Below are 71,296 nucleotides of genomic sequence, written 5' to 3' on the forward strand. Positions count from 1 at the left end.
GATTTTTTAATATCATTAACCAAAACAAAGAAAATGCATTTCGTAGATGTGAATATCAGACCATTCATATTCATATCAGACCTAAAACTCAACAAGAGTCTGAAATTCTTTATTGATTTACTCAAAATTGGCATCACGTGGAAAATATTCATTATTATATGTTTAAACTATTACAGAACAAATCCACGTCCCATGTTCGGTTGCATAAAATTGTGAAATTAATTTAAATGAAGCTAAGCAAACGAATTCTTGCGGATTATTCTATGATGAGCTTATTGAAGAAGATGTCAGTAACCTCTTGAGAGTGGCTTATGATTGTGTTCATCCCTGAATGTCCAGCAAATGGCTTACTCGCCACTCCCTAACCTCAACAAATTCATTGTGGCAAGGTGTCTTGTGGCATTGTGTCTAGAAGGTCCTGAATGCAACCTTGAACATAGTGTGATATATCAAACAATCGATATATGACCATTCCCACAATGCGACGAAAGCCATTCGGAAACCATTATCTGTTGGGTTTTGTGGTAGCGATGCATCTTTGAATTACCACACAAAGACATATTTTAATTTTCTTGCCACAAGAAGCCTCCACGGTCCAGACGATTTATTAGGGAGTTGTAGTTGTACAGATTCTAGCAAATCGGCAATCAAACGCCAGAGGATTTGATGAGGATTATTGAGTACCCGTGCAGGCGGAATTCAGAACATTGTGGACAGAATGTTTCATCTGCAAGAACGATGGTAAACGGCATCCAATGCAAAATGTGGGAAGATAATTCACAAGGGAAAATTGGTGGTCTAAGGGTGGGTTGAGATATTAATGAGCATCTAATGATTTGTCGAGGTAGATAATTGATTTACTTGGATTTTCGGATTTAGCTTGCCATCGCTTAATATCCTTTTTCTTGATCATCTTTCAGGCTTTTATTTATTATATTTCTTTCTTAGTAGAATGCAAAAATAACCTGCAAATAAACAGAAAAACAAATGAATGCTGTTCTGCTATTTGCAAACTCACAATGTACGTTGGATTGCACTATTAATTTAAATCATCGAAAATAAATTGAACATCACTGTCAGCATTAACCTCAGTTGTCTCATGAATTACAAATTACAGTGTCACCTTTCATACGCTCCACATCACCTGCTGTTCCAATTTAACAATTTGCTTGATTGTTGCTTCACTGGATATCGAAAATCAACATAACCGTGGTGTTGATGGCTAGGTTTGCATATTACCTTAGTGTAAGCTCCTTCTTCCGGTACCGTTGGATATCAATCCTTTGCGATGCTTTTTGAACGATTGAAATGCAAAGGACGCAACTGTCAGCATTCGGTGTCTCTTTCCCGCTTATGATTGTAATTTGTATTCGCTTCGTTAGTAGGTAAACTGATACTTTCCACCAACCCAGTATGATTACCTTGGTCACACTCATCACCAGTTCCTTTCCATCATCGGCAATGACTCCATCATTCATCAACCCATCAAGGTCTCCCCAACAACATCATCATGGTAGTAACGTAGTGCAGCAAGTGATCGGTTTTCCAAGCATTCCCTGACGTTCCTGGAGATATGTTGGGAAAAGTTTACCTCCTAGTCGAGACTCTCGGATAATCAACCAAATGGAATGGAACCGAACCGGTATGATGGATAGGTGCAAAATGTTATTATTTTAATGGATTCTGTAATGATTGAATTTTATTAAATTTGTTTAAAGTTAATTGATTCTGCTGTGGGTGGGAAGAATATTTGATTGATTGGATGTCATCGAGTGAAGCTTAATTGGGGGAAAGAGAAAGTGCGTAATGTGACACTGATTCGCCCCTCATTGATTGATTTAAATTAATCATTCGTTAAGTAAATTTATTGGAGTTACATGAAATATTGTTAATAGTTCAGAATGATTATAATCGAGAAATTGTTCAAAAAATACTACTAAGGGTACGCATAGTATATGTTCTCCTTATTACTTCACGATATTTTGAGGAATGTATCCTCCATTTTGTTTTGTTGTCTTTGTAACAAACTCCATTGATTTATTTCTAAGTAAACTGTTGAGATATTTAGTAAATGAGAAAATTTGCATAATAAAAATGACACCCAGCTTTAAGCTACCAGTTTGTGTGCAAGATATGTTACGTTAAGCATGGAATGTTCTTCCTGTCTGTCAACTAGCGAGTATTTTTCCGCACGAAAGTATTTAGTAATAATGCCCGCTAGTAATTAATTCACTCGATCCAGCAAGAATGTGTTGGAAGAAACAATGCTGTAATTGAAGAGCAGGATGAAGATCAAGACTAAAACTGTGCGGTGTGTCGCTACAAAAAGTGTATAAATAATAAGGGTTATAATTTATTCTTGATGGAAAAAAGCAAAACATGAAACAAACGTACAACAGGCCTGAAAGACGATACATTACGTCCAAGTATTAAGTCATTCTCAACTACAGAGATAATTAGAACTAATTCATAAAAACTACTGCAAACATAGTTGAACAACGAGAGGGTTTTTGCATAAACTCAAATAAATACCATCAACACCGCCTTGTCTTCCTTTCCCAGTGGATGTTACCTCCCAGTGTTGATACTCTGTTCCCAATGGTGGGGCATTTTCATTTCATACTGCAGATATTTCTTCACATACTTTCCAAACACCCCCATCCGAAGCTCAGGTGGATACATACACCATGTACGGATCTCCTTGCCAACAGGCCCATTAGGCCGGTGTAATAAATTATCATTTGAATCATTTTGAAATTTATCCAACACCGCTTAACGCTTAACATCCACTTCCAAGAAATTCATCGCCAACCTAAAAACTAAATCCTCAATGTCGGAAAACAATGTCGGCAGCCACTACCGGAAAGCGGGGTAGGATTGGTTTAAAAAAGGCGATGGAATGCTGTGTTCATCTGCCGGCTATCGTTCTGGTTGGAAAATGTGCTAATATTCCAAAGCATGGACGTCCTTTCTCAAGCACACCTCTTCAGCTGCACGAAACAGGACGAAGGTTTTGATACGGTATTAGTACGATAGGCAACGTACTTCCCTCCAAGTTCGTCCGGTTGTAAAACTGGCACAAGGCAAATCATTGTACCGAAAATGATGGTGAAAAAGCTACACCTGCCAACACAAACCAAAACCCCCCGCTGGTTAGCCGTGTTGATACCGTACAACTTTTCGTAACCGAAACCGAGAGAATCCATTTTTATGCAAATAATAAATTATATCCTGGTACAATTAATTTAATATTTAACGTGAAAGCAAAGTATCTTTCCGCTTTTTTGGGTTGAGACAAGTCGAATGGACGCATCCGATCTTCCGGTTTCGATCCTTGCGAGTTAAGCACCGTAACGAATGGAACCGGAATTCAAGTTGTTGTAACTGGGATATCATTCGACGATAGCAAAACGAAAGGTTTACGGCATGGTGTTGGTGGACATCATCACAGGAGTATGGTTGGGCAGCTTTGAGCTGCCCAGTGTAGCTTAGAGTAGAGAAGATTAATTTGAAAATTTGTGCCAAACACTTCTTCGTCGAAATGATTCGAGTTTTTCAAGAATTTGATTGTTTTTTTTCAAGTTTACTGTAAACTATCTGGATCACCTGAGCTCTAATCTTTTTGTTCATGTAAAAGAGTTTTAAATTCAAAAGCTGATTGATGAACTGACTTCTTCATAAGTTCAACTATTTCCCTTAATTTTTCTGAAATATTATTTGATAAAGATAATTGTTTGAAATAACACTTTGATTCCACAAAATAAAACGATATAAAGGTTGGATATCTGGCTTGCTTGTATCCTAATCTTCCATTTTGTTTTCTTATTTAATGTATTGAAATTATTTGTTGTCCATTTTGTTGCATTAACAGACTCCGACAATACGATATCTCTGAGCAGTTTATTTCCCATCTAAATATCATTCTCTAACAGTACTGTGCGTGAATGAGAGATCTGCTTTTTCACTACCGGAACTTACCCATATCCGAGGTTCTTTGTTGTGAGCCAATTACCATCTGGTAGAAAGTTTTAATTCACAGCACAAAGTTCTCGCGGTTCGCTCGATCTTCCTTCAATTATACCCCTTTTCTTAACCACCCACTACCTCAAGCAGTGGGGTTCCTGCGTACACCAAACCAGGATACTTTTCTGCAGGTAATAATAATGTAAATTTGTAGAAAATGAAGACGTCTTCAGCACAATAATAAACTTAAACCGTGTTGGCACGGCACTACGATTGGCCCCCAGTGTGGCAATACTTTTCCCATTTTCTTTCCACCATTCACCCTGCGTGTATTGGGCCGCACTGTGCCAAAGTTTTGAACTTTGGCCCTAAGCAGTGTTGGTTTTAAGCAGCCAGCGAAACGTTTGCGAGTAATCACATCTTAAGCAGCATTTCGTTCAGCAAAACATCTTGCCACGGGGTAGAATGTGTTCTTAGCAGTGAAGTAAAAGTTTCATCCCATAAAAAGCCACAAGCGCATCGAGGTTTTGCTGGCACAAATGGTATTCTAGAAGCGCGCAGAAAAAAAAAACAACTGTGCAACAACCAGGCCTGTTCTGTCAAGAAAATGCAGAAGTAGATAAGAAAGGCAAATTGCTTACAAGGGAGCGACAAACCAATGCCAAAGAGATCAACAAGAACACCAGTAATTATGTAGTAAATGGGGGCTTTTGAATGTAAAGTTACTGTTACAAATGCAACACGCTATTATGCTGCTGTAGGACACGACAATCTTGTAATGAGGTTTGTGATCTGAGCTGTTTCCGTTGCGTTAAGCTGTTGAGCGCTGCGTGTTTTGTTCATAAAAAAAAATCATTCACCCTAAATTTTGTACATCGAACAGCAATTGCATTAAAAATAGGAAAATATTGACCAAAACGGTCATGCGGACAACATATTTCTTTCTAAGAAAAGGGTTGTAGTGTATTATAATTAGGTTAATCGGGAAAAACATAATGCCGAGAAGACAGAGACAATAAATATCTTGCTGTAATAGTCCATTTTTATCAGTTATAGGAGTCCTAAAAAGCTGGTTCAGGAAGAGCATCTTGCTATTAGTGGAATTAGTAGAAATTTTTAGTAATTAAAATTTCAAATAATCCTCCATACTTCTTTTCTACGATTGGAGAAAAGCCGATACTTCATAAAGGAGGCATATTTAGTACTCAATACCGTGATCATACTATAGTTGCCATCGTGTCCTTAGAGGTTGTTAAGCCAAGAGGATAGATCAACATTAATTAGAGAAATTACTACCTGTTAGTATAATTGTTCGTATTTTAATTCAATGAATTACTGAGATCCTCGTGAGAGATTAATCCAACTGGTAGACTATTGACCTAAATTCATATTCTTATTTACATTTTAAATCAGCTTAGGTTCAAAAGTGTTTCGTTTACCGTTATCTCCTGACAAAGCGAATTTCTTGTGCTACATAGTGCTTTGGTTTTTAATTGGCGAATTGCTTCTTCTTTATCTTCTTAATGGCCTGGTCAGAGTTAAGCAGCTCGTGATGACAAGGCCAGGACGCCAATCCGTTTCCAGGAAACTCGGTCTAGAATTGCAGTTTTCCACTCAAGGTTGTATCCGATCTCCGACAAGTTCGACTCCACCTCATCCATCCAATCCACCAATCCATCCAAAGAACTAGCTGTGCTCCTCTATGTCACCTGCCGAAAAAGGCGCCAGGTATTGTGTCCTTATAAATCTGGACGTCTGATTAAAAAAGTATTCGATCCACGATTTACAAGTGTATTGCCTGACCGGAGACAAATTATTTTGACAAAGAGTATTGCATAGGCCACTACACAACTTTACTTTTAGTACTTTTACTCGGATCCCTCTACACGCATGCTATGCCCACACCAGAATAAATCCATCATCCTTCGTCCATTATCCCGATCGCTCGTTCACCTATCAGCCGCCTTCCGTCGTCCCGATCGCTCGTTCGTGTATTGTGCATTATAGCAAATTATGTCGCGTCTACACGTAGCGACAACAAGTCGTTGCGGCCACGGTCGCTACAGTATCATTTAATACTTAAAAACATCAAATTACAACTTAAATGATGTACTTAGTCTTCTTCTTGGCTTAAACGACCTTACAGGTCACGCCGGCCATTTCTGGCTTACTAGACTTATTTTTACCAAGTAGCCGGATAGTCAGTCCTTGCTGCGGGGGAACGGTCCGGATGGGATTTGAACCCGGTCCGGCCGTGTGGACTGACGCCGTTTATCACATGCACCACCTGATGTAGTTAGTAGCATTTGGCAATTAAGCATGAGGACTTCACAAGTAAAGGCAACTTGCTATCAAAACGTTGTATTTTGTAAGATACTTATTATTCAATTCATACTTCAGAATGCCTTTTGGCTGTATGTTTTTATTTGTTTAAATTACAGATTATTTACATTGTGTTTGATATCAAATTCTTAAAACCGGTTCTCCTCATTTATAAATCTAAAATATGCTACAAACATCGGCACCGCAAATGAATAAAATCTCCTGAGAAACATCCTTGTCTTCTTTAAATATGTAAACACATATAAACTCAAACGCACGTCACACGCGACCCGTTTAGGGATCGTAATATGTCTCCCTTTGATGGACGGTTAGCATTTCACCCTGCAAGACGTTTTGCCCAACCTATGTATGATTTTATATGCATATTCTTATAAACGAAAAACCCAATGCCATTATGACAAATATCTGCAAAAGGTGCCCATGACAAAATGGTGGATGACTCCTTCCGCTCGATCATAAAAATGCGAATATCAATCTCCTGAACGTGTGTTCAATCAAGCATATCCAAAACCAATCAAATTTAACTTTATCCCTCTGGTTCGGTCGCAATAACATTTGATATAGCGCTTTTCCAATTCTCGTATGTTTAGCGTTGCTCGATTTAGATTCGTCGGTATGATCGGCAGCAACGTTCACGGATCTGTTTCGTCATCTAACGTTTGACACGATTTCAATTTATATCGCAAATGGGCCCACCTTGCCGCAAAAGGAAAGGGTGAACCTAGATGGATTCATAATTCATCGTACTCCGGTATGTGGCTAGGCAGGTTCTATACGTCTTATTCACTTCGATTAACTTGATTCCGGCACAAAGACGATCAACCATCCCGTCCGTCCAGTTTTACGATTCCATCGCTTTACCGGTCTCTCGGGACACCGTGCTCATCGTGCTAAGTTGCCAACAAAGATACGAACATATCGAACCCACACAGTTATCACGCCGCGTTAAAGAAAACTGTCCCCTGCCAATCATTGGAGTGTATTCCCTGCAGTGCGGCCAACTGCTACTATGGCAGGTTGGGAACCCTTTTTTCTCTTGCTGATGCGGAGGAGAACGAAAAGCACCGACTGTCTTTTAGATATCATAATATTTTTTTTTTGTTTGAAGCGAAACAGTTTTCTTATCGTTTCCAAGTAAGATGTTTCCTTGTTGATTTTTTTTTTTTGAAAGCTTGCAGCCTTTCTGTAGATACGGTTCAGATGTGGATCCATATTGGAAGTCACATTTATGCTTATGCTCTCCCCGCCCCCTGGGGGGTGAACGTTTTGCGGGGTTGCAGATCGGTCAATCGCTTTCGTTTGTACCTGCTTTGCGGTTAACCCCGTGGAATTGTGAATATTAAATGAAGAAAAACTATCTCCAATGTGCAGCATATTTACTGTTGCTGTAGGATTTTTCACATTTAACTGTTTGACACGAACGAAGCAAATGGCAGCTGACAAAGAAAAACAGACAAATTTGCTTAGCATTTTCCCTTTTAATAAATAAGGTGTATGATATGGTTTCCGTGGTCAATTCACATGTTTTCTTATCCGCTTTTATTTTTTTAAATACCTCTTGTTTTTATGTTTCTTTTATTCGTGTTAAGTTTTACTATAAAATAAAAAGTTTTTTTTGAAATTTATTTCCTACTTCTTACCAATTTCTTTCAGAGATGAATTTATATTAATTTTTCCAATTTCTTGTAGGAACGTATGTCTTTTTTTATTTGCGGCTCCTGAGACATTATAAGTGGACCTAACATATCATTGCTCAAAGGAAACAACGATTCAATTGACATAAAAAATAGGTTGTCTGAAGAAAAACAATTTACATGAGAAAATAAAAAAAATTAAACTTCTTTTAGCATCATTTCGTTTTGAGTTCAAAATTTCGTTAATGTTTACGAATTAGGAAAGAAGTTTGAAAATGAAGAAATAAAAACAGGCAACACATCAAAAACATCTTCTAGAAAAGAGCAAAATTAATATGAAACCAAGTAGAGACACTAGTTAAAGTACGATCAAAACATTTTGGTTTTTTTTATCATCAGTTATATTCCGCAGTTACGGAAGTAATTGACGAAGTTCGAAGTTCTAATAAAAAAACACAAATAAGCGGAGGACGATTCACGAAATCATGTATTTCACCAAACTCAAGGAGGAATATCCGTATTTTGATTCTCCGCTTAAATTTGCGTGTGTGGAAATTTCCAAAGATATTGCACAAATTGAACTAAAATAAAAAAAAATAGAAAGACAATCGAAAATTGGAGACTGTGCCCTGGGAAAACCGATCCACCAACATTCAATATGTGACCCCATACATCCATCTTTGATCCGCCCAATCGTACTGCTTCCGGAAAATACCGAAAATTGAAACGAGTTTTTGAACCGCTGCGACCAGACGGTGGAAAATTGTTCTCATATCGATACTCACAAACATGTGGGTAGAAAAGAAATGAATAACAAAAACATTTACACCTGATGCGATTGGGTTTTTCTGGGCGTAATGGCTCACTGGGAAAAATGGAAATGTTAAGCAAAAAACTCCGATTCCGATTACTAGCGTGTGCGTGGTCCACAAAAAACACTCCCGATTGGTCTTGTCCACTCCTGCGCTGCTTCTGCCATTCAGTATGGCAGTGATCGAGAGCCGTGAAGAGACAAACGGAATGTGGCAACGACGAAAAACAATCGCCATACGTATCGGAATAAATTGCTTTATAGATATTGGCAATGGCCGTCGTTTCTTTTCCAACGGCATAACGGTATCCAAAAGGGACCAATTTACACCCAGCACGATCAGGACAATTTTGTGTCGCACCGAGGAATAGCAGGAACTGTGTTTTCAGCGCAGTAAAATAAAAAGAAAACCTAAAACACGTTCGAAATCGTTTAGAAAATTGAATGCTTGGGAACAATTTGGCACGGTTTCGATTGCATATCAAAGCCGTACCACCTGCACCTCGTGTGCGATTCGTATATATTGGGTCGTTGTTGTGGTTTAGATAATCACTACAGGTTTGCCTTAAAAAATAAATGGCACAGAATTGTTTGGCGGTTGTCGTTTCACATTTAAAAATAATAGAATGTGCAATTTTCCTTCATGACTGGCGGGCAGAGGAGATCGAAAAGCTAATCGACTGAAGCAACAGCACGTTGTTGACTTTCATTCGGTTTGAATAAAATGATTGAATATATGTTTGATTGAAAATTTGCTACGATTGTGGAGTAAGTAAACTTTCCCGAAAGACAATAAAACTGCAAAGGGAATTAATTTTTGAATTATATTATTTTATATTACTTTGTATTTAATAGTTTTGAAAAAGAATATTATTTAACATGCAAGATAAAAGTTATTTAATGCATAGATTTTTATAAAATCTTAAAATTTTAAACAAAATATAATTTTTCAAGGATCATCTTTGTTGGCTGATCATATCGCTAGTGTCTTGAAATACACCGTAACAATCAAGAAAAATATCAAATCCTATTCTTTCTATATGCATGAGTAAATATAGTCAAAGAAAGATAGACATGACACAGACCAATAGATTATAGTACCACAAAACAAGAATAAATTTTAAATCCTTTTTGAGACCTGACGAATGTATCAATAATTTTCACAATTAAATTGAATTCATCTGAAAAGCAACAATATAAACTAAACGTTTTCAGCTTGGAGCAATTCTTTAGTTTATTTATATTTTGTTACATTACATTTAACTTCTTCTGTCGCATGAGCACGGTAGTAAAATAACGGTAAATTTAAATGTTATAGCACAGCTATAATTTGTGTTTTCACTAGCACTCGCTAGAGGACGCTCTTCAGTACAGCTCCTTGAGCTCTTTGGGAGACAAGGATTTTATAATTCGATAGCTAGTGTATTGCAATTCGTTTTGGTAATGGTTTTAACGAAATTAAATTCAAAAGAAAATAATAATAGAAGCACATCGTTTTTTCCTCCTACAAACGATAAATTCATTATCTCTTTGATCGTTTTCTTGTGATCAAAACACTTAAGATAAGGCACAATTCTTATTTTAGTGACAGTATATCATTGCTCTTTTGCGTCAACAAAATGGCACGGAATGCGTTACACAAAAAAAACGTGATTAAGAGTAGAACATATCTGTTATGTGCCTGTACGCCATTACAACAGAATGCAAACAGAAAAATGGCAAAGACCCGCCCAGACGTATTTCTGTGAATATGATACCGTATACCAATATGTACTTACGAAGACGACTGAGGTTTAACGTTAAGGGAAAATCATTCTGTATTTTAATTCAAACGAGCGCTTTGTGAAATATAAATTGTCTTAAACCGACTGATAGGATCGTAAATAGTATGTAAAGATGTGATCAAAATCACAACCACGGTCAAAAAGTTGTTTTACACGTGCTGTAACAATACACTACTGTATCACTTTTGCGTCAAGATATGAAGCACATTTTGTGAAGTTAATAGTTAAAAAAAAAGAAATAAAGAATGTTCATCGTCTGTCTTAATTTCCGCGTTGTTGTAAATTGAATGCGCGACCTCGTGCACCGCGTCCACCTCGCGATAAATTACCACCGCGACGTTGTGAATGTCCGCGTCCCATGGACTGGAGCAATGAGGGAAATGCATCGTCCTGGCTTTGGTCTGGTTCGGGGAATTGGTAAGTATTTAGGTTGATGTCGACATAAGGAATATGCGGCGTGGATGTCGGTTTATCCAAAGATCCCGATAACGTTCCCTTGCTGTTGGACGAATTTGCAATCGGTTTCTGGATTGCTGATCTGGCACCGGCATGAGAGTCATCTAATCTCTTTAGCTTCGAAAGCATATAAGAACCACTTGTAGCTGGCTTTACACCGTCATCGTCAGCAGAACGATCACAAGGGATATGCTTACCCTGGACACATTCGATACCCATATGTAGGCAGCAGTGTTTAGAAATTGTGTACGCCCAACGTGTAGCTTGGGACAGGGCACAGTTAATTGGATTGCGCTCCGTGTCATGATAGTCGCAGCTGATACCTACTGTGAAACCGTAACAATCCATCATCAGTATATGCTGCGCCATTCGGGCAGACGGAAAGGTCGGCGTTTCCATAACGTGCCGTTCCGTCGCTTGTTTTAAGTAGAAGAACAGCTCCGACAGGGGGCAAACGTACAGCGTCTTTCCCTCAATCCGACCGCTCAGCAACTCCTGGAGCATACTTTCCGTTATTGGTAAAGTTGTCTCATCCGTGAACAGCGGCGGAATTTCATCATCGGCCGCCAGAAAGCTGATCAATTTCACTGCGACTTCATTCATGTCCGTTGATCCCCATGCGTTTGGTGGTAACGGCAGTTTGTGTGTTTCTGCCGTGTGCTGTTGCGTTGATAGTGCAGCTCCGAGTGGAATTTCTCCGGGATTGATGTACAGGTGCATCCGGTCCATTACACCACACCTTAGACTATATTTAACTACGCCTAGCTCGGCCGGAATGTACGTACCTTTAATAGTCCGCCCAAAGTACGCCATTGAAATGATGTACATCACTTCCGTATCAAGTTCTGCAAATAGATTGGCTGGGTTAAGTTAGCCAGGGATCATTTGATATCCATCGCATCGATGGTAATTTTCCTACCCTTTCTGGAGTCGGCATTCGCCACCCGTTCGGCGACGAGCCTTTTTATCATTTGCGTATGATCCTCTTTAGAACGCAACTTTTTATCAACCTCGGAAATTGCCATTCCTAAAGAGTTTAATTTGTCTAAACCTCCCTCATTTTGCGCAGACTTTGCCTTTTGAATGTATGGTTCACGTTGTTTAGCGTCCATTTTCTACAATGAGAAGGTGCGTCATTCATGAGCATCTTTCGCAACAACTGGAATTGTGTTTTGTTTTGTTTCTTACCTCCCAGATTTTACCCGCCAGCGGTGTTATTTGGTCCAGCTTACTAACTGCATACCCTGCCGCCTCGTGTCGATTTTTGTACTCAAGCATAAAGTAAAAGAATCCGTTCTTTTTTGGCATTTTGTTCGGCTGCTGTTCTAGTTTATCAACGCCCGCAACACGTCGCAATTCACAACACAGTGGCAACCGGCATAGAGGCTGACATTTTAGTTTCACAAAGGTAAAGCCACCCAGCTAGCAAATTGTAATGTACCTATAATCCGTGTTTCTCGCTTATTCGTTCCGCGAGTAAAAACTCTCGATAGATTTTATACATAGATATTTATCAACAAAAGCAAATTGTTATTCGAAAAAGGAATATTATTCACTTATTGTATACCAAAGAGCACGAATAACCAGCTTTGCAGTAGATTTTAAGTCCCTAGGTTGCACAGTGTGCTATCCGTCAAACGACGGCAATTGTAAATGTATCACCCTGTTCTACTTTTGTTACTTGGGATACTTGTATACTGGGTGTTTCGAAAAATGTCAAAACACAAATGACAACAAATAACACGTGTGTTGATGTACCGCATGTTGCACTGACCGGTTAGGTGCCGTGTTTCAAATATTAGAAGAAATAATAGTGTTGTTACAGTAAAATTTGGAACTGGTGATAACTGCCAAAATGGCCACTAGCTTAGCAGCACAGCTGAAGCGTTTGGAAGCACCCCAAACGTCTGCGAAGCTCGATTTTCGCAAGAGTGCATCGATTCTGTTCGACACGAAAGAGGCGGCGTCAAAGGATCGGGAAGTAATATTCGACATCGGCGTAAGTGGGCTGGTAGAGTTAATCCAGATGCATGGCGCATTTGCCCAGTTTGAGGATACGCTGTTCGACAGGAAATCGATCGATCTCCAACGAGCGGTCGAGAATAAAGAGCTGAACAAACAGCTCAACAGCAACATCGAGAAGTTTTTCTACCATCTTTCACCCTACTTTATGCTGCAACCGGCACACAAATGTCTGGAGTGGTTAATACGTCGCTTCGAGATACACAAGTACAACCGGGTGCAATTTGTTCATCTCATACTGCCGTACCATGAGACGCGCATTTTCGTGCGCTGCGTGCAAACAATGAACGTCGAGGAGTTCAACGATACGCTAGCCTTCCTGGCAGCGGTCGGCAAATCGGGCGTACCACCTTCGAAGCGTACCATCATCGATCATTGCACTCGGCATCCGGGATTTTTGGAGAAGTACGGTCGGTTTGTTAGCAGCGCAGTAATCGAACTGGGAAACAAAGCGAATGCGCTACAGGCCCCGTTTGCTTTCTACAGTACCACGACATTGGGTATGTTTGGCAACGTCGAAACTGTGACGGAAAACCACGTCGTAGCCGTGTTGAAAACTGTCGGTAAAGGGCTCGCATCTAGAGCGATCGATTTTGCCGCTGGTTCGCTTATGATCGTTGGACAAATGGTAGTCAAAACGAACCTTGGAGAGACTGCACTCGATTACTTGATTCGGCGTGTCTGTGGTGTCAAGCATCCAGCACTAACTACCGAAGCTACCCTGCTACTGGTGCTGATCTTCCAAACGCAGCACGAGCAAATCGTTACCCTACCGAAGGAACTGATGAGTGTAATAATTCGCTGCAATTGGCTTACGCCGACCTTGTGCGTCGTGAAATCGGATGGTATCGATGTGATGATGCTCTACCGGAAGCTGCTGGAAAAGTGTCTGAACGAAATATGTTGCTCCAATGAATCGTTAATGGTGTACAGCAGCTTCTGCGAACAGTTGGTACAGGAGATTCAACTGACCGACGAAGAAGCGGAAGATGTAATACAGTAAGTAGAACGAATGTTTAGGTTTTTTTTTCATACAGCACAAGTGAATTTAAACCTTTATGTATCTTTTCCTGGAGGTGTGTGTTAGATTCGTATTTCCTGAAGGATGATCGGCAGAATGGCAAAACCCAATCAGCTCCAATCGCAGACTCAAACGATACCATCGATTTGGACAGCGACGAGGAGGATTTTGTGCACAAGGACCAAAATGTGACCAATTGGTATTCGGAATTTTTGAAAAGCTTTGAACGACAGTACCCATCTGCTTTCGATAAGATCGTGAAGCGCGTAATGAAGGGTCAATATTCAAACAAACAGCGTAATGCATTACGCAACGTGCTGGGTGAGTGATGATAATTGAACGGTTCGGTTTTGTACATTGGCTAATTAGTAATTTGCCTTGTTTCTTTTTCGTAATTAACAATTTAGGATTTCTCCTGCAAGCATCGTACAATGAGAACGAAACGAGCGTGTTCGAAAATCTCTTCCATTACGACGCCAATCGACGTGTGCACGCGGTACAGTATCTTGTCACAAATATACGTTCGTTGAAGGTGAAAAGCCGTGGCAAGATGGATCTGTTACGGGACAGTGTTCGGGAGCGGCTAGACGACGACAGCTGTGAGGTGATTGCCAATCTGCTCGAGCTCTCAACTACCGAGCTGGTGGATGTCGTTGGTGTTGACGAGTTGATCAACAGACTGAGCAATCTTGTGCTGAAGTGTGTCGCTAATCAATCCCGCTGGAAGTCAGTAACACCTCGCCTCATTGAACTGTTAACCGACGAGCGTATTTACAACGGTGCGGACGTAAATCGGCTGATCATTACGCTTTATCCGCTACTTTCTCCGATCGGAGATTTTCCCGCAGGCGAGGAAAACGCTGCGACATTGCAATCGTCCTCGTTTGGAAAACAATACTTGAACTCGCAGTTTTACAGCAATGAGGAGAACTGTAACGCAATGTTGCAAATTATGGAGAACGCTGGCCAAAGCACGAACCCCATACAGGTGTGCTTTAATGTGATGCTCTTATCGAACGCACTGCCCGCACCGTGTAGCGTCGAGCAGGCCGATCGCGTCCTGGATTATGCGGTAAAACAGCTTGCAAATCATCGTTTCCAGTACGCACACACATCATCCATTCAGTGTTTGCGAGAAAAAAAATTACCGCAGCATCTGGTTACGATTCCGATTCAACACATCATCGAACGCGTAACGTTCGAACCGATCGTTGAGATGAACTTCGAACGGCAAAGTGTGTCGCTAAAGCTTCGACTGCGCATATTCAACGAGCTGCTGGAAAAGTATTGTACGATCGATGCGAAACACAACGAAATAAGAGCCATATTTGGTGATCTGCTGAAAAGTTTTCTAACCCGCCTGTATCCACAACCGGAAGATAGGGTGGAATTTCTATCCCATTTTTACACAATTCATTTGATCGAACCAGCTTCCAAAGACGAAACGAACAACTTTCTGATCAGCGCCAAGTTGCAGATTCGCTGCCAGCGGCTGCTGATCTCCATTCTGCAACAGTTGCAACAGGAAAATGGCTGCAAGATCACGAACAACGCCTTCATAAACATTCTGCTTGCGTTTACCTCCGAATCGATGGTTGTGCGTGAGTGTGTCGTGCAGACGATCGAGCATATCGCGATGTTGAGGAAAGCAAACGGTCTGTCGAAAGCATCGAATAGTTTTCTGCAGAAATTGCTCAAACGCCGCGAAGAACTTACGATGGATGGGGAGCAACTTTCGTTGCTGGTGTTTACATTGTTTGCAATGGAAGATGGAAAATCGCTGAAGGAAACGTTGGAATGCTTCATCGCACGTGCAGCGGATACTGGCACACCCACCTACATCGTCTGCGGTATAATGGATTTCTTGAAGTTGCTCGACGATCCGCTAGTGTTGCTTAATTCCGCCTCCAAGGGTGTTAGTATTGTGGAGCGCGTAATCAAAGACAGCGATCGCGTAGTGTTCGATGCGTACGAATCGAAGCTGTTGCAACTGTTGATCGGACGCTTCAATTTGGACATTATCGAGCATCTGTCGACGAGCGAACTATGTCAGCGGCTCGTAGCGCTTACGTTGCAATGCGACAAACCGTTGATTTTAGCAAAGGAACGAAAGCTTTACACACCGGCCAGTATGATGATCGAAGTGCTTGGTGGGGAAATGTTTGAATCGCTTCCTAAACGGTACGCTAAAGAGCTGCTTCCGGCCATTGTTGAAGCTGCAACACTATCGCAACATCCGGAAACAAACTCAGTCACGGGAAAATTGTTTAAAAATAACATTATCGATGCGGAATTAGTCGTCGATATGCTGAGCGCCATGTACGAAGGCAGGTCGATGGATTCGCAAAACAAAACGAAAGAGAACATTAAACTGGGTCGTAAAGCCATCATTTCCGTCGCACCATCGGAACGTGTGCTTTCTTCGACGGTGTGGAAATGTGGCGTAACATTGCTGGAGCATTTACAGAACAAGAAGAAGCTGGAAAATGCACACCTGCTGGTACCGAAGCTGTTCGAGTGTCTTAAGTATTGTCTCGATTTTGAGGAACAATCGGCCGTTGAGTATGTGAAGCAAATCGTGCTATCGTTATTGCTGTACTGCATTCAGAAGGTAGAACAGTTGGCTAATGATAAGCAGGGAGACGCATCACCATTTGCAAATGCTACCAGCGTCTTTAAGGTGGAACAGATTGTCCAGTGCATTCGGGGTACGCAGAACCCACAAACGCATCACCATGCGCTGCTACTGTTGGCACACGTTGCACGTTACGTACCGGACCAGGTGCTGCACAATATGATGGAAATTTTCACCTTCGTTGGATCATCGATCGTACGGCAGGACGATGCGTACAGCTTCCAGATCATATCGAAGATCATCGAAACGATCATACCGACGATCGCGCTAGCCGGAACGGCGGGCACGATTACCAGCAAGATGGAGCAGATTATTCCTATAATGAAAATATTTACCGACATCATACTGGACGTGCCGGAACATCGCCGCATCCTGCTGTACGTGAAGCTGTTGCAAACGCTCGGTGCGAACGAATATTTGTGGGTATTTCTGGGCGTGTTGATTGAATCGGACGTCATGAAAGGTGGCCACAAGGCGGAAAAGCGAAAAGCAACGAAATCGCGCGCCGAAGCCGAGCTGGCACTGAGCGAGCTGTCGAAGCGAATTGAAGTAGCGCTGCAGATAGCGAGCGAGTTCGAACCGGCCGTTATCATACAGACGTGCACGAATCTGATCGACTATTTACGCGAACTGCCGATGGAGATCGAAAAGCGGAAGAGTGACACGGACGTCATGGAGGTGGATATTGTCGATTCCACCATTTTCAACGTGAAAACACACACCGGCCGTCAGTTGAAGCATTTCAAATATTCGCTCGTCCAGTTCGTCGGTGGACTGCTGTCGTCGGTGTGTGTAATCAATAAGATCGCACAGCTAAACGAAACGGAAACGCTGGACATGAAGAAGTACTATCAAAATCTGATCGTCGGTATACTAACGTACGTGAATGCGGTTTCGAAAATGCTCGACAAGCTAAAGGAGGAAAGCTCCGACGAAAAGATACCGCTTTACTGGAGGGCCATGCTGAACAATTGTTACGACATTCTCGAAAGCACCATCTCGTTGCTTTCGGCCGATACGTTGATTATTGTCGTGCATGGATTGCTGAAGCATCGATTCTTGATGGTACGCCGGAAGGTGATTGAGCTGTTAAACAATAAGCTACAGTACAAGCAGGATTATTTCAACAGCAATCATTATCCGGGATTGTTGAAGCTGTACGATCCACTGATGACGCTGGTGCAGCACATGTACGAGGAGGAAAATGTTGTCGGAACTTCGTTCGAGCGCATGGTGATCGTACAGCTGAGCTACATTGCTGTACGGCACCTGTCGAAGATATTGACGCAGCACGACACCAGCAAGGTGCAGTCCGTGCTGGAAATGCTGATGGTGGAGCTGCACGGTTACAAGAAAAATCCCAACACGCAGATACTGTCCTCGCTGATACTTTGCATTGGCGAGCTGTGTAGCAACCTGGGACCGTATTCCATCAACTATCTTCCGCAGTTTATGCCGATGGTGAACAAGTTTCTCGTCGCCCAGCTACAGTCGGATGATCCGTTCGATATTCTCACCTCCAGCATTGTGCTGCTAACGGTGAAGATTGTCGATACGCTGGCACGGTTCATTTCGCCGTATCTAAAATCGATGCTCGTCGGTTTGACAAAGTTACACGCTATGATCGAGGAAAAGAATGACCCTCGGTTGGGAAATATGCAGTCGCGCTTGGTGATGATTTGGGATAATGTTTCGAGCACGATCGCACCACGCGTACTGCTGCCAGCGATTGAACAATGCTACCACAAGCTAGTGGAAACCGGTGAGCTGAACGCAATCGGTCCACTGATGGCACTTCTCTCGACCATGTTCACAAACATGAAGTCGAGCAACTTCACCGCTATACGCAGCGAAGTGACGGAACTGTTCCTGACCGCACTTCAGTTCCGGTGTTACAATTCGTCCAAGGATACCTTTACACTAGCGGCAATCGATGCAGCAGAAGCGCACGTTATAAAGGCGTTTGTGGTGCTAATTTTAAAGCTCTCGGAAAGCACCTTCCGGCCACTGTTTTATCAAGTGTTCGAATGGTCCATCCGCGAAACGTCCAGCAATGACCGTGCAATCACATTCTTCAATTTGTGCTGCCACGTGGCGGAAGCGCTTAAGTCACTGTTCGTGCTGTTTGCCAGCGATCTGATAGCGATTGCGGTGAAGCTGCTGAACGCTACCAACAAGGCCAAGGTCGATGGGACGGAGCTAAAGGAGTTACATTTCGATGTGGAATCGAAAAACGTGACATTGGTCCGTTACGTTCTGAAGACGCTGTACAGCATTGTGCTGTACGACAATCAGAACTTTATCAATGCGGTACGCTTCGATATGCTGCTCGGGCCGGTAACAGACCATCTGGAGAACGAGCTTATTATCGACGAGACGGAGATTCGCACCCTGGTGATCGACTGTCTCGCTCAGATGGCCGTGGCGGTGATGGATGATTCGCTCTGGCGTCAGTTAAATTATCAGGTGCTGATGAAAACACGTAACAACGATGCACAAGTCAGGTAAGGTGTCGTTGGCAAAAAAAAATGCTCTCGTCCGCGTGACGACGACAGTGGCACAAGTGCTGCAATAATCATTATCGTCTTTATCCTATTCTTTTGGCGTTTTTTTTTTGTTTCATGCAGATTATTTGCACTGGAGGCATGTACAGAAATAGCGCGTAAGCTGGGCGAAAGCTATGCGCCGCTGCTACCGGAAACGATACCCTTCCTGGCGGAACTGATGGAAGACGATAATGAGGACGTTGAAAAAGCGGTGCACCATTCATGCCGTGAAATTGGCCGTGCGACAGGTGAAGATTTGCAGAAATACTTCTGAAGGTAGAGGACGATGGTTTGGCTTCGCACACGAAGGTAAAGCGTTTAACTTCCCCTTTGCAATGCAGTGTCGGAAACAATAAAGAAACAGTTAAAACTCTTAAAGGATAAAGTTGATCTAGTCCGTGGATAAGGATGACGAATTAAAGTTCTTACAGTGGATCATGGTGAGTAGAAATTAAATAGTAAGCTTTAGATAATAGGTAAATTAAACTGTAGTATTGCGGCAAATGTACAAGAACGTAGAACATTTCCGCACTTGAAATAAGGCATTTTATGTCAACTAATGATTTACTGATAAGAATTTTAATGTAGCTGTATAGCTGGCAGCTGTTAAATAATGTTGAAAAGATCTCGCAATGTGTTGCCTATGAAAATAGAATTATTAGTATATTAAAAATTGTTTAAATATCGCTCATGTCAGAAAGATAATAATTTTATTTGTAAATGTAAATTTTTTAAAGCTTTATTGTGAGCCTTTTATTTATTTATCGATATTTAATTATAACGACATTTAGCCGTATTGTTTATTGGGAACTTATGTTTTACCAGTCAGAGGGAGCCTAGGAAAAATGGCGCTTGTTGAGTTATTTTGAAGTTCCACTCATTTATGTGGTCATCTCATCGAGAAGACTAAAATAAGTTTCTCGAGGGTGCATCACTTAGCGTGAACAATTTCCAATTGTACACCACCAAAAGGACCGCGTGTAAATTCACTCGGTACCAATGTTGTTCGAATAATTATTGTTGCTGCCTGCTCCGAAGGGTTGGTGTGCATTTTTTTTCTGCGGGTTGTACAATGATGAGCTACGATCGTACAAAACCGGAATGCACTGTAAATGATTCTAGATAACAGCTATCGTGTACGTGTGTACGCTGTTGCTTCGAATAATAAAACTAGTCCACTCATCTGCAGCCTCCACAACCTTCAGAGACCTTGCACACAGCGCTTAATATTTGCTCTCTCGCGCGTTTCTAGAGCACTCTACTATCTCCCGAAGGAAGAAACGTGTCCGGCAGGTGGACGTGTGTAAAAGTGCGTGTTGTTAAATCGTTTTCAGTTTGAGTGACGATGGTTGTGTATGCCTTGTGGGTGTACACATGTTCATCTACACTAGACGTATCCGTAAAGCTTGATGGAAGGTTTGATAGAGTGTGAAGGTTGTAGGATAGGAAGTATGGCATACCGGTAAAACGTTACTGGTACCCGAGAGCTCTTGCTGTTTATTTGCCGTACGATAACGTTGTTACAAAATTGTTTAACACTAAGAAACGATCACTAACCATGGTTGGGATCGTTTGCGTGAGGAAGTGTGTAGGCAGGTTTATCACGGGCTAATGTAAGACGGTGGCGATACACAATGGCACGGTGTGTGATGCATGTAAATATTGACAGGGTTTAGAAATTTGACTACTAATCTCTTAGCGTACGCTGGTGGTAGTTAGAACGGCTGGTTGGCCATCATCGTCTTCGTTGTCTCGGTGTACAGGATTGAGCGATATCATTTAAGCGGCTTAGTCACGGTTTTGTGTTCGTACGTATTGTTGCATCTGATGAAGCGGAATGTTGCCAGATTCTTGTGTGCATGTGATTTTGATAAGAGCCTGTTTGTTTGTGTAAACTCGCTAAGTATAACATTAATAAAAAAAAAGGTGCAACATCATCCGTTAAGCTGTTACTAGCGAGTGTGCGAGTTCAATATATCCACTATTCGGTTTAGATTCGCTCAGTATGGTGTTAGTAACAATCGCTGAGTGGACAAGCTGAGACTCGTTCCATTTAAGGGGCAAGCTTTTCTTTTAGCTTTTTCTTAATTTTGCATTCAGTTTAGGGTTTTGTGGGTTTACCAACTGTGATACAGTGAATTGGATAGATGTTTTGCTCAGCAAATCGTAAAACTGTTTTGTGATTTTTCCCGAAAAAGGATGCTAAAGTTTGCTCCACCAGGCTATGTGTCCGTGTCTATAGATTTGTTCCTGCCTCCAGATCGAGTAGAGCGAAGAGCAGTGCGACCGAAATATCGTTGGGCCATTAAAAATAGATTAATATTTCCCAAAGTCCAAGTAACACAATAAAACACACTATCAACGTTGGTTCAGTGTTTTGTGCACAGAAGGGACAAACTAATATATTTCCGCCAGCAATGTCGTCTGACCTCCCTCTCCTCCCCCCCCCCTTTCGCGATCTATCTTTCTCACCTGCTCCAACAGTTGAAACAGGTCCTAAATTTGAGTGGACGAGAGTTACCATTCGTCCTGACCTGGTGGTCCCTTGTGTTCTTTTTTCTTTTCTTTGCTGCTCTTCTTCTTAGGAGTGTGTAAATTGTGTGTTTTTTGTTGCCTTTCTGGTGCTTTTTTTTTGTTTTGCGTGCCAAAAGTGTAGTGCAGAAGATGGTGAAATTGCGTAGCGGATGGGTCACTTGCAGTCGTTACTTATGCGGTTCTGATATTTAAATATTTATTACTGTTTAGCAATTTATGGGCCGTAAATAAACCCTTGAAATCTAGGTGTGTAATAGAGGAACCAACCGTTTACGGGTGAACTTATTGTGTTGTAATGATTTTTTTTTTATAAAAAGGAGAACTTAAATCATAGTGTTGTTTTAAACGGATTTGAAAGAAGTTTTTCTAGTGAAATAAATATTTCTATAAAATGTGTATAGAACATCACAAGGAAATTTGAATTGCTGAATTGAATAATTGAGGCTTACAACAGATAGTCTCAGCCCTTCTGGAGCATTTATGGTTAAACAGGGACATGTGTTGATGTCTGTATCATTTTTATTGCTCTGTGTTGGACGTTTCTCAAATATATGTAGTGTTGTGTGATCGTGCATGCCAGTGCCATATTACAGGGAAGACAAGTGTAACATTTTCCGACACCCGACGTAAATCTTTGGGTGGGAAATTTGGTGGAAAGTGTCAGCAAATCATCTAGCGTGCCCAAGCTAAGACAGGACAAACCATGGACAAGGACCAGCAGAAACAACCGTTGGTTATGTAAGTTTCCTTCATCTTTGCCAATCCTTCGCACATTCAACCATTTGCCCGCGTGGAGTAAGCGGGTATTTGAATAGTTGTAAATAAATAAATTTTAATTAACGGTCCACTTCTAGCGTCGCGGAGGGACGCACATATAAAGAGTTAAAAGCGTCCAGCAACACTCTACCTGTGCTGCCGCTTTCTGGCAGCGGAAATTTGGCTCTAGACCAGATCGACCCCGCCAAAAAGGGGTATAGGTCAGCAGACGAAAGTTGCGGGTGGCCTACGGGCGGCTTTCAATCGATTTGCTCCGCGTGGTTTCGCGAAAGTTGGCAGGTAGAATTTCCCCGATTTGATGGTCGGTAAAGTTTTCGGTAAACCGACGCCGAAGGCTTTCGCCGAATGGATGAAGTTGGGAAAATTGTTTCCGTTTTCCCGCGCGTTGCGTTGCGATGGTATTGGTGATTGATTTTCATTAAAGTGAAGCTCACGGACTGCCCGAGTGCCTGGCCGAGTGAAATCATGTAGCTATAATGTGGACCGAAGGAAGGGCTTGCGGAATTTGCGCCTGCTGTGTGGGGCTTAGCGTTTATGATTTGATTTTACCATTCGAGCACCAAAATGGTTTCACTAATGGTTTGTTGATCATTGTGAATCGAGTGTATCTGGTCCATGTCTGGGGTTTTGCACTAGAACTAGTGTTGTAGCTTTAGGGATTGTGATTTATAAATAGAAATTCTTTGAAATTTGAATTCTCATTCACGACTGATGATACACTAATGCAGTCGCTAACGATGTGGTTGAAGCGGAAAATTTTGCTGCATCTATAGAAAGAAGTAAACGAAAATCCAACAATTACAATTTCGGTATTTTTGCCGAAATTGGGATAACATTTCTAAGAAGTTTCAACTACAGTGACATGGCAGCTGAGAACTATTTCGAGGAATTTTCCAACATTCTTTACGTCCATTTGAAAATCAATTCTCAAGAATGGTACTGCGTGATGAGATAAATAAAATATTGGTAACAGAATTTTCATTTTATTTCTAAGAATGATGAAACAACTTTTATCATCTCAAATCTACCTTAAATTTTCTAGTACACTCTTACAATTGTATAAAAGCAGAAAATGTTTAAGAAACTTTGTCTTTAAAGCTATCGTAGTCAAAGTGCAAAAAAGAACCTCAAAAGTCGATTCAAAAGAGTTGATAATGTCTTAACATCTCATTAAATGTCATTAATAAGACAGGGAAGTGATTAATATTCTTTAATATATTTGGAGCATCGCGATAAGACTTTTTTTGAGAATTCGTCGAGTGTAGAGACGGATTAATCCACATCGAGACCCTAAGCAGTGAACAAAATGGGGCTTTGATCCTTCCCCTTCAAATGTGTGTTATTTAACTCTAGTTTGTTTTTAATATAATTAAAATTATAAAAAAGGAATATAATTTCTTCAATAATTGTATAGTTAATTATTATTAAAACTTGCTATAAATAATTATAATTTATAATAATATAATAATTGTTAAAAATTTGCTCTTCAAGCCTTCTACAGCAAATAATCATTCATTTATTCATTTTTGTTCAATATCTGCAAAAGTAAAATCACCCACACTGACTACCCTTAATGAGGAGCCTCCCCTTAAGACCGGGATCGCCAAAGTCCGGCCCACGGGCCAAATCCGGCCCGTTTGACGATTTGATTCGGCTCGCGAAAAAAAAATTGTAGGGCTCACTAAGAACACAAAATCAAATTATCACGATATCAGATTATTTTTAGTCTTGCGCATCCAAATCAACATCAGCCATGTTGTATCTATCTACATTTTTTCGAAAAAAAAAATCATCTAACCTCTTTACAAATAACGCGTCTTAACAGATAGGTTACAAAGAAATAGAACGTTGCAAGAATCAAATCAAAGTCAGGCTTGGGTTTGAGACAAAGTTTGAGAGTCTGTCTAAAAAAATCTTAACCTAAATTACATTGTCGGGGACGAATAGGAAAGCTGTAAAGCCATGGAACTCAACGTGTTGAAATATGTTCAAACGACTTTAAGCAAGATGGTGTTAGTGCGAGAAGCAGAAGAATTTCTAAAAAATACTACCGAGAAGATTCAGTGGATAGAGCGAGACGAGGCATAACGATCGAAAGTGGTGATCGGTTAAAACTGATAGGCAGATGCTAGACTTCTACCATGTTTCTGCACAAAACCGATCAAGCCTACGCTCGATGCAATTGACTTCTCACGGGGTTTTCTCGAAATTGTGCCGGTACGGGCAACAGTCCGAATTACGGTGCCATTGTCCGTGAGTAGAACGTGCCGAGTTCAAAATCCAAACCCACAGAAACCAAACTTTCAAGAATGTCAAAATGGTACTAGGAAGCAAAAAAAAAATACATCTCATAATAGGCAGTAAACATGTTTCAAGGTTTGTCTGAAGTATTTGCGCCACAGTTTGAGGTTAATTTTTAATTGTCTGGCCCTTTTGATGAAAACTTTGCAGACGTTGAACTGCCTTAAGACGTTGGAGGCAACCGCAATATCTTTAAAATTTTGATCGATTTTATGTCAATCCATTAACTGCTCTTCAACATGGCGAGAAATAGCCTGCAATTTATGTAATTCGATACATTTAAAAAATTCATCTAATCTGTCAAACAATAGGACAATTTGGTTTGGGGATTATCCCGGGAGTTTACCACTTGGTCGATGTTGCTGTCGGCCAACCGAATGCTTCGAAAAAAGAACAATAGAACATATTTTTCTTACCAAAGTTATTTGCATGCTATCCTGTTGGAATGTAAAAGTATGATATCAATTTCAAAACATCACATAATATGATCAGATCTTTGTTTTATTTAAAAAAAACAGTCAAAGTTCTTCCGTCCTCCTCGCGGGCCGCAGGTCACAGGGCGTTTTAAACGCTAAAGCCCGAAATGAAGTAAATCTTTAAAGTCGTTCAAAATCAATGAAGACATCTACAAGGATTTGCGAAAAACCGGGAGAAGGAAAATCCAACTAAAAACCCACACCTGGCTGTGCCAGCGCTTCGCTCCAAATGGACCCTTATCAACGATAATTGATTAATCAAACATTCTTGACGAAGATGCCGATAGAGGCAAAAGGCAATCACTTTAAAAGTCAGCCATCAGCTCTACGTGTGCGAAGACCGTTTGTAAACGGGCATCACAAACAAAGATGCTCCCCGGGAAACGATACACGAACACGGCGGAATCTTTACAACATTTCGAAACAGCCAATCGGTCAATCACATTTTCGAACGGTTCATGCTATTACGGCTGGGGCAAACACCGGAGAAAACAGTTCAAGGAAACCAACAGTGGTTTGGTTGATTGTTTTTTTTTCTCAAAGTCTTGGTTCAGCTTTTCAGCTCTAACCGAATTGAATTGGTTTGTCTTCCGTCTGTGTTTCCGTATTTCGACGTTTTGTCGCAAATGGTTCACGGGGAAATGTTTTACCTTTTGGAGCGATTTGTTACTCGTACGTAGTTTTAGCGTAGTTTTCCTTCACTTGTCAGTGGATGACTCTTCTTAAGGAAGAGTTCTTGTACTTATACCACGACCAAGTGTGACCTACGTAACAAGAACTTTTTACCGTTCGAATGCGTCTTTTTCCGATTTCAACGTGTGATTAATGACTTGCGTAGTAAATTAGCCTTAGATATGGCGCAATGGATTTGATACACTTCGTACCGATGATGTGGTACCAGTGCGAATTATACACCGCCGATCACATCCACTTCGAGTACAAGGAGTCCGAAGAAAACAGTTGTTCCATTCCGACCGGTGTTCGTAGAGAGAGAAACGGAACATCATTCCCCGGAGCCTTTACAATGGTTTCGTAAATAGAAGTAAAACGTTTGCCAAGTGTTACCATTTCCCAGGGTATATCGGTTCCAGTTTTCGGGAAAGACATTCGAACCGGATCGCCCACCGAGAGCTCGTACGGTCGTTCTACCTAGCAGCAGCAGGTACCTAGAAACCGTATCAACAAAACCTATCCTTTCCTTTTGCAGCCGGTTACCACTTCCGGGACGTCCCATCCGTGCCAAGGTCTTTGCAAAAACGAAACTAAGCAAAGCATTAATTACTGCACAAACTGCAGAGCGATAGTGAGTCGGAGAAAATCCCAAACACTTCAACACTGTCGATGCGCGTGCTGTAATTATGCTGTAGAATAAAACACAGCACTGGAATCTGGTTCCTACTGCGGCACCCATATATACCGCAGCACTATCGAGTGTGCCGGCAATGCACTTGAGCAACTACACTCTCAAACACCTTCGCAGAACGAGGAAAATTCTCGGTGAACACACACAGCCACATTTTCTCTGGGCCTGGAAAGCCAAGTTCAGTAGAAAGCCAGTTCATCAAAAATGCTCTCAAACCAGCTCCTCTTGGGTGCAGGATATGCAGGGTGCTGGGTGTTAGAAAACAAAAGCTGAACTCGTAAATCTATCGGGCCTGCGGTGGAACGCCCACCAGAGGCATTTGTTGTGGATTGTTTTTTCTTCTTCTACGTCCTTAAAACAAAATGAGAATTAAAAAAAAAGATTTTTTTTCCAACTTTATTTTGCACATCAACTGCTCCATAGTTGGGAAGTTGTGTCTAGGTATTGAGAGCGATATGCCAGTTTTATGCATACAATCTTCGTGGCTGACCTTGCTGAGTTGTGTTTTATGCTGCAGTGTTGGATGGATGGGGGTTTTCCCTTTCCTTTCACTATCATCGATAGACACGGTATGATTAAATCCACTTTGGGCACTACTTCAAATACTGCAACCATACCAAGAAGTCATTAGAAAGTTTGTGATTCGCCGATGACCCGGATGTCCACGTGGAAAGCTTCCACCATGCATTCCATCTTCTTCCATCACTACGGCATAACTACGCACGCAATACCTACGGACGGCTGTCAAACTTTGCTGACCACCAGCGCGAGCAAATAGACAATAGACGGAGCAAATTCACCCCCCAAAAAGTCACCCCACAGTCTCACCACATAAATCACGCTCGCCAAACACGCGAGGAAGCCGTGTGGCGGGTGGCATAACCCGTCATCGTGCTTTTCCCGGCCGGCGGGGTGGTGTTCGTCTTTGTGCTGGCGCATTAAAACTTATTGAACGCCGGGTATCGAAGGCTGCGTCAAACATTTCCCGACAACCGCACCGCACGGTATGGTATTAATTAAAGTTGTGAACTATGTTCTGCGACAGGGCACTCGGGTCTACCGCATCACGCGCTGGTTTCTCGGTGTGGCTTGCGAGACACAAGTTATGGATCACGGCCGATGGGTGTGCAGATGTGATGGCCGGAACTTCAATGCGGTGGTTTGCTAGTGGGCGAGGAAGTGTATTTGAACTTTAATCGTAAGAAAATTTATACACGAACGTTCTTGCTTTCGCTAGCATGGAACATGAGTTCTCATTGATTCGTAGTTTTATTGCTGGACGTTCTTTGTGTATAATTAACTAAACAAAAATCTTTTGTAATTGTGAAGAACAGCTGGACCTTACAACATACAGTTTACGGCATTTTATATTAGCACGAAACATATGAAGCACTTTAGAACGATCGAGAACACAAAAACAAAGCTCACTAGCAGCAGTTTTATTTTCCTTTTTTGTTAACGGACATTGGGAAGACAATTTTTTTAACCTTTATAAAATTCATTGTTTAATTATGGCAAGCAATTATTACCAACTCTGTTACAACAAGCACAATTCGCTCCTGGTTTTAAGTTTGAAAACTCGTAAAATATAATCTTTAACATAAATTAATTGTCTTGATAGTCAAATAGATGTCTTGATAGACTTCATTTATTCTTAGAACCACTGCATCGTCAAGATGATGTTATCAAACCTAACATGTGAAGAAGCTATTACTGTTAACTGTTCCTTGCATACTATTAACGCCTTCCAGTTGTATTCAGTTCATTGAAGAATTGTTTTATTTTACGTTGCTAAAACTTTTTCTTTGGCATCGGGAACTCCTTAGGTTTTTTAGAAAACGGGTCTTCCATGTGTTCCGATAGAAGCGTTTTTATTGTTTTCAATTCTCAGTTATCAATTAAAGATCAAATTCACATGTTCATTCAAGCAAGAGGAATTGATTTAGGCAGTTTTTGAACATTCCATTTCACGTAAAATATTGTTCAATCTGTACCGAGCAGCAAAGCAAGCTCGTGATGCAATAATTTACTCTTTGAAAGGGCTATTTCCCTAGCATTTTCCTCGTTAGGCGGCGTCCATTTATTACGTAACGCTCGAACGGGGGGAGGAGGGAGTTCTTTGTAGCGTTACGATTTGTTACACAGAGGGGAGTGGAGGTCCACTTTGTGTTACGTAACATAAATTAACCATTTTGTTAATGACCTGGTCGAGTATTTTATTTCTTTATACGTTTAGATATGGAAGTTTGGAATGTTTGGAAAATTTGGAACAAATTTGGAATTTAAATAACGTCAGGACAAATATGTTTGCTATGGAAACTGGTCCGTGCTAGCTACACATGATCATTGTTGAAATTCAGTGCTTTTTCTGACAAAATGTAGAATAAAAAGTTTTTCAACTTTGGTCCCAGTCCCGCGTTTTCCAGCTTTTGATTCAGCTTGTGTGGTGAAACTGAGTCAAATGCCCCTTGTATATGCAGAAAATTAGATCCCACGCTCGGTTCTCTTGCACGGGCAAGCTCTATTTCTATCATCAGAAGCGCTAAGCAGTCATTAGTACGCTTGGCTTTACGAAAATCGAACTGGGTATTCGAAAGAAGGTTACTCGTTTCTTACCAATCTTCTAACCGAAAAAGAATCATCGTTTCGAGGAGTTTCCTCAGACACAAATGTAATGAATTCGCCCGATATGAATCGTACCTTGATGGCGGTTTTTGAGGCTGAAAAATAGTGACAACTTTTACTTCTTTACTTTACTCTGCGGGATATTGCTGAACTTCAACATGTTGTTGAATATTCTTAATAGATAGTTCTTGCCATGTCGGGACAACTTGGCAGCAATTTGCTGCTAATATGGTCCAGTTCTGAGGAAGAGTTTTTACTTGATAGATGAACAAACGATAGCTAAATCATAGTGAACGGAGACGGTGGTCATTGTCAGGCGCATTTAGTTTAAAGTCATTTATTTAAAGTCGGGGCAACGCGGGTGGGTCGGTGTTGCGTTACGTAATATTTGAGAGGGGGTCTCTCGCAACGTTACGTTTTGTTACGATAGGGGGGGAGGGGGTCGAAAAAGCCAATTTTAGCGTTACGTAATAAATGGACGCCGCCTTAAAAAGGTCGTTTCCGTAAAAATTACGCTTATTTCCTCGTTCAAAGGGTCATTTCGCATGCATTTTGTTTGATTAATTAAACTTAATTATACAATATTTACTTACGATGAATTAACATTCAGCCACATCAAACCGTTAAAGGGGTCTATGATACCTTAAGTTAGAAAGCTAAAGTTTTTAGCCCGGATCTGTCAAAACATCGAGCAGAATCGAGCGGAAAATTGTTGACAGGTAATATCATCATGCAAGGATCCCTCAAGGACCTAGCATTTTGACATAAAGAATTACATTAGGCTGCAGTTTTGTAGAACCGCGTTTTGACGAAACAGGAATTACAGCGTCGAAATGTAGTTCGAAATAAAGGTATAGCTCAAGTAAAAATTTGTATAATTTTTCATAAAAAGCTGAACATAATTAAACTCATGTAATTTCATTGTTGTTTTAAATCCAAATTCAATCAACATTCAGCCGAATCAAATATGGCCTAACCTGTTTCAGACCTGCTAGAAAAATGCCTTGTTTTGACATTTGTCGAGCAGCTGATCGAAACTAACATTAGAAAAATTTTCTAATCTGAAATACGCAGGCTTATTTTGCTGAGCGGTTCAAAGTCAAAGTCCATATAAAAAAACTAGTGGAAGGTATCATAGACCCCAAAAGTAGATTTTTTTTGCATGTAATACTAATGGAGCCGCCCAGTACTTTACTAAAGTTGACACTACAGGGGGTTTCGAGTTGAAGTGAGAAAGCAGACGCTTTTGCGGGACTTTTTGTAAAACATTTCCCATTTTCGGGATTTAATTCTACAAAAAAGCTTTATCAATTAACACATTCGTAACGTGGGAAAGCTTACTAAACGTATTTTTGTTTTGCTGCTTAAAAACGGCTAGGTTGTATTAAAGCTTTCTGAACGTATTAGTTGGAAAAGCCTTACGCAGAATTAATTTCATCTTGCAAAAGTTTGAGAAATGTGCCAAGATTCCTCAACATTCCTTAACATCAACAGAAGGCCTAGCACGCCTCCGCTGTCCATGTGAACAGCCTAAAAGGGCATTACGGGAAAGGTTGTCCGGTATCATTCAAATGACATGACAGGTAGGCTAGTCTAATTCTGGTAGGAGTTTGGCTAGTCTAATTCTCTGTACGATAATGAGTTAGAGCTCGTCATTACAGCAGTTCCTCCATTGTCCTTCCACACATACGAGGCCACACATTCGATCGTCCCGACAGGTGTTATGAATGGAAAAGTTTCCTCAGACTGTAGAAAGATCGGTTGGTAGCCATCATTGATAGTGTAATGTACATTATTGAGTTTATTTGTTATGGAATATCGGTCATATCTTATTTAATCGGAGTTCTTTTTCCTCAACGTCGGCATGACTAATAAAAAAACGAACGCTAAATTATTTTTTTTTATTTTTTTTTCCTGTATCCTAAATGCATTATATGTTGAAGATTGAGGAATGCAGAACTAAACGAATATTTCTGTAAATTTAATCAAACTTCAATCAATCAATTTATAAAATCATCTGATCCTCGCAAATGAACTAGAATTGGTTTTAAATGAGAAATACAAATATGTTAAAAAAATATAGCATACAAGCGAAACACATTCTATTCTTGTGGTCGCACTTGTGAAGAAAGCTTTAACAATAATTCCTTTATGTCTGACCGTTAATTAAGCAAACGACATTCGACTCTCGACACATTAATTAAAATTCATTTTTTTTAAGAAATTTACATTGTTCATAACACGGTTTTTTTGTGGGTGGTTTTACCATGCCTTTGAGATGCCTTTCAGATGGATGCCTTTGAATGATGAGCGGAAAGAAAATAATGTTGATGTTGCTCAAATAACAATAAAGCATAACAATGCTTCGCTACATAAACTAGCATGTTTTTTGGGGAGTGTTTCACACATGTTACAGATGGGTAATTTTATTTTATGAAAAGAAGAAAAAACATCCATAGGTTAGCAACCTTCTGCGCGGTGTGAGTGGAGCCCAAAATACAAAAAAAAAAAACAATAGGAATAATGTACATTTGCTCCCTAAGGCGAAACACGTCCTTTCAATGGTTTACGACAGTTTCGTGTATCCATTAAGTGTTGTGCCTCTGTTGCCGGCAAATGTGAAAGGCAACTTCGACAGCGTGAGCGTGTTTCGTGTCGTGTCGTATGCTGGCAGAAAGTTGTTCGCCGCGCCTTTAGTGCACCAAGTGGCAAATGCAGTTGCCAGCGAAGTGCATCAGCTTCCGAGCGATTCCAGTCTCCAGAGGGGAGAAGGGGTTTGAAGCGAGAACTCATTTTAGTCGTTCACATTCGATGTATCGATGGTGGCGTACGTACGATGCACGTTCCACCTTCTGCGCCAGAGCTTCTTTCGGTTTTGGGGCACATTTTGGTGGAGGTTCTGCGGTTGTGTGGTACCAAAACCCCAACCCAACAAGCAACAAATTGTACTTACACTTACTTCGATGGAACTAATTCCGAAGCGCGTTCCCGTTTGACTCAACGAAGCAAAATCAACTTTGCTGCATCTGGGGCTGCCCCTGGCGCCGTTGGTACCTACCACTCGGGCTGCCTGGCCGAGAGCTGTATGCTCAAGTTTCTTTCTCTGCTCCCAAACTCCCAAAGTAATGTAATGAGTAAATGAAAATGAAACTTTTCGCCCTTTTCTTCGCTTGGTTTCGCTTTCTTCACGCCGGCGGTTCACACTTTTCTGGGAACAAAGCAGCGCTACGGCACCGGAAGGTTTGGACCAAACGTGGAAAATGCCAACCGAAATGCAACGGATCTCGTCTTCCGGTTTCGTTTATCCAACGTTTACCGCTGCGGACGGTTGGTTTTCGGTTTTTCGGTCGAACTGTCAGCGTGTCTGGCAATGCCCGGGCTCTGGGTCAGGAGTAGAATCCTTTTTAGCGACGTCAAGGATCTGATATCACAGATACGCGGTAGCAAGCCGGATTGTGCCGGAACGTAAGCCGAAGCCGTTGCAAAGTTTTCAAAGTTATTTTTAATTTAGGACAAACGCAGCACGGAACATGACAGCGCATTCGGTATGGCAGGTTGTTTTGGGGCGGTTTTTTTTGTTTTGGCTGTTGTACTTCTTTCGGTGACCTGACGGTGGAAAGAAGTTTTGCGGAAAAACTCTCGGGATCGAGAGGATGGATTAAAAGTTTCCGCGAACGCCTAGCGCTAACGTTGGTTGTTACTTGTTCGAGAGAAGGACTTTTTTGACAAGATCCTCCAGAAAACAACCGTGTGGTCCTGCGGTCAACGGGTTATCGCGTGAATTTTGGTACCTCGCGAAAGCGAAAGACTGTAACCGAGCAGATCAATCGGAAGCACTACAGCTAAGGGCCTTGTGACTTGCACCAGGAAACTGTTGACTAATGGTGCGCTGAATGGGTGGAATGGTTGAAGTGTTTGTTCTAGCTAAAGTTTATGGCATTCCTTCGACACAAGGTTCATGTGGTTGCAAAACCGAGATTGTGGTGGTGCTTTAGAAATGGTAGAACAGAATGTATCAAGAATGGAGATAATGATGCGAATTGTTTTTCGTTTGTGGAAAATTGTGGTGGTCATCATTGAACCGTAATCGAAAGCAATTAAGGATTGAATTGAAGTTCAACAAACATCAAATTACATCAAAGGGTAAATCAGTGGGTTTTTGGTAATTTCTGCTTTGCGTGTATGATTTACGGATCATATGCTATATGAACTATCATAAGTATTAGTTTTGGGGAAGGAAAAAACTTATCTTTTTGCGCCCTATTTATGACTTTGTTTAACATCTTTAGGATTGTCCGATTAAAGTGAATTACGAACCAGTTTGTTGTATAATTTGTTTCCTTTTTATTGGTAGTTCTATTGGAAAAAACAAGCATCTAGGATCTATTTAAATTTTCCAACAAAGCTCCCTCTAGCAGTTGGCTAAGTCACTCAAGATGTGGTCGGGCGTTGTCATCCGCTTCAGTATCCAATTGTGGCCGTTTTTGATCAATCGCTAGCCTATAACGGTATAGTTTTTAACTGTAAAAACATGAAATTAATGTTTGCCCATATGAAAATAACTCATAATAAATTATTTCCTTCCAGTCCCACCAAATACACAGTAAAAGCTTCGTAGACGGTTTGGTTACATTTTGAGCTGATTAACGCTCCTCAAATAAGATTGTTTTTACACAATATTCTCGTTTTTCTCTCTCTTCTTTACTTAACACTAGAACTACTTAGCGTGTTAGATGTTTTTCGTTCGTGGTTAATTTTTAAAGAATTGCGAAGAGTTGGAGTAGATTTTATTGTTTATTGGAGATCGTACTATAGAAATTCACGTTTCAAGTGCCTTAGAATTGTTTAACCTCAAAAAATAATGTGATCAAAATGAAGCTTTCGAGACAAAATTACTGGTCCAGTAATTCTAGTGTTAACGACGTTTAAGGTCATATGCTGGCCATTTCTGGTTTACCTGAATTGTTTTTACCACGATATTTGGCCGGTGCGGATGGGTTTTCATCCCCAGTTGTATCGTGTGGAAGCAGGTCCGTTTATCACATACAATTATCGCACCTAAACATCTATGGTTTTTTGTGATTTCAAATTCGCACAAATGTTTTAAAACTATATTCCGTTTAAAACTATAATTATTTTTTCGCCCTGAAAAAAACGAATACCACTTATTCAGTAGAACGTGTTCTGTGGCACCTTCTGTTAACAATGAATTTATTAGTCAATAAATAATACATCCAATACTCAAAGCCACACACAACCAATAGTCCAAATGGTATTATTAATAATTCATACCTATGACGGAGGATCAAACAATATTTAAACCATTTCAGAGAACTTCCCTGACTATTTTCCTATCATCTCTCTCTTCTTGGCTTTTAACGACCTTACAGGTCACGCCGGCCATTTCTGGCTTACTAGACTTATTTTTACCACGTAGCCGGATAGTCAGTCCTTGCTACGGGGGGATGGTCCGGATGGGATTTGAACCCGGTCCGGCCGTGTGGACTGGCGCCGTTTATCACATGCACCATCGGGCCGCCCCCAATTTTCCTATCATATGGAGAGCAATTCGCAATTGTTTGATGTCATTGTGATGTGGTTTAAAATAGAAATATAATTGTCATTCCACAAACATGCTGTAATTTTTGGAAAACTTACCAAACAATTCTAATTTATTAATAAAGTTAAATTTTTTGGAATGTTATAGTGTTGTAATTCAATTTTAACGCTTTGAAACCAACAATGTTTCTGGTACTTTTTCGTGTTAAATTACGCACAGCATTCAACACCGATGAAATGAATTTTAGCCGTCCGAATGATCGTATGGCATCTTGAACAATGTAAATGTGAAACTATTTGTTTGCTCTAACAAATCGAACCATTCTTCAACTTTGCTGCTAACATTCTTCTCACGTTCCATTACTAACCAGGCCACTGCAGCGGAACCGATTTGCAACGAGCTTGCGTGAGTTCCCATCTGCGTCCGGACTCTTCGCTGCTGATGCGTTGCATAACCGAGGGGTAATCTTCTTTTGCCCACGGTTTACACGGTGTGTTACAACAAATTGATTACATTTTCATAAATTTGCTTACCAAGCACATTGTTGTGTCCGGCTGCTACCCGATATAATGTCTCCCCCTGCCTGTTAGTGGGTTTCGCTGATTTCTTTGTCGGTCCATTTAGTGGAGATTGTTCATTCGGATGGTATCGATGGATCATTTCACCATAAACCGTACTGGCTGCACATCTGAAGCATAGTTGGGTCATTTTTTTTCGTTTCTTTCCTTTTGTGTTCCTTCCCAACAACTGCTTCAAGACTTAGTTGTCCTCCTGTTGTCAACACGTTACCCGATGGTGTGTATCTTTCGATCCCGGGAGGGCCATCTTTACCTTCCCATCATACTAAAAGGTTTATAGTTTTTGAAGAGGTTTTCACCCTTCCCCGTCCGACGATGAATCGCTCTTTTTCGGCCCGGTACGAATCCATTTAGTTTCCGCGCTCACACTCGGAGGTTGGTGCACGTGACGCTTCGATGCGTTTCGGTGTGTGTGTGTGTGTATGAAACCTAGAGAAAAAGGGACATCGTATGGGTTACTATTTTACGAGATTACGTAAACATTAGCATAAAACGTGAGCATCTGCAAATGTTTCTATTCATCTGTAAGTGTGCTCGCTCTCTACGGTGATGGACAGGACTTTTGTCGAACTGTGAAACTTAAACATAATGGGTAGAGTGAAGCTTTGCGGTACTAAGAAGTAGCCACTTTAATTAAAATGTAGTTGTTGCTGTTTGAATTATATACTTTCTAGCAAATGAAACTCCAAAGAAGCAAATGGAAAATATAAAATCAAATTTTTCTTTGTAGCAACTTTAAAATGCGATCCTCCATGTCAAAGACTGCATACGCTTATATCAAGTAGATCAGTGTATTATTCTCACCATTTTACACGTCAGCGAACCTCCCTTCATTTTGAAGTAAGTCGAACGAGCGCACGGACTTCACGCTTATGACCCATCGGAGGGTATAAAATTCGGATAATCCTAAACAAATGCTAATAAGACTCTGGGTCAAACACTGGCCAGGGCCAGAGAATCTTCCACCACCATCTGAAGTACCCTCTATTGCCATGCTGCTGCTGGATGTGTTGAACCGAAGCGGTGTTCCCTTTTTCTGTTCGGTCACAGCAGCACGGCAAGGTGATTTTCGTACCAGCAGCAGTTCAGGGCGGTGGAGCAAAAACCCTTTTGCAAGGCGAATCATTTGAAAGCCATTTCCGAACGGCCCCCTAGAGGGTTCGTTGATGTTTTACATTCACACTGATTATGGAGGGTTCGGTATTTTACCGTGCTATATTTGCTCCGGTCCTTCTGATTATGGTCGGCAGGAACTTACGATGCCCCGATACCCGGGCGGCTTACCCTTCGGTGGGCCTGTAATTTGTTAGCGCACTCGACACTTGAATGGTGCTCGCACTGCGTTTCGGGCATCATTACACTGATGGGATTGACTCATAACCTCATTACGGGAGCATTAGATTTCATCTAGCAGGGTAGTATCTACAAAACTAGCAAGACGATGAAGAAGAAATGTGAAAAGCGTCCTTTCAGGCGCTTATGTTAGTTGTCGGATTGGAGGGATATGCAGTGAATGCATAATGGTAATTCGATGAAAACTAGATATTTCGTTTGAGTAAGTATTTTTGGAAGAAAATTTAAACTTTTCGTCGATTCATTTAACTGTGAACTTGTTTATAAACTTAAAAATAATACAAATCAATTAAAAGTATTGTAGCGACTTAGAAATTAATTTTAAATTGATAAGTTGTAACTATTTTTTTATAAAATATTTTATTTAGTGTGCTTAGTTAGATAATAGCAACAATTCTTTGTTTTATATTATTAGGTACATTATTAATAAATAATTATCATCGTTGTTTTCATTGATGTGGATGATATAATCTGCAAACAGTTTTAAAATCTGTCTATCGTATCTGTTGGTCTTATTCTATACAGTATAGGAGTATGCAAGTCCTGAAAGTTTTATTTTCACATTTGTTAGGGTAGTTTTAATTTGTTGCTCATTCAACATTCTCCATGGTGCAGCAACCCTCAGGGATGAAACGAACTTATGCACGAAAGTTTCATCTAAAGGACAATACGGACTTTTTGGGAGAGAAGATTCGTCGCGTTTGGAATAAAACAGCTGCAGTAGCTATTTTGTTGTTAGCTAGAAGGAATAGAAAGGATCTTTGCTAGGAAGAGAACATCCTGCAAATGATATTCCTTCAAACATATTTCCATGATGTGGAAGACGTTTCTAACGCAACATTGGGATTAGGTAGAAGCTTATTTGCTTCAGTCATCAATGCCTCTGTGTAGTGAGTTGTTCACTAGGCAAGTTTGTCAAATGCTGGACAACTCTCAAGCATGTATAATTTCATGGTAGTAATGGAAATTGTTCTGGGTCTTTGATGACTTCTGTTTCAAAGCACAAAGTGTTGTTATGTTTCACGTACAGATTCAATAGGAAAGAATCATCACACGGTATCAACGACTTTTCGTTCGGGCGACAAACTTCCCCATTTGGACGGACTTGATCGTCCAGGCGATCATAGAAATCTGGAAGAGATTTCTCTTACTGGATTGATGGAGACATCGAGGCCTTACCTTGGATAGGGGGACTCTCGAAGTTCTTGAAATAAGAACACAATATAGTTTTGGTTGGTTATAATTTCCAACCTGACGGTAAACACGCTCTTTGGCGGTTCATCTCGGACTCTCTACCGTTCAGGTTAAACTGGCTTTATTTATACCCATTTTTCAAGCTTTTAGTTTGCTTATTTATCTATAGATGATATGAAAACATTAATAAGTAGATCATATTTTAAGTTATAATTTATAATTATAAATAGCCATTATTTTGGTTTCTGTCGCAAACATTTATCTTCAGGCTATAACGAAATCGGTGGCAAATAACGATGGTGCTATTTGTTATTAATTTTGGTTCCGGTGTTCCGTTTTTTGCTGTTCATGCAAAAACGCTTATTAAGCTATCTTTACCGGGTGGCTATTGATTCTCGTTGGTAACCCTAAGTGTGTAAATTTACGTTTATGCGTTGGTCATCGGTTTTTTGCAGTTGCTACATTTAATAAAGTGGGTTACTGTGTTTTTTTAAATCTGACCTCCTTTTGATTTAGGTTTAGTGGCTTTTTTGGGTAGCGAAATGTGTAGAATTCTGTCACGTGATAAACCTTCTAACTTTATACTGTATATCATTTAAGTTATGATAAGATGTTTAGCAGATATGCTACAGCCTAACAGATGCCGAATGACTCGATCACCCCTCTATGTTGGACAAGGAAGTTGCTACCACTGCACTGAGATATCATCAGCATACGCAATGATAAGGTTATCCTGGTCATTGCAAATACCTTGGAGTTCAGTGATGAGTGGATGTTGATAAAGGATAAAGAAAAGACCTGACAAGGTATCGCCATGTCTTGCGGAACATCGTATGGGAAAGGGATTGAAAAGGTGTCCATTCACAAGTATTCGGGATGAAGACCTATTGTGTATTGATCGTTGAAGCTCACCCAGTCCTGGCTTAAAGTCCAATGAGATCATTGTCTTCCACAGCCAACGTCTATCAACTCTGTCAAAAGCCTGTGACAGTCAAATGAGTCGAAGTTTCCGCACAATATTTATCAATCCAAACTAGAGAATATATCCAAAACAAGATATCCAAAAGTATATCCAAAACTAGAGAATGTAGAGGGTCTTGTCCATTCAAGAAAATCCATGAACTAAATCTGATTCTTCTGATCTTTTCATTTTATTGACTTGTAGCTGAATAGTAAGACCTGTATATGAAAAATCGATAAGTACAAGTCATATCATGAGAAAACCGGTGCCACTATTACCACATCGCCGAATAAAACATTTGATTGCTAAGGAATATACTCAGAATAACCAGCACGAATGCATCCATTCTAAGGCATTATTTATTTTATTTAGCTATTTATTTGAATTGTCATTATTATTGCATATTAAATTTACATCTATCAGTTTTTGAGAATCCGTATTCGTTTTACTAGTGTTTCGAATTGTCAGAATAAGGGGGATTGGGCGATAAGGGGGAGAAAATATTGAAAATTGCATTGTGAATTTCATTGAATTTCATTCGTTTTATCTCCGACGAAAATTAATAACTTTTCAAAAATTTTCATCAATTTCATTTTTCATTGACATTTTTCTCTCGTTTCGCAGTATTAAAAATCATTCAAAAATATAAAATCACGCCTTATAAGCTGCAGTATATCCAATTTTTGTAGAATTTTAATAGTGATGTATTTCTTGCAATATTGAAAATTCTGCTACCTGGAGTTCAGTGCGTTCCTACAGTTTTGGGGTTCATTTATAGCAATGTAAAGTACTGTGAATGTATAAAAATGTGAACGTTTTGAGTTAAAATTTCACACAGCAGTAATAAAAAAACCCCTTTAAGGACGTGAAAGAAAAATTTGCGATCACCATTAATCAGAACCAACCAATGCACGTTTACATTTGACAACTGTATCTGTTTATTCAGAATTTTTGCAGCCTTATTTTTATAGCCGCATAGTCACAAATGTGTTTAAATTAACGTGTCTTGCACTGAAAACAATGGCAAAAAATATGTCTGAATCAATACAAAAATAAATTGAATTCAACACAGTTGACAGCTCGACAGCTTCTCAATCCTGTACCCCGTATGTACGGAAAAGTGTCATTCGTTGGAAAAATATTCAAGCTTGATACGAGTTCAAACGTCACGATCACGATAGCGACGCAATTCATGCTGCAATGTTGTACGCACATCCACCGTAGGGTTCGTGGCATCCATGTTGTGATTGCGTGTTGCAGTTCATCAAAATTCAAACGATTGTTGAATTTGGTAATTGGATTTATTTGATTTCTTTGCCCATTTTTCCGATGCACCGGTGCTCATTAATGTTTTAAAATGATTTATGAGACACACACACACACACACCGACACAAATCGTCGCTCCTGGTCTGTTGAGTGGATGTGGCTTGGCAATGGTTCATGGCCATGGTGTGATAAAGGGGTTGGACGAATGGAATGATGCTCGAAATTAAAACTGAAAATGTCCGTTGTCATCAGCATCGGTGGATGGAATAATCAGAAGTAGAAAATAAAAATGTCTCTCGTGCTCACTGTTGGCCCGGTGCCGTCCGACTACAGTCAGGCGTTGCCTACGGCGCGATAGGGCGAAATGTACCGGAATACCATTAGCAGTGGCACCATTTTTACAATTCATTCATTTATTACCACAGCTGTGGCCGTTCCGTTGCGGATCCGCTGCCAAAGTCATTTCATTAAAAAGAAACGTCTCGATCGTGCATGCCGTGTGCAAACGATTTTTCCATGGCGCCTCTCTCTCTTTCTCTCTCGCTCGTTGTCTTTCGGTTACCGCCACGAAGCACTGGCGGAAACTTATGGGCACTGCAGTAAATTACTGTCCAACCGACCACCCGGAATGGTTCCTGGGGATCGTTTGTCGAATGTATGCCGAACTGCATTCATTACATTTCCGGACACTGCATCCCTGGTCATCCCTGGCGGATGGGGATCTCCTGTGGCATGTAGTGGCAAAAGCTCATTCACTCGCGGTGAGGTGGACCATACAGCAATACCCCATGCATAGTGGCAGTGGGAACAACATAATTTCCCAACCACGGTACCACTCAAATTCATCGGCAATAGTGAAAAGAGTGCACGAACAGGCATACCCAATAACAGTTTTGGGCATCCATGCTCCTTCCGAAACCGGTGCGGGAAGATGAAGTCGGCCGTTTGTTTTTTTTTTTTTTTGAAGGGAAGAATCGTTGGCAGGATCCCGACTACCCTGGGTTTTAGGGTGTGTTAAAAAATGCTGCAAAATTTACGATCGGCTTGTAGCGAGGCCCGTTTTGGGATGAAATAGTTTCAATTTTTTCTCCCAAAAAAAAACCCCTTTTTCTAATCCATTTTTGGCAAGCATTCCAGTAAAGTTCGTTCGGGGGTAAAATTCCTGCTAGAATGTTTTGCTTTGCAAAATATTGAACGTTTCGTAAATTTAATCGGAACGCAAAAAAGAAATTACAAAGAAAAAAATATTACAACACTAGAGAACAATCAGGAAAATGGTGGTGAGAGACTGAACCGTCTAAAGGATATTATGCACTTAACATAAATAAACGCTGATCTGGTACCAAAATTTGGCATCACGGCTTATGCAGCATATTTTCACTCCGATTATAATGTTTTGTTTGTTAGCTTACGCTGCTGGGTTTTGATTTGTTCTTTTTTCTTTATCTTCAGTTTTAGCTTCTTTTTGTTTGTTTGTCGCATTCTTCTGCGCACTGTTTTGCTGTTGCGTTACGCACGCTTTTCATTTTGCCAAAGATTTTCTTTGTTATATTTTTTTTCTCTTGTTGTGCATCGTGCAAAAGTGTAAAGTGAACGTCTTAAACAATGGCACGAGTAAAGCGAACGCATCTTCATTTTCAATTTATAACCGGGGCATGTTTGACTTCACCGTTTGTTGGCCATTTGCCTTTCGTAGAAACGTTTATTGCAACGCGGCGTGTTGTGCACCGGTCCGAGGGAGAAAAAAAAGCAGAAAGTGTACCGAATCTTTTTGTTTGATTTTAATTCGCTAGATTCCTCGGGACGCGCTTTCCCCGGTTTCGCAAGACGGAGCATCGGCGCCATTGTCGCAAACGTGCCATAACTAACTGCTGCTACTGCTTTCTACTTTCAGCGAGTACCGGAAAAACTATGGGACGTCTGCCAGCTCGCAACCGTTCTTGCCTGCGGCTTCACAATCGACCAGCTCGTCGGACCAGCAGCTACCTCAGCGGTCCATCATCTATTGCGTGCACGGACAGCTGGCCGATTCCTGCTGCGAGCTGCCAAACGAGCTCCGCATCCGAAAGATTGACTGTAAGCGTTGACTCTGTTAACTTACCTTCTATCGAGCGTTTTAGCCTTTGTTGTGCTTGATATCTTACGTCCGTATTTATGCTACTTACCGATTGTTTCCATTCTTTACAACTTGCGTCCTGACTTCCTGATGCAATGCGGTATCACAATCGGCACCGGCAAGTGTCTTTTGTGTGTGTGTGGAGGAAAATGTGAAAGTTTTAAGATGGAAAAACAAGGGAAAATAAAACTAAAGTTTAAAGATAGCTTATTCTTTGTACGGGGAACATTTTCCAATAGCAATTTCTAGAACATTCAACACATTGCTTTGTGTGAATGAACAAAGGGCACAAGGTTTCTTGGAAATGTGTTTTTGGAGCTAAAGAGAATGAATCAAAAACCTACACGAATGTTGACGGGAAGGTGAACTGCTAAAATGTGACCTTTCACCCGATGGATGGAATGTTGACAGCAAATGCGTCTAAATGTATTTCATTCTTAAACGGTCGGTAATTGAATTTTCATCGCCCAGAAACCGGACTCTCCACAACGGTTTTGTTTGGCATTTGCCTTCGAAAAACAGTTGCTGCTTTCTATACGTCTTGGACATTGTTTTATAACTTGTATTTCTTTCTTTCTTTCTATTCGCTTGACTTAAGGAAACACAAAAATGTCTAACAAAGTGTGAATGAGAGATGGATGCTGTGTACCTATTGAGTAGACAGTTATTGTTAGTCGAGTAGCATTTTGCGGATGTGGTTGTAGGGCTGGGGAAATGTGTCCCGTGGCGGAAAGTGATGGGCAAGATGAACAAACAGGCACCGGACCATGGTTGAGTTTATCATTGCTTTATTATTATTATTCTCTTTCCGTACGGCAAACTTGATGCAAAACGGTACACACACACACAGAACAAGGCACCAAGATCGTTGTGAGACTACCGAGATGCCGATTAATGGGGAAAGTTGGTTTTACTTCGAACGAAGGCCACACACAAGTCCGGCTAGTCCGATTGACGCCGGTTGCAAATATTTACACGCACAAACACTGTTTGTCAGCGTCAGACCAGTTCTCCGAATGCTTTCTCGATTTAGTCAAGCGTCCACTTGTCGGACGAAGCTTTTCGCATCATAATAATCATGCCCAAGAATTCACCCCATTCCCCCCGGGCCAGAGCCCTATTTTGTGCTTGCATGAGTGGTTTATTAGTTCCCCCCGAAGGGGGAATATGGCTAAGCTATGATTAATCTTTCACGCTGACTTGCCCAATAAATGTTCCATTGAGTTCGAGTGATCCTTTAGATCACTTGATGGCTTCGGAGATCTTGAGCCGATGGTTTGTAAGCACATAATCCATGCATAATCTTTTCAACGGTTTAGACACTACAGGTTACGCTATGTTGCATGTTGCAGTTGCAGAAGCCAGTTGCTCAATTGTCAGCTGCAACTGGAGGTATTATCCGCAACAGGACACAACAGCCGTTCTTCTGCGGTTTTTGTGTTTAATGAAATTTCTTACGATTTTATTGAGCACAGATTTCACGAGTTTCAAGCTGATTGGATTAAAGGAAATTTTCTCTTTAAATTTCCCTTTGCAAAGGTTTCGTGAAAGTTTGCATTGTTTCCACAGCTAAACGGTAAATGGATTGATTTAAAGCTGAATCGTGGAGCGGAAGCGGATCCACAAGGAACAAAGCACACAAGAGGGCAAAACACTTTCCGCAGCTAAACTTTACTGACTCGACAACAATAGTGTTAATTTGCTTCTGGTTATCTCCGTTCACGTTTTCTTCCCAAAAAGTGCAACAGAGCAAAAGTTGCTTCCCACCGTGAGATAGTATGCAATTTTTGGAGTAGACAGTTTTTTTTGTTGCTTCTATTTGGCATTCCATCGAAATGAAACGAGCTATCCGAAATTCGTTGCTTACCACTCGTCAAATCCTTTTCCGGCTAACCAAGACTGACGGCTACGATAGACGACGACGACGACGACTATTCCAACTACATCGACGGAACTTTCCTTCAAGCCGATGTTGTCGACTTGTACAGAAAAAAAACCCGCTTATTTGCCTCAAGAAGAGATTCCATACGACATGGCGAATATACTGAAATGGAAGTGGGGAAAAAATACTCAAATGAAAATCTACTAACAATACAAAAAAAAAAGAAAGAAAGAGCAAAACAGTTCGGAAAAATCGCTGCCGGAAGACGATCGGAAAAGTATTTTCCATCACAGAGCGTGACATGGAGCAAAAGTTGGGCAATGGCAGTTTGAGAAAATCACAGCAAACGACAAAAGCCCGTACGGACAGACAGTAGTGCAGAGCAGTATGGCCGTAACAACTATGGCGTGGCATATTGGCGTAAGGGCAAATGGTGCAATAGAAATGCAGAAACCGATCGAGATTTTGTGATTGAAGTTTTGGATTGCGGTTAAATGTGCAGTTTTGTGTGTGAAAGAAAGGAATTTTCGTCTTCTGTTTTGCAAAGGGTGTGAAGGATTGTGGAGAGTGTTCCGGAGGACTCTGGACCATCGTCACAGTTTCGCTTGCGAGAAATTAAATTTCAAATCACTTTTTTTTGTACTAAATTTTGTGACAATGGGTTTGCTTTAATTACCGATCGTGTTGAAGTGGTTTAAATTGAATGGATTAAATTTTATATCGTAATGTTTTTTTTGTTATCAAATCATTTGAATAAATGGTAAACAAAAAGTGAGAACAGTTGAGTGTTTAATGATTAGAAAATTGGATTTTATTGCTTTTTAAGTGAAGACACTAAGAAGCATGAAGCATTCGTGGTAATTATTGGTTTGAAGTTTATAAAATATTTAAAATAAAAATAAAATAAATAAAAATAAAAAATATTTTTAACGAAGCTGTTTAAAATTAGTTTTTCACGAAACATTTTGTGTTTGTATAATGGCAAAAAAATAGAAACTGTATACAGAATTGGTTATAGAAATTTGCCATAATACAGTTTAAACTGAAACATTCAGTTGTTATAAAGTGCATAAAGACTACATTAATTGATGTAAAAGTGAAAAGTAAAAACTCAACTACAGTAGAACGTTGATTATCCAGGGGCGGATTAATCGGCTAATGGAATACCCGTGTGCCGAAAATTGACAGCTGTTCAACAGTGATGAAAATTTGTACCTACTAATGTCAGATTGGTTAAAAATATTTTTTGTGCTAAAGGATGAATTTAAAATGTTTTTATTTTACGTCCTAAACAAAATTTTAAATATGCTTTATCGCTTTAATTCGATCATGGAAAAACATCCTATTATCTATGGTATCGATGCTGGATTCGGAAGAAGTTGGCGTGAATGATACTGTTCTGCAACATATATATGAAAATGGCAATGCGATTACTTTAATAATAATAACTCTTTGAGTGAACTTAAACTTTGAACATAAAATGAACTCTGATTGCCCTGTAAAAATAGAAGAACTTTCCCTGTAAAAAATATTAAATTATACTTCTTCGCAACTCAACCCGTGTATATCATAAACGTATATGTACCACTGACATTTAAGGGAATATTATCCGTGGAAATCAATTAACCGGCATCAGTCCGGTCCTGCACACCCCGGATAATCGACGTTCTACTAGAAAATGGTGTAAGAAATCCTTAGTGAAAAATATTCAAATGATTCAGTTTATTTATTTTCAAGAGATTCTGAACCGATTTGCAAAATTTTGTTTGTTGAAAAATGCTTTTAAACTTTGAACATGTTGCTATTACTTATACTACTTTGGCTGTGATTTCGCTAACTGTCAATATACTGATTTGTACATTTAAAAAATCACAAACTATATAAAAGTGAATTGATTTTTCTCAATTATGCTGACGCAATACATTCACTTAAACATAACTATCTCTTTTTAAGGGAAAATTTCCATTGAAATACAGTAAAACTATACAAATAAAAAAGAATTAGTTTTGTTACGGAGGTGTTACGATTAAGAGTTTGCATGAACCAAAGATTTCACATCCTACTAATGACTTTTCATTTGTGTGTAATAGCGAAAGCATCGGTAATCGTAACGATATGCATACCTGAGCAGTTCAACTTTGATTTATAATCCGTACTAATTCACCGTGTCAAACACATGCACGTACAGCTAATTGCTCACCCATCATTGCACCCAAGCATTGCCCACTTATCTGGCCCCGTTCTAAACCTCTTCTCTCGTTTCAGCGCATTGTCACAAACCCCGGCAGGAAGGGATCGATAAGATAGCCCGGAAGAAGCTCATGCTGGCGAGTGTGCTTTGCGTCATTTTTATGATTGCCGAGATAATAGGTAAGAACCGGCTGAATGTAGCTCGTTTTTGAAGGACTCCACTGTTTGTTGCTTTAGTTTTGCTTGGATGAAGACCAACATGTACTACACCCTGGATGGAGCGTTTTACTGCTGAAGAATGAACGAAGCTTCGGAGAGAATGGTGCAACAGCTTCACCGAGCGAAAACCCAAATCGACAGACGACGGTGGTTTGTGTTCGACGGAAATGCTTTATTGTTGCCACTTGTTGGATGCAATATCTGGGCCTTGGGTTTTGAAAAACGGAATTTCTGGCCGAGCTTCGAACGAGAGAAAGGTTCCCAAATGCACTTCTATCTCGTCCTGATTAACAGCAAAGCTGGCAAAACTTCACTTGCCCCTTTGATGGTACCCTCGACTGTAACTCATTCGTTTCCATTTTCAGGTGGTATTTACTCAAACAGTCTCGCTATCGCGACAGATGCAGCCCATCTTATGGCGGACTTGGCCAGCTTTATGATATCGTTGCTTGCCCTATGGATAGCGGCACGACCATCAACCAAGCGGTAGGTAGCTGTAATCTCCATGGAAAGGCAAAAAAGTATGGAGACCGTACTGTAACAGAAAAAGTCCCGAGAAAGTGGCTCTTGCATCAACCGGACAGCGTACCCTTGGTACAAAGATTGTCGGGGCTTGGGGAAAAAACTTTTAATAACTTTCCTTCCGACCTCAACCTCGTGCTGGTTGTGGTGCGTGCCGTGCCTTGTTGACGATACGGACGGTTCCGTCGGATCAAAGCGAATATTATCCACGGATAGCAACAGCAGTTCGGTGTATGATCTTGGCCAAGTGATAGATTTTTTGCATGGTTGATTTTGCCTTAGTGACCGAAACTCGTTGTAATATAATTAGGGTGAAGTAGTCTTCCTTTGGCCTTTTAGAAAAGGGTGTAATAGCGACGATAAGGATCGTGAAGGTTGTATATCACAGTATCGCAGCAGTGTGAGTTCTGAACTGGTGGTGTATTGCTTCCAGTGAATGCAACCAGCGAGAAGTTTCGCATTTTCCGCACATCAAAGGCACAACAAAAACAGGCCAAGACGAGATGCATTTAACCCGCTCAGCAGCAAGATAAAGTGAAGCAGACGCTGCTAAAGTTTATTGTCTATACAGAAGAAAACTTTGAAATTGAAATATGTTTTTGGGACGAAAGTTACAATCTATTGGCCCGGGGTTATGAGTTCGGAATTAGAATCAGTTTATGAAACATTGCTGGTGTTAAGTATCAAACATTGTTGATTTTTTTTTGCTGGATGATGGTTTTATGCACATTTTAATAAATGTTTCCTCTATATTTTTCTATAATTACTATATATTTTTCAACAAAATCTCACTTTCATTATTTTTATTTTTTAGGTTATCATTTGGCTGGTATCGAGCGGAAGTTATCGGCGCGCTAGTGTCGGTGTTGATGATTTGGGTTGTGACGGCAATACTGTTTTATCTGGCAGTGCTGAGAACAATAAACAGAGACTTTGAGCTCGATGGCGAAGTAATGTTGATAACATCTGGTTTAGGAATATTGGTGAATGTGATGTAAGTATAAGTTTGTTGCTTGAATTGTTTAGTTGTTGATTTAATCGGTTATTGAACATTTTATTTTTCAACGATGCTATTGATTTCATTCATTAAAAATTATTTCAGTATTTCTGTTAATCCCTTTACAATGTTTAACTGAAGGTGAAACTAGGAAAACTCTCAGTTTTAGTTTAAAATAACTATATTTATAACTTTTTTGTGAATGTTTATGTTTAACTTAATGAAATTGTTTGACTTCACTCCAAACTTTACTTTGAATTATCCGTGCGTTTACATTTTTCCTGTAAAATATATTCTTAAATTAATTGACATTTAATGACACAAGTTACTAGAGCAGATCTTTGATTTTCTTAACTTACTGATAGGTTAATTTATTTGTTAATATAAAGAAGAATACTTCGGATTAGTTGACCTTAATAAATACTGCGATTGAAAGCTAACTATGATACATGATACGACCTATAATCCGTCGTAAATCCTTGGCAATCTTGCCTAGGAAGAAAGCCATATGTATATCGTATTTCAATTTACTGGTGCTAATCACATTAAATCATTTGCGGTATCAGAAACAGATACATATCGCTGAGTACTTCGAGTACCATTTGCTCGTGGTTCGATGCTTATTGCTTTTTTCCATCAACTACTGCCGTAGCACGATAGTGTTACTCAATGATAAGACTTTTCTCACGTTTCGAACACAGTGCAGTACCGTGCCCGTACTTCGCATTTGGTGATACATTTCTTGCATGGTGAGCAAGTCGCTGCTGAAGACAAGACCCGCGTAATCCCATGTTGCGTCAGTGTCATTTGATTGTGGCAGATAATCCTTCATTCGTAGAATTAATGGGTGGTATTATCCACCATCTTAATCCAGCGCAGTGGCGTTCTTTCTCCACCGGCACAATCGGTCCGCGAAGTAGTGCAAGTGGTGCAGCTAAAGGCAAGATAGGAAATAGTTTCAGACCGTGGCAGACGTTTTCCCTTGCAATCGCAGAACCGCTTAAGTTCGTTTCGACGATAGGCGCAATAGTAGCAATGGTGGCGGTGAGTTTGCACCATAAGCAGGAGAATTTATTGGACGGTTTTTACACCGATTTTGCTGAATGACTGCCTCACCCGGTAGAGTCGGGTTTTTCTTCCACTCAGTTAAGCTACTTTCAAAAGGTAGCCCTAATTCGTTGGCAACGGTCACCCTAGCTGGGCAGATAATTGAATTGGAGCGCTGTAGAAACCCCACTGGAATTGAAATAGGTGTACATGGATCTGATCCGTCCGAGAAAAGAGTAATTCCTAGCGTAGAAATTCCACTGCAGCAGAGGTAAGTTATTGATTTCTTTCGTGTTTGGATTCTGCTTCAGCACGGACCAGAGCGAGAGGGAGAGAAAATCCACTTCGAAAAGCGGTGTGGGAGTCGTTAACTAGCAAATATCATGTGAGCTACGTAATGAGCTCAGCAGCTACGATGCAATGGCATGCTTTCTTTAAAGCTTTGACCTGAACACACATGAAGCTTCCCTGGTTGTCATTCGGGGGCGATAAACGCGTCGCATAGACGACAAGGATCTTCGCTTTTCAGATAAACCGTTTTCTTCCGTAGTTGTTTGCCACATTTCTACTTCTGAACCTTTGTGACGCTTCTCTGCTATAGGGACACACGAGAAGCAAGCAGCCTTAAGGGGACCATCTTGAATACAAGCATTCCCTGTTGATACAGCATGCCAGGCCGCAGTGATCGCAGTTTTCTGCAGTGAAGCAATCCCATTTTCCCTCGGTGCACGTGTTCGAGCGTAGTTTGCTTTAGACTTAATTCTTCGTAACGATTCAAGGTTTCACTAGGCGAACGATTTGATGACGTTTATGGGATTTCTTTTCGACTTTTTTTTTCTTTTGTAGCATGGGTGCCACGCTGCATAACCACGGTCACAGCCATGCGGGTGGTGGACACCACGAGGAGGAAAACATCAACGTTCGGGCTGCATTCATCCATGTGCTGAGTGATTTCGTGCAGAGCCTGGGCGTGTTTATAGCGGCGTTGGTGATTTATTTCAAACCCGACTGGAACATCATTGATCCGATCTGCACGTTTGTGTTTTCGCTGCTAGTGCTCGCCACAACGATTGCCATCATGCGAGATGCAATTGTGGTAAGTAGGGAGAAAGCGAAAATAAATCACGCTATATTTAGCATTGTATGTAGGTTAATGTCTATATTTCTATCAAATGATGTTTAGACTTCATCAGCGACCAGGCGTCTCCATCGTTAAATTGTATGTTTTCTTACAAGGCGCCTCCATTGCATAGTGGAAATTGTTTTAATACAACATTTTCATGAAATTATTCTTTTTTTTTATTCCGATAGAAAGGCCTGGCCGTATTAATAGGCTGTATTATTCTATATGTATTACAATTATATAACATTTTCTATTGAATAATGTTTAAATTTCATGAACGACCAGGCGTCTCCATCGGTTATTTGTTTGTTTACAGTAGATTTGGGCACACGATATTGACTAACTAGGCGCCTCCATTACATGTTGGAAATTAATTAATATAACATAATAATCAAATAATTCTACTTTTGAACATGTTTCGTTTATGAGTAGCATCTTTCATTGCATCTATTTGTTTTTAAATTTCATTGCACTTTGAGTAACAACTTGTATTAAACATCTGTTGAATATAATTGATGTAATTTAAAGAATACCATGTCCAAAACCTTTCTTTTCCATTAACCAGTGTTATAAATAATTGTAGTTAATTTGCCGCAATTTGTACTCATAGTAACTTTTTTAGACGAAAAGAAATTTTGTTTTAAAATTAGAATGAACAGCAACAAGCAAAAAATTCCAATCGCGCTCAATAAGTTCATTACTCGAAAGATTTTCTTTCAAATAATAGTGATTGAATTTACCAGTGTTTGACAATATTTCCAAGAAAATTCAATTGAGATTCAAATCGTTTGGAAAAGCCTCTTTTCTTGCTTCCTTGTTATTTCTCTTTCTCTCTCATGGTCTGTTACCTACACAGAACGCCAGCGTATCTCTTAATTTGTTCGTAACTTTTCGATCGGTTGGTATATTATTTCGAGTGATTTTATCAATCGGCTAGTAAGCCGCCAGAATTGAGATAAAAGTGCACACCGTCTGCAAAGGAAGGGTGGGAAATTACTTTAACACACACCCATCCACCCATCCAGCCCATCCTAATGAATATTGTATTTCAATTTGAAACAGTTAAGCCACCATCTTGGCTTTCGTACGCGCTTCCGCTCAAGCTTCATAATTTTGCCTTAGCCTTACGCACATCCTGTGCTTCCGCTACCTGGCCACACATTGGCAAAACAAGAAAAAAAGAAGCAAAAGTCCGGAAAAAGGCTCAATAAAATGGGAACCGATTTAAGGTTGCACACTTACTTACTGATTTTATTTCCATTACCCAAGCCAACGCACTCCAAACACGCGCACACGGGCCTGATTACTGGCGGAAGGCGAAGCTTTCGCGCGTCGGCTGAGGAAAACTTTTTCTTTCACCAATTTTCGCGTCCGGCCCCTAGTTATGTTTCTTTACTGGCCTCGAGCGTCGTGGGGAAGGTTTTATTTTTACCCTTCCATCCACACACTCATTCTTGCTTTCCAAGTGCGCGAAACGCGAAGGATTCTTTAACCACTTTCTGGAATCAGCACCGTTTCCATTCATGCAAGCCGCACCGGAAAACACTTCACACTTACTCACGCACTTTATTTGTTCTCCTCACCTCTACCGTCCGGTGTACCCTTGCCAGCGCCTATTTTGTGACGAGATGTGTCGGGCCTGCGCCTATTATCATAGCTTCCCTCTTTTGCCTGATCTCTGTACCGTATTTTCTGTACCCCATCTGACGCAGGTTCTTATGGAGGGCACCCCGAAGTATCTCGATTACACCGAAGTTATGCAAACGTTTCTGCAAATTGAGGGCGTCGTAAGAGTACACAATCTGCGCATTTGGGCTCTCAGTATCAACAAGATAGCACTCGCTGCTCATTTAGCTGTCGGTAAGTAACAACAACAACAACAAAGTGTGATCTCGTGTATTTCTTGTCTGTTTCTTATTGTGCCGAGTAGCGAGTAGCGAAAAAAGGGGTTTGTTATTTGTACCGGATTGTTGAACGAAATTTCTACGATCAAAAGAGTTCGGTGCCAGCTGGAAAGTTTTTTTTTTTGTTTTGTTCCTGTTGTTGTTTATTTGTGTTTTGCAAATTAGCTTACCAAACACTGTTTATTAAGCGGTGTTTTGTGTTTTTGCATTAAGCGTGAAGTAAAATTAATGTTTTAGTGCATTTTAAGGCAATGTACAATATGTTAAACTATAAGTATTTTAGGTATTCTTTGCAAGTATTTAATTAAATATTTATTTTCTTTTTTTTAAAGTCGTATGACGACTTTTCGGCGTCTCTAGAGACGTCCAGAGATTGAGATTTAATTTTTGTACATTAATGACATTTTTTATAAATAATTTTAATAAAATTATACACATAATATTAGTAAGAAGGCTCATAAAAAACGTCGTGTAAACACATCATAATTTTTAAAAGTAAATAATATTTTCTTTTTGTTTTTCACAAAGATTCTTTTTTGTTTTTTTTTGTATTATAATAACATTTAACATTCGATGAATCCATTGTTGTTTGAGCTGGAATCAAAATAAGTGATCAAAAACTAATATATTGTTTTAGAAAAATTGTGTTAAAAATCGAAAACAGTTTTCTCAATTACATGAAATTGTTATTCAATAACCAAACTATTTTTCTTTTGCTAATTAAAACATTTTTCTCTGTCTCTCGCTGTCTGTTTCTCTCTCTCTTTCTCTCTCTCTTTCTCTCTCTCTCTTATTTTCATTCTGTACAATGATGTCTTCATCGGTTTGCATTAATGTCATTCCATTACAGAACCAACTACCAACACCGAGCTTGTGCTACGGGAAGCCACACAAACAGTTCACGCTAAGTATAAATTTTTCGAAACAACGCTACAAATAGAAGAGTTTCAACCTGATATGGAAGATTGCAATCAGTGTTCGAATCCAATTTAGTGGCCGAGCCTGAAGCAGGGCAAACCGAGTCTCATTTAAAACACAATGCTGCTGGCAGAAAGACAACCGTTAAAAATGTTTGTTAAAATAAAGCTATGAAACCGTCAAAGATACTGAACATGGCGTATTGGTCAACGATATAAATGTTGGGTAAAGCAATGTAAGTTACCGAAATAATACTTCTTGTTTATTTATATGGTAAAAATCCATTATGATACTTCTATGATTATTGAAAACATTCTTAAAAAGTCAGTCAAAACCTTTTAGCTATGCGATTTATGGAAAAACAATCATCCTCAGCAGTGGCAACTATGCGAAAAAGTGAAACAGAGATTGAATGAAGAAATTCCAGCTTTCAACAACCCAAAAAATATGCGAATCTGACCCTTCCAGCTCGTGGTTAGTTCGGGAAACAACATTTCCACAACTTTTGTCCTAGCGCTTCCTGGAAGGAGCCGATTCTACCAAAAACCCCGGGCTTTTGTTTGAAGAAACATGATTTTTCCTGCGAACCAAGGATGTGCTTGAATATTTATAATGTCTGCCATGGAACGAATGAATGGATAGAATTGACAGAATGGAGTGCGGTATGCGAAATGGTCATTCGCTTTTTCAACTTTTGCCCCGGCCCCTAATTGGTGGCAAGAGATTGGCATTTCGTATTCAGCACCAGGCAACAGCCACTGGCCCGATGTGCAATGCTCATTTCTCAATCTGAATGATTAATTTCGCCTATTTGTAGCTGGTGTCTTTTCGCTTGTTTTCTGTTCGGCTGTTCGCGCGGACGATTTCTACTGTTTCGACCACCGGCGCCACCGTGCTAGATTATACTCGACGCGCGATATAAGAATCACACTGTCTTCACACGTTTCAGTAAGTTCGGTCATTCTGAAGATTGTTCTTTTGTCGCTGTTTGTGCTCTTCGGGCTTCTTCGTTGTCTCCGTTTCGCTAGACCCCTGTAGCAATTCGGGCAAGTTTGCTGGAAGTTAATGGAAAAGTAGTTATTTTCAATTTGCTTAACTACCGAAATCTTACCACGGCATGGAATGGTTGATCGTTTTGCTGAAGTGTGATGAAGGAGGAAGCATTTTAGCATAAAAAGCTGCCACTGACAGAAAGCATCACGGCAGTAAAATCGTAAAAAATGGCAATCTCAAATGTTTATGAGCTGTTTGCTTTGTAAGCGGTACAGCTTTTCATGACGAATGCGATTGTTTCGGAATGATATAAATGTTTTATGGATGAGTGAACTTATTTTTTGGGTAAAATAAACGGGTAATAATTTAGTTTCTATTCGTGACTGTTCGTTTCTAGTAGTTAAATTTTAAAAAAATGTTTAATTTTGAATTATGCTTTGTAGGAAATGATTATTCCAGTTCTTCTTTTGCATTTTTTATGTTACGCATTCATTCGATTAAGTGTTAAAAAAAGGTTTATAAGCGTTTTGTTATTTTTTTTTGTGGTTTGGAACGGCCAGGCCGTATCAAGACTTATTTTACCACGTAGCAGGATAGTCAGTCCATGCTACGGGGGGACGGTCCGGATGGGATTTGAACCCGGTCCGGCTGTGTAGACGGGCGCCGTTTTTCACATGCACCACCGGGCCGCCCTTCGAGCGTTTTGCTATATTTTATTTGAATTTTAAATTTTTAGGCTTAGCTAATCTTTAAATGTCTTGAATTAAATATCTTTCATTGCGTGGTAAAACTCGGAACTGGGACATTGTTATCAACCAATTCCGACACGTGGTCTGGCTTCATCTCAAGAGAGATCTGAACCTCATGTAGAAGATGCCTGAATGGTTATCTCCTGCCTATGCTGTGGTATGTGACTTCTCGATGTGGTACCAGAGTCATAGACATAGCCAAGGTGTCGCTGACTATTGGCTCAATCCTGTGGCAAGGATCCGGAGACATGTGTGTAACGCTGAACCACCTAGCCTTTCCCCGAAACCGTGGAGGAATAACCTGATTCCGGCTATCGCTAAGCAGGCACTGCTAACCAGCAAATATATCGCTGAAAAAGAGTGTCTACCTGTCCCTTCCAACATAATAGAGATAGAGCAACATAAACAAGATAGAGCAGGAATTCCCAAAAGTAAGCTGGCGACTTGTGTTGTCTCGACGGCTTTCATCCGTACAGAGATCCGTTCTATACCTGCTGGTCCTCAATATAATAGCTCACGGAGATCTAAAGGCTAAAATGAACCGAGGATCAAGCTGATGATCCTGAGCAAAGAGTGCTCACAGGTGGATACAATGGAACTCAAATGCGACACAAAGACTTTAGACACAAAGACAAGATTTATTGAAATCATCTACATTTGATCTGACCACATCTAGACAGGTAGTTAGTATGATCTAAGAAATTTATTTTAAAGAAAAATGGTCAAACATAAAAACTTCATCTTTTAGAGCCATCTAGTGGAAAATGAAAGAACTAGAAGTAATCTCGTTCTATGTACTTCTTTCACAATGAATCATGTATTAACAAACAAAAAAGACTAAAACGTCCACAATTATGATAAGACGAATCTTCGCAGACTTCATCATTAACAAAGGATATTCAGCAATGCTTATCTATATTAAGTTAGCCTCAATTGTTTATCGATATATGATATTTACAATTGTTTCAAGTAATCGTTCAATTACTCAAACCATTTAAAAACTTCCTTTAGAATAAGGTAACAATTTATTACCGTTGTTAGTACCCAAGAAGGAGATAAATTGTTTAAGTTGTTGAGGGAATAGAATTGTAATCTTAGTCCTTTCCGTTCAAGCAAACAATCTTCAGATCTCGTAAGGCTCAAACTGTTTCACTCACCCATGCACAAAACGCCCTCGTGCAGCGAAGCATCGTTGCACTTCAAAAAGCGGTATAAACGGTAAGAAACGCGACGCAAAAGTGTAAGAAAATTGATAGCGTTTCATCTTGTTGCGATAAACAAAGTTTCCCTACTTCCGCACGTCCCACCGCCTGCACATACCGTCCCCCTCCCTCTTGGGTTGCCAAGACATTCGGGGACGAAAGCTGGCACAAATTTGTGCCACGAGAACGATCGGTTTGTGCGCTTCGTGAGTGCGATAAAATCACTTATCACCGTTGTCAGTCACGTGCCGTTGTTGCACGTTCGTGTGAAGCCCGTCATGGGAACGAAATTGATTCGATTCCTGATAGCGCGACATTCGTCCCGAGATTAGTCCTGCACGGTTTGCTGCGGTACACGGTGGGGCATCACGTCCTCCACGTCCCCCCCGTAACATGGGATTCGATTTGTTTTCCGATTCCACTCTTGAGTCGCGCACCACATCGTTTGAGTGTTGTTATGTCTTCACGCTTAGAGACCATTGCATTGATTGAAGTTGTCCAGGAGGGGTCGCAACAAGGGATGGGTTGTGTAAAACACCTCGATTTGAAACAAAGATTTTCTTCACGACCGTATGGTTGCATCACCAACTGACAAAAATCGGCCATTCCCAGAAGTAATTTGCAACGCGAACATCCCAGAAACCTATTTCTTTGGTCTCTATTCGACGATCAGCATGTTGAAGTTGAAGTCAAAGGGTTTCAAAAGTGGTCCTGCGACCCGTTAGATAGATTTCGGACACCTGTGGGTATCTATTGTACGTGAATACGACGTCCTTGTACTAGTCGTTGCAAGGATGAGAAAGTTTATGAGAAATAAATTAATTTTCTATCGAACAGAATCGATCTCGGGTGTGCAGCAGCCCAAAACTTGGACGACCGTACCAGTTCCGTCGATTAACTCGTGTGAAGTTCAAAGTCTTCACGTTCCTGTATGTTCATCGAGCAAGGTAATCAAAAGTTACTCGTGTGCAGCGTAGCGCCGTATATATTGCCATTGGTGGACTCGGGCACAAGGCGATTGGCGCACGACACGGTGCGCTTGCGACATAATCAACTGGCTGTCAGGATGAGGCGTTGCGGTATTCATCCACGGGTGGGCACACTCTGTCCCACGTGCAAGCATTCGCTCATTCGTGATTTTCTAATAAGGTTAAACATTAATTGCAATTCCTCTTCCGACCACACACACACACACGCGGTCGGGACAGGGTATCAGGCCGTCGCTGTTAAACGTTGTTCGCTGTGCAGTTTCTTCCAGCGGGACCGCACGTGCACTTTTGTGCACGAAGGAAGAATGATGGGCGCTGAAGTGTTGCCAACAAGAATGGAACAACTTATTAGGGGCCAGATCTGTACCGTGCCGAGGCAACTAATTGAAGGAAACAAACAACAATGTAGAACGACAAGGCCACTCGTGTAGTTACCGATCTTCGCTCTGGTTCTTTCTTGGCGCGGTTAGTGAAAACCCTATCCCATTCGTTAGCTAAGTGGTAAACATGTGTGGCTGTTTGCACGAAGGTTTTGTCTTGCGTTCAGAAAGGGAAAACTGAATCGGTATCACCTTTTTTTCTTGAGCCTCTACAACGTGCATCAAACACCGGGAACCTGGCAAAGAGAACGTTTTCTGGTGAAGCTAACATGTAGCATGATTTGCTTGTGTCTTCTTAATTTATTTTAGCTTTTACAATAGTGGTTCAAAACATGGCTTATTTTCTTCTGTAAAAAATTTCATTCCAAAAATATTTTACACAGCTTCTCATATAAATCAAGCATATTCTGGATTAGACAAAATAAAAGAAAGAAATTCCATGTTAACATTATGCTCTTTTTCCTCTAAATAGGACTGACAATACGTCGAAAAGCCCTCATTGTACAATAAATAAATGAAAAATAAAGTATGTTTTGTACTTTCCCTTTACATCAGACATTTGCTCGTCTAAACAAGAATTATTTCCGTCCTCCAAGAAATCAGGCTGAGGCTGAGATTGGCAGATTGGACAGAAAATTGATACAAAGAAAACCAAACAAAAAATAAAGGAAACATCATCACTCACGGTTGAAACACTATCGCAAATGACTTTACTGAGCATGCAAATGTTTTGATGCACTAAAGTGGCTCGAACTGTACGTGAGCACCTTTACAGTACCTTCCTGTATGAGAATCGAGCATTCGAGCAGTGTGTCTCCTATTACTCACTACACACTCAGCAGTGTGTCTTGGTCGGTATTGTGAACAATATCCTCTACTTGTACCCTTTTCTCCGGGATGAAGTACACAGCAAATGGTACTTCTAGTCAATGCGACACCGCAACTAGCTCCACTTCCACTGTGAATGCGAATTCTTTTCGGTCGTTTCACAATTCGTACGACCATCCAGGCAACGTTCATCTCAACGGTGACAGATGAAACGCTAAGCTAGAAGAGCAATTTGATTCCATTTTCTACGAGGTCGTTCGGTCGCGCATACATGCGACGTTCTGTGCCTCCTCCTTGCGCCCTGTTCACACCGGGTCCTACCGGGTGCGGGTGCGCGTATGGCCGTGAGAAGTTCAAGGATAATAAGAGATACGTGCAGCATTTCGGACGCAAAGTGCATCGTTGTATGATGTTTTCTATTCTTGTTTTTTTTCTACGGTCTATTCGGTTGTCTATTCGTTTGCCTGGTAGCGGAGGACGGAGTGTATGGTTTCAAGGTTGTGGTCGGCATCATGCCAAGCCATACTTGACTTTGGTATGATATATCTGAGAGGCTGTGAAGAAGTCCCGTCCCGCGTACAGCGCCACCGAGTGCTGAAGCCAATTGGTGGAACAAAAACAGCCACCTTTGCACTTTTGTTACACGACATAAGCTTATTATTTTCTGTCCAAATTCGTCGAGATGAAATGAAATTTATATAAATTGGATGTTTTGTTGGGTGATTTTTTTTTTCATTTTATTTTTGTAAGGTGAATTCATTCTTTATTTGCTCGTCATTGTTCTTTACATGCATGCTTTACATTACATCAGTTTGTTTTATTTTACGGGAAGAAATTTATTGTAAATTATATGTAATATTTACTGTAATTTTATTTGATATTTTCTACATTTCTCTCTCTTCTCTCTCTCTCTCTCTTCTTGGCTTTAACGACCTTACAGGTCACGCCGGCCATTTCTGGCTTACTAGACTTATTTTTACCAAGTAGCCGGATAGTCCGTTCTTGCGGGGGGACGGTCCGGATGGGATTTGAACCCAGTCCTGTCGTGTGGACCAGAGTCGTTCACTTCACATATACACATATACTACCGGGCCACCCCAGTATTTAAAATTATTTATTACTAATATTTAATATTTTCTATTCAAATCTAATATTTTCTACATAATTTAGTAATTTAACTCCTTAGTAGAAAAGTCCATAAATAAAATGAAATAATATTTAAAAAAGTCTTTTCTTTACAAAACAAACCATAGTACTTCTTTGAAAACTCGCATGGTAAGTATTAATATTTATTACAAAGTTTTAAAACAAACTTTGCACAAGATTGGCAAATTAAACACCATATTCCTGGCTTATGGTTCGTGCAGACTTAAAACCTTGCAGTGGAAGCTGTACCGAGTGAGAAATCACTTTAGCATGCATATGCAACGAGCTAAAGTTGGAAATGAAACAAGACTGGTCAGAACGGTTTCGCAACACAGTACATCTTACGTTCATTGACCCGTTATGCTGAACCTTGCGGTTTTCAACTTTGATCATTTTCGCTCCAGCCTTTGATTGTCGCTAAGTAATGAAGGGGCGTAGCTGCTAGTATACTGTTTCCCACTGGCTTGACCTTCCAGTGTTATCCTCGTAAAAACATCACAATACCGTACGGGGATTTTTTTTTGCAAGCAGCTACGCGCCACTACATCGTACCAGGTAAATGGTAAATAGTTTCCTTCCCGTTTTCTCTTTGGCCCTTTGTACCATTTCCCAAGCGGAATGCTGTTTATTCTTTCTTCCGTAGTTCCGTGCCTTAACCGGAGGTCTGTCAAAACCGGGCCCGCAAAAGCTCTAAGTATTGCTATGCGCTAGATATTGCAGGTGTGTGTGTACTAGAACGCGAGAAAGAGAAAGATCAAACCAAACTTTGCATGAACCCCCGGACCCCCCACAAGCAGTAACCGGAAACAACATCTGATTGTGGAGTGTTCCTCAAAAACCTTCACCGCATCCGACCCATCTCACATACCCTGCGCACTTCCTTTCACTTCGCCGGGCACATGCTGGCGCTATGTAACTATTCAAACTTCAGCGAACTTTGGACGGAAATCGGCCAGTGTTTGTAGCGCACGAACGGAAGTGAGCGTGTACTAGTTGTACCGCAGAGGGTTGTGAGCTTCGTTATTTTTTTTTCCTTTACGGAATCACCCTACAAACGATGGTTGGCGCACGTTTCGTCACAAGTCTGGGTGTCCCGTTTCTCATGCACGGCATCGAAAAATCACTTTTCTGAAATTAGATTCCGATTCGAAAACAGCCACAACGGACCTGTGTGTTGTAAGAAAATTCAAGGATAACAAAGGGTGTGCTTGCCGGTCGTGTATGAAGCGTGTTGCGTGGCACATCACGTCTACACACTACGACATGCTGGATAATTCATGTGGAAAATTGATTTCCCCTGTCGATGTTAAAATTACAAGGTACTTTTTAATTATGGGTATAGCGCGATAAAAAACGAAAGTGTTTTGCAACAGGACGATAGAAACCATTTCCCAAAAATTCATTGACATTAAAATCATGAATGCAACTAGAAAGCTCTAGGAGTTGAGGTAGATCGATAACAGTCCTTCCCATTAAACTTCAGTCCATCAAATATTTTGGAACTGTAATCACTTCATTTCAAAAACATTATTCTTATAGCTTATACGTGAAGTGTGACAGGCACATTTAGTAAGTTCTAATTTATCTTTAGAACTGCACTTACGCAAGGCGTATAACTTTATCGGGAAACCAGTAAAAGATAGTATATATTGCTTAATATTGCAGATTTGTTTCACGATCAAACATTATTAAATATGTTTTGCTTGTGAGGCAATAAGATATTTTCAAACTAAGTATTAAATGATTTTTATTATTACTTCACTTTGTATTCAATGTATCTCAAAGCTAAAAAATGAAACTTGTTTAAAACGTTGCTTTTTCACATAGTTTTAATCGCGGTTAATTAGTTTGTTTTGTTTGTGTTTTTCGATAAACATTCATGATACTATTCACTCATGTTGCATACTTACACACTCGCATCCATTTCGTTCTTCTCCGCTCGCTCTTAGTCGTATCAGCATACATGTTAAATTTTTATTTATTTATTTATAATTAATTATTACGGCTTCGGCCGTATTGTCAGCCTCTGAAGCTGAAGAAGTACATTTTTCACAAGGCATTTCCTATACATGTTAAATATGATGAAAAAAGTAGTAAAAAGTTTTTTTGAAAAGTGTTTAATTTTTGTATTTGACTTTTTTCTCGTTACAATATTATAAAAATATTTATTTTTATCCCACTTCGTATGTTGCACTGTAAAGTGACTTAAGCGGCATAAATTCGCTTGTTGCAGCAGTGTATCACACACGGTTTGTGCATCGCGCGATTTCGGTTTGTCGCTTGACAAAAGTGAAAGTAAGCCGGCATCGAACTCACCTTCCCCCATTGACGCCATGAGGGGTTGCTGCATGGACTACGCGATCGGTGTTTACAACAACAGACAACGAACCTCCCGCCGCATACACTGTTTGGTGTGCGTTTCGTGCATGGCGTTATTGGGGTTTCGCCGTTTCGCTTCGGCCGACCATACATTACATAAGTTCTTGTGTGCGTTTTATGCTTGGTACGATCGACCGGCGTTCAGTCGCTTCGATACCATGCTGGAACGCGGAACGATAACGTTACTCGTACTGCTCGCGATCGCCTCGTCAGCTGATCGATGGGTTGTGCTGGCATTTCGCAAATCGTTTGAAGGTTAGTTTGTTTGTGGCGTGTGCGTGTGTCCGCTCTTATGGCGTTGGTGGCATTACGTGTGGATAAAGCTGGCGATACACTGTTTGAGGAAGTGAAATGGGAAAGAATTCATAACGGGAGCAGTATCAAGGTTATGGCAAAGTGAATGTCTAGTAATTCCATTTTTTTGTTGGTTGTTTGTGGTTTCGAATTGTTTTCAATTTCAGAACTTAGCGTTCATACACTTCCCGATTCTGGTTCGTTGGAGGGTAAGTAGCAGCTTACGAAACAACGCGAAAGTAATAACAAAACATACTTCTGCCATTTTTCTGCCCAGATTGTTCACTTCGTATGCAAAAGTTAGCTCACGATGAGCCACCAGCAGCACCATTGCAAGAATTTCCTTCGTTTTCGCGAGAATTTGCACATCTGGCAGCATTAGGATGGAAGTCCGCAAACGGTGGTGATATTGAGTGGCGTTGCAGTGGAAGTTTGATCGCGGAGGACTTTGTCCTTACTGCTGCACATTGTACCCAGGATGAAGGGTTTGTAGAAGATGAATAATATCAATCTGCTAGAAAACATTTTTTGCTTATACATACCTTTTTGTGCTTCTTTTAGTATGGAACCGACGGTTGTGCGATTGGGTGATCTCGATCTATACAACGCCAAAGATGATCGTTTTATGCAGCAGATCGAAATAGCCGAGATAATACGCCATCCGGAGTTTAATTTTAACAGCGCATACCACGACATAGCGTTGCTGCGGCTGAAGAAATCCGTGACGTAAGTCGAGACGGGTGCTCAAGTAACACAGCAAAACCCCTTTAACCGGTTTTTTGTTTTGTTTTACTCTGACTCTGGGTGTTGTGTTTCAGTGTCACCGACTTCGTCACACCGGCATGTCTGTACACAAACGATTCCTTAACGTTCGACAAGCTGCATGCTGCGGGTTGGGACTTTTGTGAGTAAACTACAGTCAGAGATGCAGAGCGGTCTAATTTACCTAGTCGGTGCCATATCCATTCTCAGATGCTGAAGTGTCTCCACCGATCGTAACGACGCCACTCAATCCGATCAATCAAGATCGCTGCAAGTTTTGGTATCGTGATAATAAGGAAGCCTTTCGGAAGGGAATCAACCGTATGTTGATGTGTGCGGGCGATGAGCAGCTTCAGAGTTGTCCCAGCGATACAGGCGGTCCGCTACAGGTGAAGCTACTGTCCAGCTCGCGATACACACCGTTCGTCGTGGGTGTTTCGGCGCTGGGGGTACCGTGTGGTGCAACAACGCCGGGCGTCTATGCGAAGGTGCCCCACTACATACTGTGGATCGAAGCCGTTACGAAGCGCGTGTATCATCCGCCCGATTGCGTTATACGATACATTTCCAAGCGGGAGTTGGATGCGTCACTAGTGGCTCCGGAGTTAAAGGTGAGGTAGAGTGTTGATGGAGGAATTGAATATTTTACAACCTCAAATGGTCTGAGTTTCACTACATGAAGTTTAGAACAAATTCTAAATCATTATTTACTTCAAAACACCAAACAACACAACTTACTAACTACGTAAATATGAACGAATAATTCGTCTAGAATGTTTTTACGAAGCTCGAATTGCATTTGGTTTTTTTAATTGTGTACAAATAATGAAACGTGACCTGTCTGAACTAATAGTTCCCTATCGAGGCATCTCATTTGCTGGCAATCCCACAATATCCTGTGGCAAGGCACAACACAGCCAAGTTGGCAGATTTGAAGCTTTGCAGGCATTAGATTCAATAGAAGCCTGTAATTAATTGAATTTATTTACTTCGGCTCCAGACATTTACAGCAGCACAATAAACGCACCATTGACGTAAGGGGTGGTTTGTTGATCTTTAATAGACAGCATGCTCAGCAAAAACCCCTTTTTGCCTGGCAGTTTGCCGTACGGAAGCGGCGATCGACCGTTTACCGGGACACAGGGAACTGGTGCTGTGTTTGATTCACAGAGTATACTGTGTAAACGATAAGCAAACGATACGTAACAAATCGATCCCTTCGTTAACAGATTTAATGCTCGTTATGTTACGCTTCTTAAGCTTGGCTGTCCGACCAGCCAAGAGCTTTCGCCCTGTGTTGGATGTTGGATAGAACATATATATACGCGTCCACTAGACACTTTACGGGTTGCATGGATTGCTCATCGATTCTAGTTTTATTTTTTTTATTTTTGCAGACCACCACCCTGGAAACCCATCTTACCGGCAAGAAGGGAACGGTCGAGGCAAATCCTTTGCGTGCTAAATTGCACGTATTCAAAGAATTTAAGGTTAGTTAAACAACGATATTTACTTGCATTGGCTTGGCTAGCAGTAGCACACCCAGCATACACGAAAGACCATGGGTTTGCCCTTGCATCGGGTATCCAACAAAGCAAGTACACCTTGCACAAGCATCTGCTTCCACACATCACCTCCCATCATCATCAGCATCTCCATTGCCGGGTGTGTCTTGAGCATTGAGCTAGTAAGGAGTTAACGAGAGCATCTTTTCGACTTTTCGTTCTACGATTTTTGGACCTCGCAACGTTCACCGGACACGGATACAAAACCCCTCATCCCGATCCCGGCCTTCCGTTCCTTTCGTTCGTGCAGTGCGCCGTTGGGAAGGATGGCGAGAATGTGGAGTGGATTTGTGGTTGCACAATTGTTGCACAGGACTTTGCACTGACGTCTGCTCGGTGCGTCAAGGATATGTAAGTGGAGTAGCACGAGGGACCGCAACCGAATCTCGGGTTTTCCCCAGGATCGACTTGCCATGGTTCAGATTCATCCATTTGCCCACTCGCAACTCGTACCCTTTTGCTCCCTCCCCACACGGGGTGGAATCAATGATGGCAAGTGGTTGCAAGTGCGAGTGGCCAATGGAACTAGAGCTGCGGAAGGAGGGTTACAAATGAAAATGTTAACAATTTTATCTACATTCATTTTCCGTTTCCAATGTTGTTCCGCCCTGTGGATTGACCGGTCGAACCCCTAAAACTCCCATGCGCAACGGTACAAAAACCTCGAACTGCGAGACAGTGATGTCGATGTGGTAAACTATCGCAACGACTGGAAAAAGATAGCCGAAGTAATCTTCCACCCGGAGTACGACAGGAAGACACTGTACAACGATCTAGCACTGATTCGGCTGCAAACCGACAACCGGTGAGTTGTGATGTTGCTATATTTATTTCCGTTCGCTCTTCCGTTTGCTGCACCGTATTGAACACGATTGTTCTGAGTGGCTACTCCGGCCAGCTTGATGATGGTTAGCGTTTGGGTGTTCTTTTTTTTGTGCAAAACTCGCAGCGAACGGTCCCAAAAGGGGTACGGCAGCCGGAAAGAGTTTATTGATGGCGATTATGCTGTGTACGATGTATCCGCTGCTTTGATCGTATTAAAAGCATGGCTGAAACGGGTTTTCGCTGAGAGCAATACTTGTTATTCAAGTTTGTCCTTTTATCCGGTTTTTTTTTACATTTGAAACTAGTCTAAATGAAGCTTAAAATGTTAAATAAATCTAATATCTAGCTAACAGGCTTATAAAATAATGAACTTAATTTCTAAATTGGTTATTCAATTCCACACGAATGGTTGTTTCTTTAACATCAAAATGTTGTTTAAATAAGTTTTAAATTTAACCTTCCACACGAATAATATTTCCAGCCACTAAACGCTTCAGGATATATTGAAGATTTCTTTCATATTTTTAATTTTTGATCATTCATAGTTTATAGATTTATTTTCAAAACATTCAAAACTACTCAAAACTGATACAGACTTAAAATATTATGTAATAATATTGTTTTCTGTCTCTTTTTTGTACGCATGTCCCATAATCACACGGTGCTTCAGTAACCGATACGACTGGAAGGCAGTGTCATGCGTTGGAACAGCAAGCGATGACGATCAAAGAGAATTGTTCCTTTCCTTCGGCATCGGACCCTACAATCTGAATGACAATGGTCTCACAGATAGCAATACCGACGGCACCGAGCGATACGTAACGGCCACCCTTCAGCAGGTGGCAAATGCAAACTGTACCGAATCGTATAAGGGATACGGAATTCTAAAGAGCGGTCTCAACGAAACCCAATTCTGTCTGGGCTCGGGCGGAGATCATCTCGTACCGGGTGCGTGTGAACCGTGGAACGGTAACGAGGTGCTCAACGAGATTCGCCCCACGGCCGATACGAACCCCTTCCCGGAGGATCTGATTGGTGTGAGTTCGTATGCGCCGGATTGTGGGTTCGGCCGGCGGCCACTGGTCGCCACGCGAGCAATCGCATTTCTCGACTGGATGAACAACGTCATCTACAAGACGATGAACGTGCACACCGTGCCGCAGGTGTTGATGGAGAAGGAGCTCGCCCTGGACTATATCTGCGAGGCGTCGGATCGTGAGGCGGGCGTATGTGCGCACATTGACCACTGTTCGCACCGGGCACTGGCCAAGGATGTGGTCAAGGTTTGCACCAACGAGACGGAACCCATTGTTTGTTGTCCGGTGAATTCGTTCATCGCGACCGCCCACCTGCCGCTGCTGACCGAGTGCGAAACGAACTATCAGCGATTCCGCAAGAAGTACGCCGACTTTGTTGGTGAGCAGTCGGGCCAACCGCTGGTCGAGGGTGACCATCCGCACTCGGTCATGATTGGCTGGAAGGTCAACAAGACGGCCACGGCCTGGCACTGCATGGGAACGTTAATTAACCTGAACACGGTTCTCACGACGGCCGGTTGCGCTAACAGTGTGCGAAGGTACGTTCCTTTGCTGGGCAATGGCAGGGATCAGTGGTACTGCCGCACTGCCAGCATAAATCGTCGGGTCGGGTCGGGAATCGTTTTTCGCTCGAGTCAGGCGATGATAATTTAATTACGTTTTACCGTACACTAACGGCCGGGTTCGGCTCCGATACTTTCAGACGCAGCCCGGAAGTGGTCAGCATCGGTGAAACGAATGTCGCACGGATCTACGATGGTGCAGCACAGATCATACGCGTAAAGGAGACAATCCGCTATCCAAGTTACAACCCCAAAACGCACGACAATGACATAGCGGTGCTGAAGCTGGACTCGGATGTACTGTAAGTAGTGCAACGGAAACTCGTTCGTGGCCAGGCAACGAAGCGAACGAATGCAATATCAATGTTGGTTCAATCATTTGCTAATAATACGGCTTAGATTGCTGCTAGCGGGTTTAGCATGCACATCGTATCGGTTCGGGCCTGGTGCACTATAAGACACAGTACGATCAAAGGTTTGGTTAGAGTTTTCATACCACATGTAGCAGTAATCACAAGTGTTCACACTGGCACTGGTGAAAAGGTGGTATTTTAAATTAGATTTTAAATAAATTATACACAACGCTTGGTACTGTAGAACGTGATTAGACTGGAATTAGATTATTACCTCTGGTTGATTATTTTTCATTGAAATTTTTGCTAAAGCCAATTTTGCACATTTCGTTTGCCTGCTTAGAAAAATGTTTAAATATTTTTTAATAATTAAAAAAAATACCTTTCGTTAATTTTCTATTTTTTGTATCCTCGTGTACATTAGCATTAACGAGAATGCCGTTCCGGCGTGTTTGTGGCGCGATTTGAATCGAACACCATTCTACGGCCAGAAGATACATTTCGACGGTCAATCCTTTACGACGCGGGACAAGAACGTGATACACAACCGAGACTGCCAGCTGTTCACTTCGCACACCGAGCTTACGAACGATCAGCTGTGCTGGCAGGAGTTTCGGCTACGGCCGGACGGAACCGATGCACCGAACTGTGGGCGCAAGGGCGATCCGTTTATTACGCTGCAACGGAGCAACAATATCTATTTGCCATATCTGGTCGGACTGTACAGCTACGACCAACAGTGTGCTAGCGGTGAACCGATCGTTGCCACACGCATCTCATCCTACATCAATTGGATTAGTCTGTACATGTAGGGTGGCATGTTGCGGTTTTGTGTTCCGCGTACGCGTAGGTTTCGGCATACCCGTTGGCATAATTGGTACTACGATTTGCTAGCCTAGCACTAGGCACCAGGCGTCCCCGTACACCTACGACATGGAAACAAATGTGACGAAAATTATCTGCTAAATTGTTACACCGTTTCCACGTGGTCGGTTGAATGTAATTCGCTGAATAGCAATAAAATCCGAACCACGTTTGTACTTCGTGCGAGAGTGTAGATAATTGTGGAGGGCAAATTAGAGCTGCGGATGACAAAGTTTGGAAACACGTACACCAACAGTAATGATTTGTAATGAAATTTGTGTGACAATTTTGGCGATTTATTGTTGTAAGTACGTCATTAGAAATATCTGAAATAAAATCTTCCAAGGACTGTTAGCCTTTTTGAGGTTTTTATTTATTACAGCCATCGCGAAATACGCTTCGTAATCTCTACCTAGAAAACAGAAAGTTTACATCTAAAGGCTCTTTGTATTTGCCAGATATGGATAATAATTCATTTATAATATTTACTCTATTTTCCAAAGGGATAATATCATGCAACAGCAATCTGCTTTTGACTAGAGATGTGCAAATTAAGTAAGAGTGATATAGCGAGTTGTAACGTTGTATTAAACGAGTTTCGTTCACTCACCACGAGGAGTTTTAGCGACCCATGAGTGTGAACATGTAGCCGTGGTGAGTCGATTTGCAAAAAGAGTAAATACGTGAGTTGAAACGAAAATGTGCGAATGAGTTGAAGCAAAAATGAGTTAAAACGATACACATTTTGATATACATGAGTTAAAACGGAATACACGTGTATAATACCCAAACTAGCCAAATGAATATACTTCTCGCTCTGCCTAACTATCAAACCTGCATAAGCAAACCAGCGGGCTAATTTTATGGGCAAGGACATAAAATGGAATCCGCCGCTGCTTAGGAGATTGCAAATTTATAGCATTTTTTAAGTTTTTTCATAATGTTTTTATTCTTTTTTATTTAAAACATTATTTGAGTGAAACGAAACGTACTTCAAAAAATTTGCATTAAAAAACATCAGTTTATAAATTTTGCTAAATTACTTTAAAAAAGGCTAAGGCTATAGCCTTAGGAAATTTTCAAAATAATAGAATTTTTTTAATTTTTTATATTTTTTTATTCAATTTCTGTTTAAAGCATGTAGCAAAGCATTTACAATGATAAGAAACATACTTCAACAAATTCGCAGTAAAATACATCAATTTATAAAATTGTGCTAAATTACTGAAAAAAAGCTAAGGCCTTAGGAAAGTTTCAAATTTGTAGAATTTTTTTTTATTTTTTTTTTTATTTAAAGCATTATGTGAGTGAAGAGAAACTTATTTCAATACATTCGCATGAAGGAATATCAATTAAAAAAATTTCATAAATTTTCCAAAAAAGGTAAGGCTATAGCCTTAGGAGATTTTTAAATTAAAAGAATTTTTTTTAATTTATTTGTTATTTTTTATTCTTTTTTTCATTTAAAGCCTTATTTGAGTGAAAAGAAACTTATTTAAATAAATTCTGGTTGTTTTGGAGCCCCACCACCGACGAAAGAAAATAAGTAAAGTAATACAATATTGTAAGACATGCATATTGTACTCTACAAGTCTCCCGTTTTTTGTCCTTCAGACAAGCCCGCTTTTTCGCTTATGCTGTTTTGATAGTTAGGCAGATCGAGCAGTATATTCATTTGGCTAGTTTTGGTATTGTACAAATGTATTCCGTTTTAACTCATGTATATCAATCGTTTCGTTTCAACTCATTTTTGTTTCAACTCACTCGCACATTTTCGTTTCAACTCACGTATTTACTCTTTTTGCAAATCGACTCACGCCTGCTCACGGTGAAGCACGTCGCAAAGACATGGCCGGGTCACCAATCCATTTCCAGGAAACTCGGTCGAGAGCTGCAGTTCTTCATCCACGACTGTATCCGATCTTCGATAGGTTCGACTCCACCTGATCCAGCCAACGATCTCGCTGTGCTCCTCTACGTCTCGTACCGAACAAGTCGCTGACGAGCACCCTCCTGGTGAGATGTGAGTCCACCATCCTCATCACGTAAGGATTTCTGCACCGCCAAACAGCTCATCTAGCTCGTGGTTCATTCTCCTTCTCCACACGCCCTGCTCGCACACTCCACAAAAATTAGCCTTTAATAGTTAAATTAGCCTAAAAATAGCGGAGCATTGGCGTGCTCCGTTAGCGTAGTACAAGACTGGTATCCGTAGAAGACTGTCGGATGTTTTTAATAAATTTTTAAGTTGTTTAAAAATATTTAATAATCATCAAAAGTTTAATTTCTCAAAAAAAAGCTTGGAAAAAGTCTCCAAAACCTGTAATGTTGGTAAGACCCTTTAAATCAATATGCAATGAAGAAAAATTGTGTTGCTTTCAGCACCATTCATAACTCCTTTTCCCCTAATAAACTTTGAATGGCAAATAATTTGTTCAAACAAATCATTCAGCTCTGGAAAAGCACCTTAAACAGCTGTGTCCAGCAGCCTAAAAATATCCACCATCTTTGACCTTTTCTGTCTGTTCACCGCATTCCTCGTGCCGAACCCTTAAGTAGCGTTGCCTAATGGGATAATTTTATGACGGCAACTAATTCCAGTATCGTTTGCCATTTGTCGTCTGGTCTGGCCTGATCTGGAATAGTCAAACGTTTGTCTTGATCCATTGTACAAATGGTGACGAATATATATCGGGCCGTACGCTCGGTCGTTTTGCCAGTGGAATCCTAATTTATTCAGCTACTTGAGAACTGTTTGAAGTTGTGCCGCTCCATCTAAACCGATGCCGAGATAAAGTTCCTCTTTCCATGGTGGATAAAACGCTCGTACCACAGTCGCAGCAGATGTGGTCAGATGTCAGATTGGGACGAGCGCATATCCATCACCGGTGGCTTCATCACGCTTTAAGTAGGTTTGTGATGAAATGAAATCTTGCCTGATGGTTAATGATAGTGTTACTTTATTAACATTTCAAAGGATAATAATTATCTCGGAGCAGGAACGGTGGTGATGCGGTCAGGTGAAGCTGATTGTGGCTAACCACTCTCTCTCTCTCCCCAGGCAGCAAAATCGCCGATGTCGCATGAACTTTTGTATGGGAGCAACTTCATCCAATTTCTCATCATTATGCCAGCAACAGCAGCACGGTGGATGAGGTTCATGCGACGCGTCGCGTGGGGTGTCATGCAACATTCAAAATGAATCTCATCATTTTACCCCCACCCTTTCGGATCGTAAAAAATG

At 40.8% G+C, this 71,296-nt stretch overlaps 5 protein-coding genes across 6 annotated transcripts in view; 3 read left to right on the forward strand and 2 right to left on the reverse strand.

Annotated features, from left to right (window-relative positions):
* Window positions 1-10,008: 10,008 nt before the first annotated feature.
* LOC125764868 (protein maelstrom homolog) lies at window positions 10,009-12,406 on the reverse strand. Its single transcript, XM_049429502.1, has 3 exons — window positions 12,180-12,406; window positions 11,911-12,106; window positions 10,009-11,836 (listed from the first exon to the last, which is right to left on the reverse strand). The coding sequence occupies exons 1-3, from the start codon at window positions 12,297-12,299 to the stop codon at window positions 10,797-10,799; spliced, it is 1,356 nt and encodes a 451-aa protein (XP_049285459.1). The 5' UTR covers window positions 12,300-12,406; the 3' UTR covers window positions 10,009-10,796.
* A 190-nt stretch (window positions 12,407-12,596) lies between these two features.
* On the forward strand, window positions 12,597-19,593 carry LOC125764867 (HEAT repeat-containing protein 1). Its single transcript, XM_049429501.1, has 4 exons — window positions 12,597-14,012; window positions 14,090-14,355; window positions 14,442-19,173; window positions 19,297-19,593. Exons 1-4 carry the CDS (start codon window positions 12,847-12,849, stop codon window positions 19,487-19,489), a joined length of 6,357 nt encoding a protein of 2,118 aa, XP_049285458.1. The 5' UTR covers window positions 12,597-12,846; the 3' UTR covers window positions 19,490-19,593.
* A 2,030-nt stretch (window positions 19,594-21,623) lies between these two features.
* Window positions 21,624-53,316, forward strand: LOC125764869 (zinc transporter 2-like). Its single transcript, XM_049429503.1, has 8 exons — window positions 21,624-22,488; window positions 42,100-42,281; window positions 46,469-46,573; window positions 46,978-47,098; window positions 47,949-48,128; window positions 50,025-50,274; window positions 52,014-52,161; window positions 53,056-53,316. The coding sequence occupies exons 1-8, from the start codon at window positions 22,454-22,456 to the stop codon at window positions 53,196-53,198; spliced, it is 1,164 nt and encodes a 387-aa protein (XP_049285460.1). The 5' UTR covers window positions 21,624-22,453; the 3' UTR covers window positions 53,199-53,316.
* Window positions 53,317-61,947: 8,631 nt separating this feature from the next.
* LOC125775154 (transmembrane protease serine 9-like) lies at window positions 61,948-68,406 on the forward strand. Its single transcript, XM_049445674.1, has 12 exons — window positions 61,948-62,044; window positions 62,251-62,292; window positions 62,361-62,568; window positions 62,645-62,809; window positions 62,902-62,987; window positions 63,056-63,456; window positions 64,243-64,335; window positions 64,661-64,761; window positions 65,090-65,215; window positions 65,906-66,811; window positions 66,976-67,137; window positions 67,613-68,406. The coding sequence occupies exons 1-12, from the start codon at window positions 61,948-61,950 to the stop codon at window positions 67,998-68,000; spliced, it is 2,775 nt and encodes a 924-aa protein (XP_049301631.1). The 3' UTR covers window positions 68,001-68,406.
* Window positions 68,407-71,106: 2,700 nt separating this feature from the next.
* The window catches only part of LOC125764872 (uncharacterized), a 1,289-nt gene continuing 1,099 nt past the window's right edge, over window positions 71,107-71,296 (reverse strand). For both annotated transcript variants that reach the window (XM_049429506.1, XM_049429505.1), the window contains exon 3: window positions 71,107-71,296. This exon is cut by the window's right edge and continues 262 nt beyond it. The gene's annotated coding sequence lies outside the window, so the exon portion shown is untranslated.

Source organism: Anopheles funestus, chromosome 2RL (genome assembly GCF_943734845.2).
Source record: "Anopheles funestus chromosome 2RL, idAnoFuneDA-416_04, whole genome shotgun sequence".
NCBI lineage: Eukaryota > Metazoa > Arthropoda > Insecta > Diptera > Culicidae > Anopheles > Anopheles funestus.

What these genes read in the sequence shown, in the direction of transcription:
- LOC125764867 (XM_049429501.1), top strand. Translation starts at nt 12,847, where the DNA reads ATGGCCACTAGCTTAGCAGCACAGCTGAAGCGTTTGGAAGCACCCCAA. An exon ending in TGCATTACGCAACGTGCTGG is followed by an intron (nt 14,356 to 14,441) that starts GTGAGTGATGAT and finishes TTAACAATTTAG; the next exon opens with GATTTCTCCTGCAAGCATCG. An exon ending in AACAACGATGCACAAGTCAG is followed by an intron (nt 19,174 to 19,296) that starts GTAAGGTGTCGT and finishes TGTTTCATGCAG; the next exon opens with ATTATTTGCACTGGAGGCAT.
- LOC125764868 (XM_049429502.1), bottom strand. Translation starts at nt 12,299, where the DNA reads ATGCCAAAAAAGAACGGATTCTTTTACTTTATGCTTGAGTACAAAAAT. An exon ending in TGGCGGGTAAAATCTGGGAG is followed by an intron (nt 12,107 to 12,179) that starts GTAAGAAACAAA and finishes TTCTCATTGTAG; the next exon opens with AAAATGGACGCTAAACAACG. An exon ending in GAATGCCGACTCCAGAAAGG is followed by an intron (nt 11,837 to 11,910) that starts GTAGGAAAATTA and finishes ATCTATTTGCAG; the next exon opens with AACTTGATACGGAAGTGATG.
- LOC125764869 (XM_049429503.1), top strand. Translation starts at nt 22,454, where the DNA reads ATGGACAAGGACCAGCAGAAACAACCGTTGGTTAT. An exon ending in GCACGACCATCAACCAAGCG is followed by an intron (nt 47,099 to 47,948) that starts GTAGGTAGCTGT and finishes TTTATTTTTTAG; the next exon opens with GTTATCATTTGGCTGGTATC. An exon ending in GGAATATTGGTGAATGTGAT is followed by an intron (nt 48,129 to 50,024) that starts GTAAGTATAAGT and finishes TTTCTTTTGTAG; the next exon opens with CATGGGTGCCACGCTGCATA.
- LOC125775154 (XM_049445674.1), top strand. Translation starts at nt 61,948, where the DNA reads ATGCTGGAACGCGGAACGATAACGTTACTCGTACTGCTCGCGATCGCC. An exon ending in ATTTCGCAAATCGTTTGAAG is followed by an intron (nt 62,045 to 62,250) that starts GTTAGTTTGTTT and finishes TTTCAATTTCAG; the next exon opens with AACTTAGCGTTCATACACTT. An exon ending in GCTCGGTGCGTCAAGGATAT is followed by an intron (nt 64,762 to 65,089) that starts GTAAGTGGAGTA and finishes ACTGCGAGACAG; the next exon opens with TGATGTCGATGTGGTAAACT.